Below are 72,089 nucleotides of genomic sequence, written 5' to 3' on the forward strand. Positions count from 1 at the left end.
GTATGAGAAGTGAACAAAGCTTGGAGATTATACATTGTGATCTAAAAATTAAGAGAACATTCTATAGACTTAAATTAGAAAATCAACAAGGTTCTACTCAAACAAATACAATGGATGATCGACAAGATGAACAACAGATCCAAGAGCACATAGTAGATGAAAATCGTTGCTTAAGGGATTACACTGTTCCATTGGTGCAAAAGATTCCATCAAGCATTTGAAAGCCAACTATCCAAGCAAACAATTTCGAGATCAATCCAACCATCGTCACCATGATTCAAACTTCAGTCTAGTTTGGGGGTCTACCAAATGATGATCCAAATGGCCATATATCAAACATCTCGAAGATTAGTGATATGTTTAAACACAATGATGTCATAGATGATGCAATTCGTTTGAGGCTTTTTCCTTTTTCATTGAAGGATAAAGCTAAAGCATGGCTGAATGCGCTCCCCATTGGATCAATAATAACATGGGATGATCTTGCTCAAAAGTTCCTTGCTAAGTTCTTTCCTCCGACTAAGACAGCGAAAATGAAGAATGATATTTGATTATTCATGCAACAAGATTCTAAATCGTTGTACGAGGCTTGGGAAAGATATAAAGAATTACTTCGGTGTTGTCCTCATCATGGTTTTCCAAAGTGACTTAGGTGCAGACTTTCTACAATGACTTGAGTGGGCATGTTTGGACTACCATTGATGCCATTGTAAGAGGAGTTTTACTGGCTAAATCAATTGATAAGGCATACAATTTGTTGGAGAAGATGGCTACAAACAATTACCAGTGGCCAATACAACAATTGATGTATAGGAGAGTAGCTGGAATTCATGATGTAGATGCTTTTCCAACATTATCTACATAGGTAGCAACTCTAACTAAGATATTTGAATCCTTTGGTACTAACTCCATCCAAAGTCTTTTTATAGCTTGTGAATATTGTGGAGATAACCATGCAAGCTATCAGCGTCCAAGTTTGACAAAAATAATGCAATTTGTGGGAAATAGACAGTAGAATAACCCCTACTCCAATACTTACAACCTAAGGTGGAGGAACCATCCAAACTTCTCTTGGGCCAATAATCAACGATCATCCTTAACTTGAAAATCAAATGCACCTTTAGGATTCCAATAGCAAGCAAAAGTGCTTATCTCAAAAATAAAGCCAACTGTGGAGGATTTGTTAAGTCAATACATGACACAAACTAAAAGCATCATTAAAAGTCAAGCAGTATTGTCGTAACATGCGAGTCTGGGAACCTGACTGATAGACGTGAGAAACTAAAAAGTCACCACCAATTTCTAGGTGCGATTTACCATCTATTGACTTGATTCTAATCGACGAGGTCCTAAATTTATTTTAGGTCCATCAAAAAAATGATAAACTGGTCTATGATTTTTTAGAGTTGGATTTAGGAGCACGGTTACGCACAGGGAAGGATTAGTACCCCCGTGATGCGCCGTTCCATGAACAATACTACTTAATCATATGTTATCATATTAGAGCCTAAACCATTAATTTTATTCTTATGTTTCCCTAATTATCATTTATTTATTTTATCTTTTATTTTATTAACAAACCAAAACATTTTATTTTGTTTTACAGGTGTGGTGTACACATAATGCAATCGTGAAATGCATGGCAAAGAAAAATCAAATAATACCAAACGAAAACCTTTTATTGAGAATATTTTTCGAATTCACCTATCATACTGATGGGATCCAGAGATATTTTCTCACTTAGGGAATTATCCAAGAAACTCACCTTCGCAAGTTTAACGAATAAATCTCATCTTCGGAATAATCATTCGTGTTTGAAAAAAATTTTTTCGTGAATGCAAACCTATTACGAGCATAAGTCTTTATTAAAGATATTTCTCTGAGCCCTCCCATCGTACTGGTGGGACTCGAATGTGTCACGACCCGGTACTCCCCTCGAGCCCGTGACAACCGTCGCGGTGTCCTGATCGACGCTCATTTCCTGAAATGTCAACCGAAACCCTGCAAGGCTTTAATATCAGTTTCTCATTTCCCTTGTGAGTAACCGTTGTCAAATATCATGTTTTGAGAGATTATAAACTATTTCGAAATCAAAACAATAGAAAAATAATTTTTTTCTCACAGGGGCATTTTGGTCATTTTTTTCTCAAAAATCTCGAAACTAGCTAAAAATGTAGTATGCAAGTGAAAAACACATATTTCATAATCAAAAATAAGTTTAGATGTCTAAAACATTCATTTAAAATGAAACTATAACTATTTAAATATAATAAAAATATTCAATAAAATATTCTATTTTCTGATAAAACAATATTTATAGAGTTATCGGTAAATAATTTTTGTAATGTAAAAGCTAAATAAATTCATACGTACTGTAATACAGATAATCAAAGTATAAAATTTAATTTACAGTGACACGTCGGCCCACGAACGACCAAAAGTATCAAAAGCGGTAAACTTACAGTTTTTGAGGATGCAAGTCCAACTGTAGCCCTCAACAAAGTGAGCTATCTACCAACTATCCTGAGCCTGAAATGGGTGGAAAGGAGGGTGGTGAGATTATATAATCTCAGTGAGTAAACAAATATCATCTAAAATATCTAAAGCTGAGTAAATGGAGACAGATAAAATAGTTTAACATACTGTAATTCATCACCTTTCAGCTCATTTCAACTAAATAAAATCAATTCATATAAATAGAGTAATCAACATGGCTTATGAATTCCTTAAAACTTTGGATCGTGCCAAAATCATTCTCATACTCAGTTATCAGGGATACCTTGACCGAGGGCTATCCCAACCGAGATCGCCAAGGCTGTTAAAAAGTTATGTATGCATAAATCATGTTTTTATTTTGCAAGCATAGTCGTTCCTTGGCATTGGCTGAGTTCACCTTCACGTGGTGGTTTGGCGTGAAATGAACTCTAAAGTGTTAACCTCATGAGTTATCCATCCACGCCTCTCATACTGAGGTATGAATATAATAGGGTTACCGTGCCCCTCTAATAGGTTGGTCCACGGAACCCGTCCACTGCAGTGACAAATTTATAACCCACAAATTCAATAAAATTCAACAGCATGACATGGCAATTATTTTATTTTACAGCCTCTCAAGGCAAATCAACAGTTCATACTTTTTCAGCAAATTTACCAAATCAACCATTCATGCCAATATTATCATAAGCCATTCGATTCAAACCATGATTTATAACACAGCAATTAGTCTCCAATTACTCCATTTTCAAAACCATCTTTCAATTTCAAAACAATTTTATAAAATCATTTTCATTTAATCACATTTTGCTTGTAAAACATAAATATTTACCATTTAAACTCATTTTCCATAAAATCACAAAATCGGATAAAAACCACTTTAGATAATTAAGATGATAGTAAAGTTACTCACTATTTCGGGAGTCGAATTTCGAGTACTCCGATTCTTGATCCTCGGGTACTATCTCTTTACTTTTGCCAAAATGCTCACCACCTAGACATACACGACACATAATTCAATATACTGTGTCATACCATTATAAATCTATTTCAGACTCTTTACTAATGCATAAAATGGGATGTAAATTGTTCGGATTATTGTCTAAACACAGTATTCTACACAAATTCAATTGTGTACCTAAATAAAATGGCATTGGCGTAATTCGATCTATTACCCGATTAATTGTTCAATACATCCAATTCAACTCCAAATAATTCCATTTTTCTCCCAATACTCCAAATCATCAAACACAAATTAAATAACTTGAAATATGGCAAAATCATCCTCACATTTTCTCTTGGAAAATTCAGCCATGGTGGGTGCATCAACACTATAATTTTTCCTGCTTAATTTTCTCACCATAATTCATCATTTTCTAACCAATTCACTTGAAATAAAATCAAATCCACCATCAACACTCTACAAGGAAGATTCGGCCAATGGAGGTTCTTGAGGGGTATACGGTTTTTTCATGCTAAACATTACCATTTTCGGTTTCCACCACCACAATTCATTAAATTCTAACTAAATAACATAAGACATCACAAGATTCATCTTCAATATTGTCTTTATGAAATTCGGCCAATGAAGAATCCATGAAGAACATGTGATTTTTCTTACTTGTTTTCCTTCCAAACATGATAAATCAACTATAAACACTAAAATATCTCAAAATCTAACCAAATAAATCATCAAATCTTCTCTCTCTAAATTCGGTCAGCCATGAATCCTTCATGATATCTTGTGATTCAACCATGGAAAATGCAAAATAATGCACGAGAAAGGTAGATCACCAGCTAGAATTGAAAAATCTTACCATTTGTCACTTGTTTCCTTAAATTTTCACACTTTTCCCTTTAATATTTCCACCTAGGGTTTTTGTTCTTCTTTTCTTTCTTTATTCTTCCTTTGTTCTTGTTTTGGCCGGCCATATGAAGAGAAATGAGCTGATTTTGTACTAATTTATAAGGAAAATAATAAATGGATGAAAATTTGACACATGTCACCATTCCATTGATCCATGTGTCATACTTACCCATTAAGCAATCTCTCTCCACCACTTAAATTTTCTCAATTATCCATGATAATATTGGGTAAAATCCATGTGCTGGACAAATGTTGGGTGGTGTAAAATTACAATTTTGCCTTTGGGGTGGCAAAATGACTATTTTGCCCTTACGCTCAGAAAAATGCTGAAATTAAAATTCTTCACTTCTCAAACTCAAATTATGTTCCTAATAGTCAATCTTGATCAAAAACTTCTTCCAACATTCCAATTTTTAACCTCGGGTGGCAAAATGACCATTTTGCCCCTGAGTCATGAAAATTCCAATTTGACTCCAAATAGGTCCTCGAGCTCCGAATCACCATTTTAACTCATTCTGGGATTTTAAAATTTTCAATTTCATCTTAAAATCTCTATTTGGACTAGTTCAAGGCTTAATTCAACTTAATTATACCATTTGGTACATTACCGTTCTTTAACGATTTTCGAAGTACCCAAGTAAGCAAACATGCATTCTTATATAAGAATGGCATAATAAACATATTGTAGAGCTGGGCTTGACAGAATGTAATTTTTCACTTAGGGAGTTTTCCAAAGAAACTCGCCTTCACAAGTTCCCTCAGAAAGTCCTATCTTTGGGGCTTATACTCGTGTACATAAAATATCTACATGCATGACATTTACCAATGCAATAGTGATGCGTGATGCACTCATAAATTCTAATATATGTTTCTTATCTTTAAAAATTTTACTATTTTTCTTTGTATGCATATATACCATGAACAAATATTTTATATTTACTTATTGTTCTTATATAACCATTTTTATTTCATTATGTATTTTTGATATGTAAATACTTATTTATTTTTCTATATATACTTCCCTAAAAATCAAATTTTTAAACCAAATATTTTATTTCATAATTAATTTTATTTATGTATATATTTTTTACTAACCTAATCTATCTTCCTTTTGGCTAACTATGGCTTCCTTTTACCTTCTTATAAATTTATTTTTTTTATGATTATATATATATATACATATAGTCTCCTTTATATTTTATCCATATTCATTACTATGGTGAATTTATTGTTATTTCTTGGAATTTTGATTTTTGTTATTTGTTTATCATCATGAATATCATTACTTCATATAATCCTATATTTTTAAAACTACATATATTTTATCTATTCCCTTTTGTATTTATCATTATTATTATATTTATTGTTATCATTGCTTCCCTTTTTTATATTTTGACTAATTGGTAATTAAGTATATATATAATTTTCATTTATTTTGAATTAGAAACATTGGAATTCAAAATTAAGACCCTCACATCGTACTGATGAGGTCTTAATCAAAATCCCTAACATAAGGAAACTCATTCGAAATTGTGACTTTTGGCATTTCGAATGAACATCCCATCATCAGTAATTCAAATAACATTTCCATTTATGATTTAATTTTTAACCATCATATTGATTTTTAAATTTTCTATTAATTAATTAACCATATGTATATATATATATATATTAAAGAATGAATTCACTAACATGTTAAGAATATCATTAAAATGCAACGCATAAATAACAGCCCAAAAGGAATAAATTCAAATAAGTCCATACCTAGCTTGGGCTTAGATTGAACCAATGGATTTGGGTTTTAAAGTGTGAATCTCCACTTGCCTACTCCTTTTTTTTTACCTTTTTCTTTTCTTTTTTTTTTATGTTTTTCCTCTTTACTAAAACACAACATTTTGTGCTATTAAGCAATAGCCCCTCCTTGCTTTGATATGACGCCATTTGGATGCTTCCACTTCCAAACCCTATGTATTTAAACAAAAATAAAACCCTAGCTCAATTTTTTTTGCCTTGGCACTTTCTCTCTATGCGGCGGCTCTCCCTCCATCACTAGACTTAAAACTACTACCTCTTTTTCCAATTACTTTTCACCGTCGCAAAGTTAAAACAAACTCCTCTTACTTCTCCCTCATTCCTTTTAGCTTTTTTTTCCTTTTCAGTCAATTGAAACCTTTGTATGCCTCCCTAAGACTACAACCTGAAGGCCAATCTACTTAAGCATCAAAAACCATATCTTTTTCCCTTCTTCACTATAAATAAAAAATGAAAATCCTCTAAGGATTTTGGCTAGACTGAAACCCTTTGCATTTCCTTCTATTTGGCTATCTCTAGATATTTTGTTTTGTTGAGTTTCTTGTGTGGTGAATGGTTGTCAAGAATAGGTTTTCTTTGGAAGATTTTGATTTTGAACAAAAATGGCTTTTTTGGGTTTGTGAAAATTGGTCCCTCTCTAGGGTTTTCTATTGTGAAATTAAGCGCCCCCCCCCCCCCCCCCCCCCCCCCCCCCCCCTCGCCCCCTTTTGATTTGGGAAAAGGGTAACTAGAAGGTGTTGGGGATACAGTTATGGTGGCAGACATGGCCTGCCAAGCGCAATTCTCATGCCTAGTTTGGTGCACCCGCACCTTGTCTGTTTGTTGGGAATGTTTTTTTGTCTCCATGCCCAGCTCATCCTTTTCTTCTTTCTTCTTTTTTTTTATTTTCTTTTTTTTCTCTTTTTTTCTTTCTTTTCTTTTCTCTCTTCTTTTTTATTTTTTGATTTTCAAATCTTTTGTTATTTTTAAAAAAAAAAAATTGGTGTCTACAAGCATCATTACGGAACCTCGAGATTCAAGTTGGTCAACTTGCCAATTTATTAAATAATAAAGCTCAATGGATATTACCCAATGATACAAAGGTGAATCCTAGGAGAGAAGGTAATTAACAAGTTATGGTAATCACCTTAAGGAGTGGAAAAGAGGTTGAAAGTAGTGTTAAGCAAGCTAGATTTCAAGATAACCGTGTTGAGAATGAAATAGTGATTGAGACAACCAACAAGCAAATTCAAGAAAAGGAAGAAATGGCAACCCTACCACCACCATCTTTTCCTCAACACTTTCAGAAACAAAAGCTTGATAGGCATTTCCAAAAATTTCTCAAGGTATTCAAAAAGCTTCACATCAACATTCCTTTCGTAAAAGCTTTAGAGCAAATGTTGTCATATGTGAAGTTCTTGAAGGAAATATTGACGAAGAAGAGGAAATTGGAGGATTTCAAGATAGTTACACTCACTGTGGAGTGTGACGTGATAATTTAAAACAAGCTTCGACCAAAGCTTAAAGACTTAAGGAGTTTTTCTATCCTTTGCTCAATTGGTAGTGTTAATTTCTCAAAAGTTTTGAGTGATTTGAGCGTCGGTGTCTCAATTATTCCTTTGTTTGTTGCTAGGAGACTTGGACTAAAGGAGATTCAACCTACGACAGTCAAATTGTAGTTAGCAAACAGGACAATAAGGCAATCCTTTGGGATTATAGAGGATGTCTTGATTAAAGTGGAGAAATTATACATTCCAATGGACTTCCTTGTTCTTGAGATGGAGGAGGATAGAGAGGTTTCGATCATACTGAGGCGTCCATTCTTGGCCATTGCAAGTGCACTCATCGATGTAAAAGAAGGCAAAATAACTTTCAGAGTTGGAAATGAGGTAGTTGAATTTACTATTTTTAATGCAAATAAATCTCCTTCAACCACATATCATTGCTTTAAAGTGGACTTAATTGATGAAGGTAAAGATAATCTTACTCCACCACCTACAAATAAACAAGCACCAACTCTTGAGTTAGAGTCTTTCTCCTCAATGCAAGCATATGAAAAAGCAACATAGGTGTTTTCAATTTTTGGCAAAAATAAACTCCTCCTTTCTTTCATTCTTTTCTTTGGACAAGAATTCCATTGAAGATCTAATGAATCATTTCAAAGCAACATCTCATGAATATGATAAAATTGGTAAAATTAATTGAAGATTCCAAATGTGAAAGTTGGATGCGGTATTAAGTCACATCTAAGTCTTAATTTCCTGTCTTTTCGTTTATTCAAGCAGCAACAAGAGCATGTTTGTTCTCGAGGAATGAAACAAATCCTTTATAACAAATTTAAAAAAAAAAAAGAGAAAAATAAAAGAAGAAAAAGATTTAAAATAATAATATTCATACCAAGGAGATTGGTGAGAAAAAAAATAAAAAAGTTGTGACTCAAGAACTAAAAAACGCAGCTAGTGACGGCCGAATGGGGGGTTAGTAATGACCCTCGTCCCCTTCAAAAACAATTTTTAAATTTTATTTACAGTAGAATTATATTACAGTAATATAAAAATTATAGTACAGTAGAATTATTTCTGAATTATTCCTAAGCTTCATTGCCCAAGACTCCAAGATCTCACAACCAACTCACCTCTTGTTTGCCTCCAAACACAAAATCCTGACTCTATTATTGAAAACAATCGAGGTTTTAACTTTTGGGCACAACAAGAATTGCCGATTTCGTCTAAGCTGCAAAACAGCGGCAAATTTAGATTGAAAACTGCTGGTGACAAAAAGGACGGTAAAAAGCTGCAACTACAACCAAAAGCAAGCCTAACGTGTAACGTTTTTCGGAGTTTATTTAAAAAAAAAAAGGTTATGATATTCAGATTAGGACTCCACGTCGGTATCTGACGCGATTCAATGTTAATAAAACTCAGCATTAAAATAAAAGCGGGGCAGCAAAAGGAGAGAGGAGATCTCACTTTCTTTAAAACCCCAAACCAAGAAGTTTTATAACCGTTAAAACAACAATATCATACTCTGCACTCAAAAGCTCTACTCTATGTTGGTGACCAGCGGTCCGACCCTATGTTGCTTTTTCTCACTTGAATTAGTGCTAAATGAACACAGGTTATGCATATGGAACGCTTTTATATTATATTATATTATATTATATATATATATATATATATATATAATTAATATTATTTTTTTATGGAGACAGACGTTACAGAAGAATATTTTCCAACTTAAATTTGTTTCACAGACAATTTATTCTTTTAATGAATATAAATCAAGTATCGAATTTTATTAAAAAGTATAGATCAATCACATTTACCAAAAAATTAATTTTTTGGTATCTCCTTTTTATATCAAACAAACAATTAGATTTTTGAATTTGTACATTACCACCACGATTATACGTTGAAGTCAATGACTTCTTAGGTGGAAGCCTGAGAATTTTCTTCTTATTTTTCTCAATCTTTTTTAACAAGGAAGGGATAATAATTCTTTTCAGTGTTTTCCGTGTTTTCCTTAAATCAATTTTTTTTTCTTTACTTTTACAACCTCATCCTTTTACCTGACATTCTCAATGAACAAAACAAGACCTCAAGATTAATTCTTTTACTCTTATTGAGATCGTTGAACCCAAATCAACATGTTCAATAATCAAAACAGAGAATTTCCAGCTACATTTTAAAAGCAATGAAAGTGGAAAAATCCCATTTTTATTGGTTTAAACAATTGTTTTGGCAAAAGGCCCAACAACTTTCTAGAGCTTTGCCAAGTATCTTCAGGAATCCTCCACTCTTTCCCCAAAACTCCGACCTTTGCCGCCACAGCTCACCTCCCCAGCCTTTTTCTCTTTTCAAACCATGGCTCGTAACGTTGAAATTGAGATCAAGGAAGAGAACCCAAAATTCCCTGGAAACTTGTTTTTAATCTTCACAAAGCTTCCCTTTAACAGGAAACGCAAAGCTGAAGTTGTGATTGAAAAGAAAGGTAATGACAAACCGTCTGCGGATGAGAAGAAAAGCAATAAGCCAGACGTGGTGAAGTTGTCAGAGCCACGGCCGGCAGTTCCTCCTCCAGTGAAGCTCGAGGCCGAAGAGCCTGGAATGACTTCGAGTCGGATAATTCTGTGGCAGGTGAGCTCTATCTCTTTCCGTGACCATGGCTTGCTTATTATCTATTTGTTTGGTTGATTAGAAGGGAAGGAGAGCGCAAATATGTGTACTGACACCAGTCGTTAATATTATCATTAATTGACAAAATATATTCATTTCATATCAGTTGTAGATGATTCATTAGTTAATATATAATTTTTTATTTAAAAAATATAATTTAAATTTGTTTTAATTAAAAAAATTATTTATTCTATAATCTGAAAACCTATGTGATTGTTTTGTATTAAATCAAAATATTAATAAGAGTTGGAATAAATTTGAGATATAGGTATATATGTAAAAATGTAAATTCGTAAGGGATATCAAGATTTACTCAATTATTCATTAATGTAAAATTTTCATAAAAATATAAGGTATGTTAAAATGTAAATTCGTGAGTGATATTAAGATTTACTCAATTATTTACCAATGTAAAATTTTCATAAAAATATCAAAATCGAAATAAGTTCTGACTAAAAGACTCAGCAGCATTTCACTTGATAATCATATCTTTTAAATTGAAAATATGGGTATGTAAAATAAATTTTTATTTTCTTAAAAAGGGAAAGTTTAGATTCAGTGTGAAGTAAGGATTTAGATGCTTCTGCTTCATTTGTCTATTTGTGGGGAAATGGGAGGTATGTCCAACCTCCAGTGTACTTTGGTAATGGTGTGAAGGAAGATACTATGCATGCTTTTGGCCTTTTTCTAAATCTAACATTTTGCTAAGCAATTTCTTAAAATCGGTAAACCCTTTTCTAGATTTAATTTCGGATCTATGATTTTCCCATCAACCTAGAAATTGTCTCTTTCTTTTGATAGCAATTACTTTTCAAACTTAATTTTTTCTTGTTAGATAAAATAATAAAATCATAATCTTAAGCAAATGACACGTTTGTATTCATGAACCGGACCACTCTCATTAGATGCATTGAAAAACCTTAGGCTAAAACTTAAGTTCTATTTGTCTTGACTCACTTATTTGTGTTATATTTATTATTGAAATATTTAGAAAAATGCGTATATTAACATTTAATATTCTTAAAATAATATATTTTAAAATTTAAATTGAATAAAAATATTACTCTTTCCATCACACATTTAATGTCTTGATTTAATTTTTGTTGGTCAATTTTTCAACTTAGATCCGAATGATTTTAGATATGTTCTAGAATTAAATTTTAAATAAAATTACTTTATTCAGAGTTTTAAATGTTTAGTTTTTAAAATTTTAATAAATAATTATTTGAAAATAAAATATAATCAAAGTTGAAAAATTTTAATAAAAATTATACAAATCAAAACATTTTATATAAAACCAAAAGAGTATTTATTTATATAATAAATACTTAATATGTTTACATGGAAAAACTCCAAACATATTTATATTCTAATTAATTAGAGTTCAGTTGATTGCTTGAAAAGTTGGATAATACATTATTTTATTGTCATCGCTAATTATTAATTAATTTTGATCATTTTTTTTATAATTAAGTATGGATAAATATCAGTTAAAAATAGTTTATAATAAAATTTTAAAAAAGAAAATTCATTCAATGCATAATTAATTCTTTTAAAAGATAATAAATTAATTACCATTTTTTCTACAAATATCAATTTTTTCCTCATTTTTCTAAGTCAAACTTGTATCGTTTCTTTTTTTTTTTTCCTTCAAAATTTATTAAAGTCAAAAAATAAATGAATAAAAAAAACTCATTAAAAATTCTTCGAAAGCAAAGCACGTGCAATAAGCACGTGACCTCTCTGCTTTCTCCGCCGATGCAATGAATCAAAAACCCCTGCCTGCAGACTGCGGTTCGAAACAAGTCTATGCTAAGCAATGGCGGAAGCAGAGAACAAAGTAATTCTAACCAAAAATGAAAATTCTGTAGAACCCAAAAACATCTTCTCGATGTTACCCAGAATAGAGCTGAAGTTCCCTTTCTTTAACCAACCCGCCCAAACTCCTGAGGCTTCCGTTCAAAAAGAGGAAGAAGTTGAAAATCCGAAACCACCCTCTGTATTTCTAGGAAACCGCCAGAAATTTCCGCCGCCGCTGGAAATGGAAGCTGAACAGTGCATTGGGAGGACTTCTAACCCTATAGTTCTCTGGCAGGTATACTGCTTTTATTTATTTTTTTTTCTGTTTTTTGGTGTTTTGGGTAACTAAATATAGTTAATAGAAGCAAATTTTGGTTGGTTTTGTCAAATATAATCTTTTTGTTCAGATTAAATTGAGTATGTTTGACAGTTTTTTTTTCTTTCTGGTTTTTTATAATGAGTTTGTGTTTCATGCACTGTTGTTGTTCATTTTTTCTATAGATTGTCAGTGAACCACACTTTGCCACTGAATTATAATAATTATATAATGAAAGTGCGTCGAATAATAACTTTTCTATCATATATGGAGGAGTGGTTTTAACAGTGGTAGCAATATGTGCAGGAAGTAGAAAGAAATGAATAGGGTAGGGTAAATAGGAATTTCTGAATTAATGACTAGTGCATAAAATCTAAAACCCTAGATTTTATATATTGTGGTTGACATTGTTAATATGTTCCATCAGAAAAAAGAGTAACTTTTGGACTCCTTCTTGAGATATGTTGTTGATCATAAATGCTCAATCTTTTAGCAGTGTCAATAGCAAAATAAGATGGAAACAATGAGGTTGACAACTTAAGTCTCTAGAACTTTAATGCTTTCTCCATTTCAAATTGAATGTCCACATTTGACTAGGCGTAGAGGTGAAGAAAATGCTTTGATGTTAGTGTTTTTAATATTTTTTAAGAAGAATTTTATATATATTGAAACATAGAAAAAGTAAGAGCTGTAAGTGTTCATAAAAGGAAAATAGATATAGTTTTGGCACGGCCAAAAAAAAAAAATAGAGGGAATAGTTTGCAATGCGTCCTGGAAAGAGCCTGTAAATATGACTGTCTTTTAGTCATGTTGTTATCAAATTCTGCTGGAGCTCTGAAGATGTGCAGATCAAATTGGTTTTGTGAGTGCTTTGGTACAGATGTGGGATGATGCAGGACATTTTTTGTTAATGGGTTGAAGTAAGACCAGATTGGTTCTGACAGGCTCACAGAATGTTGGGTTTCTTCACATGAAATGTGCTACTTGTAAAATCTTACTAGCTGCTTATGTTGTCGTTCAGATTTAAAAACTTAGTAATTTAGTTATTAAGTATATAAATAACTAAAAGTGATTAAGTTGCTTGGCTGTTGCCATAGTAGCCTTGTTTTCGAAAAAATTATAAAAGGCTGCTTAGAGTGGTTGGAGAATGTTCTTGGTAAGCTGGATTATTTCATAATTCTTGTTATATAGCTTCCCAGTTGTGTAAGATGAATAGATGCAGTATTCTGGTTAGAGGTGGCAAACAGGCAGGTTCGCCCCGGTCCGGTCGACTTTGGGTTCAAGTCGCTTCGGGTTTGAGTCACTTCGGCAGGTCCCTTATGGTTTGGGCTAGTTTCATGCCATTTTAGATTTTATGTAAAATGTGACCATTTGAACATAATTTTCTGGTTTAGGCCCTTTTGGATTTCTTTGGGGTCGGGTCTTTGACTTTTTGGTCAACTTGGGTCTGGTTGGGTTCAGGCTCGGACATTTTCAAGTGGGTTTTTGGTTTCAGGTTTGTTTTGCCACCTCTAATTTTGGTTATTGGTTAATAAAAGATGATTGTATAATTTTATGTTTATTTCATAACTTATAAACCAATGGAAGTTTAATAATCTTTTATGATTGGTAAATACTTGGAAGAATAACTAATAATATGATGAAGACCAGCAGGTTAAATTTTATTTCTTCGTAAAAATATAAGTGAATATTCATGGGAGATTATTACTTTCTCTTATATAATTCCGTTCAAAGAAATGGCCTTTTCTACTTGCGAAAAGTTTCAAAAATGATTTATTTTGATTTTACTTGGAGGTGTCAGGATGTGACTTCTAAGAAGCAATACAGGATCTCCAACCTTTAATGACCAGTTTATTGAGAGCTAAGATCCATTTCTAAGGGATTCCAACAATTTCTATTTTATAACATTCTTGTCATCCATTTTTCATTAATAATTTAGGATGATTGTATGCAAATAAGTTTTCCTAGCACCACACTTCCTGATTTCCCCGCGACATTGATTTTCCACTATGTCCGATTTGTCTATATTGTTAATTTGCAACCAAGCCACGGTTGTTGTCTTCGTTACCTCTTAGCCTAACTTTATACGTGTGCTTATTGATGTTGATCTTTCTTTATCGTTTAGCAATGTTGGCCTTATCTTGAGGTACAGGTTATACTTTTGAAACTGATTTCTATCCTTTTTATAAATGCTTTTCATTTTCTCTTTTCCCTCTTACTTTTCTCAGTTATACTTTTCACTCCATGTACCTTTTCTTCATTGTTTTTGATCAGATCCTGCCATGTCTTCATCATCTTTCGGAATTCTTACTGTTCATAGAGATGATTACCGAAAACTGGAATTAGTAAAATTAAATTGTTTGTCTGAAATTATTAAAATTTAGATGGTTTGTTTCCATGAAGCTATCTGAATTCTGAACCTTAAATACATCTGGTAGATATGTATCTGTTTGTAGATATATTTTCATAGGTATTTGCATTTGTGCATTTGACTAATTGATTGATACATGATCCCTGCTTAAAGAGCAGAGTTTGAATCCTCCTTCCCTAAATTAAATATATATATATATATATATATATATTTTCATAGGTATTTGTTTTACTAGTGTAATAGTTGGCTTTTTGCTGAATCATTGGAGGAGGGATTCCTACACTCCAATATTTTGAAACTGCAAGTTATGTAGGTTCTCTCCATGCAGTTTTAGCTACACAGAAGAAATGACTACACTCCATCTGGACCACAGAGGCCACAGCCTCACTCCCTTCCATTAGTTTTTTGGTGGTGTCGTTTATCGAGTATGATAGGTTAACTGGCTTTTGGGGCTGTATATTGAACATGAACACATTGTTATATCCTTCACTCCGAACACCTTTTCACTTCAATAGGTGTGTTCTAATCAAATTAGTTAATATGCTGTCAGGTTTATGCCATTGGTGGTTTCTTTTTACTAAAGTGGATTTGGGCAAGATGGAAGGAAAGGAAGGAGATGGGAGGCAAGAAGGAATCATCCGACGATGAGCAGTCTCCAGCTGATGATGACTCTCAATATGTATGAAACATCCTTGGATTTTGTGTTTGTCAGACAATTTACATTCTGGACTTTAGGAGTTAATACTAAACTGGAGAACATGTCCTCCTTTCTGTTCCTAATGCTTAGCAACCAGAGTCCAGGCTTTATGAGTTACATCATTGCTCATCAGGTTTTGCCTCTCTTGTACAAGTTACTCATCAAATGCAGTTTCATGGCTGGTGTGTCTTGGGCCATTTTCACGGGTCTGAAGTCTAACTTTGAAGCAACTCAAATAGCTTTAAATTGAGTATGTTTTTTTAACAGGTATATGGATAGAATTGAGAAGAAGCTCATTGATCTTTGATTAGACACAGAAAATAACACAAAATTAAATCAAGTGTCAAATGATAATGCCCCAATGGGGGAAAATAAAATCACTTAATTTGTTAGCTATTTAGTAATTACATCAATTTATCACTATTTTCCACAACTTTTCAAGATCCCTTCTCCCCTGACTTTAAAGGTAAAATGAATATTGTCTATTTAATGTAAATTTCCATTTCATGCACTCAATTGTCATTTGTCTATTTAATTATCACATTAATATATTTAATTATTTCAATTAATACAACTAGTGGACATTTGAAAACTCTTTAAATTGACTTGTGGAAATAATTATATTAATTGTAACCTAATAAGCATGTTTATGGATTTTAAATGGCTCTAATATTTTCATATATATTATGTAACATTAACGGAAAAAAATTTTAAAAACTAATTTGCAAAATATTATCTGATTTTTTTAATTTAATTATATAGTAATATTTTGATATTTCTAATACCAAAAGAAATAAAAGTCTTTTATTGTAAGTTTTTTCTTTAACAAAAATGAAAAAAAAAGAAGTAAACATTTATAAAAAGCAGCAATAATTAAAAAGATTAAAATGGGACGTTTCTCCGTTTCGACGGAACCGTCACACCACTCGTCACGGAATTTTCATCGGACCACTCCTCCTTCCTCCTTCCTCCTTCCCATCTCCAAACGTCACTCAGTCACCTAACGCCCCTTCTAACGGCGTCGTCTCTCTAAGCCCCCATCCCCAACCATGTCCTGCCATGAGAACTTCTCCCTCATTCATCCCCACGCGCCTCCGGCGCTCCCATCCAAAAATTCCATATCTCTTCTCCGAACCCCGACCACAATAAAGAAACCCGAACCCGAGTACCGCAAAGACAGCGAAGAGTGGTCGGACACGGCGCTCGCGTGTCTACTCGAGGCTTATACTGAAAAGTTCAACCAACTCAACCGCGGGAGAGATTGGGAGGAGGTTGCGGAAGCCCTTAGCGAAAGACGCGCCGGCGGCGCAGACGAAGATAGAGGGGAGAAGCAGAAGACAGGGAAGAGCGTGGAGCAGTGTAAGAATAAGATTGATAATTTGAAGAAAAGATACAAGGTGGAGCTGCAGAGGATTAGTGGCGGTGGAGGGAGTAGCCATTGGCATTGGTTTAAACAAATGGAAGCAATAATGGGGAATTTGGGGAGTTGCAGTAGTGGAAGAGGTTTGGAGGGTGAGGACAGAAGTGGGCTTTCTAATCTTGGCAAGCAAGCTACTAAGAGTTACTTGACTATATTCTTTGATTTTTTTTTTTAAATTGTTTCAATTGTGGTATTTTAAATGTACGCAACTGTATCTATGAAATTTAAGACTGGCTTATATATCATCACTCTCTTGCTACTTCAGTTGTTGACATAGTGGTAATTTTTTAAAATTTTATATCAGTATGATGGCAACGGTAATGAATTCGATGTTGCTTCAATCAGCTTTCGAGAAAGTAGGTGTTCAAACACGTATGCAGAGTGCTTTTGTGTTGCCGGAGGTCGCCGAGCCCTACAGCAGGTCACGAGCCATCCAACATCTTGAGAAAGGAAAAGTCGTCGTCTGTTTGGTGGCATTGGGGCTGGCACTGGGAATCCTCTCTTTACAGCAGACACAGCAGCAGCTCTGAGAGTTTCCGAGAGTACAACCCTGCCACACACACTGTTTGACTTTATATTTTCCTTTTCTTTTTTTTATTTCACATAACAAATGGTGAAATAGTTGTCGACATTCTATGTCAGGTGCGCTTCTTAAAGGTGCAAATGGTGATGGTGTCTATGATTGCCATTCTGATAATGGCAGTGTGGCACTGGATCGTATTTCTTTCAGGGAGGTGGTTTCCAGTGGATTTACATCTATGGACATGATGGCCATTACATACTGTGAAGAGAACGGAATTCCTGGTAATGTAATAGTTTAGTTGTACTCATTCCTTCGATTTCAACAAACATACCCTTTTGTATTTTCCTGAAATTTCATATGCTCTTTGTGCAGTTGTAGTATTTAATTTGCTTGAACCTGGGAATATTTCTAGAGCATTATGTGGAGAACGAGTTGGCACTTCGATTGACCAACAAGGAAGGGATGAGTCAGAACTGTAAATGAATTGGAAATACCACAGATCGATGATGCATAATGAAAAGAGCCTGCTTCATCTGTAATTCCATGGATCCATCCATTGGAAAAATCTACTGCTGCTGGCTAAGAAGGGCAACCATATTCAATAATATCCTGCATTTAGTCAGGAAACACTTCTGCAACATAAATGGGAGAGTGGGAGGATGTTCTATAGTCCCACGGCATCATATTCCTGGAGTCGGAAAAGTTTCCATTCTTGTTTTTCCCCCTCCTTCCGCACCCCTACCACCTGTTTTGACATGCCCTTTTACAATGTTATTAGAGCAAGGTAAGAAATAGGTCATTAGCATAAAATGTAAACTATATACATATATATATATATATAATATGTATTTGTATGGTTTATTTTACCTACTGTTTGGCGTGAAAATTTTACAGAAATGGAAGAACCCATCAAGTCTCACTTAAGCAGGTGCACAATTTCTTTTGGCATGGCATGGGGACCTTGTTGCCCATTTTTAACTAATACACCTAAGCAAAAATTGAGTGCTCATTTTGTAGTTTTCTAGTGTGAAGCCAGTTCTCTCAGTGTTCCCGGCAACACTTCAAAAGATTCATGCTTTTAAAATCCAATCTTTTTGGAGATAATCATGCATTATGTTACACATATAATCTTCTCATAGCTGCAGATAGGAGTGTGCAAACGATTATTTCGGTTAATTTGATTTTGAATATCTAATAATCAAACTTATATTTAAAAATAATCGAAACTGAATCGAACTATATAAATAACTGAACTAATCAAAACCGAACTAATTCGGTTAGTTTGGTTCGATTTTCACAAACCGAACTTGATAATTTTTTTTTTTTGTATAGATTTATTTATGTTATATTTTTTGTAATAAATTAATACTACAAAAATATTAAAAATGATAATAAAAGATTATAATAAATAAGATAAATACTTATATAATTAAAAAAAAACTAAAGAAGAGAAGAGATTTAAGTTTTAGAGTTATTTTTCAAGAAAAATCTCAATAATACCCTCATTTAAGTTCGGTTAAAAATTTTTCTCATCCAAACCGAATCGAATTAATTTTAATAACCGAATTATTCAAAAAACCGAAATAACTGAACCAAAAAAATCAAACTCATTTCTATTCAGTTCGGTTTACATTTACTCATCCTTAACTGCAGATGATGAAACTGAATTGGACTTCATTTGAGACGTGGAATTTCTCGCTGCTGTACTCTGGGAACAACCTGGCTCATTTTAAACATTCACGGCATAGCTCAGCTTGTATTCTACAATAAAGAATAGTATTAACAGCTTAATAATGAGAGAGCAAGAACATATGAAGATCAAGCAAGGCACTTTCACTAGTGAATTGTATGGAGTCAGTCATTATGCAACGATTGTTGGGTGACACTGTTGCAAATAAAGTCTCCAAAATCTGTACACAAACTAATCTTTATTCAAGAAAAGAATGGTCATGTAATAGCAATACTGAGAGCACCTCCTTATGAAAGGTACCTAGGATAGCCTCCTGAATGTACAATTTCTTGCTTCGGTCCTCCAATATCTAAACTAGATTGATAACAATAGACTCTGCATTCTCTGTACATATCCCGAGACCCATCCAAAAAGCAAGGGTCACTATCGTTATGCCACACCTCTAGGCTGCTTCTGATAAAGAGAGCCAAAATCTCCAGTTTCTTGCAACAAACCTGTGAACTCTACTTTCTTCAATAAAGAAAAGAACCTCATATCCAATTATTGAGGCAAAAACTGATTATGTACCATCAACTAAGCTACAAATCCAAATTCTCATTCAGACTGAAAATAATCATCATCAATAGAAAGCTGGTCAAATGCATCAAAATTTGCCTTCAGTCCTACAAACTGACTACCAAGCTGAGCACAACCAGCATCTGGCCAACGGCAGCCCCCATCCCTTGTACGCAAAGGACATAAAGTTTCACACACTTGACCAAATGGACTGCTGGAAACATTATTATCTGCCACAACTGTAATTGAAACAGATAAATCTGTTTTCTCATCATGTCCCATCATACCATCAGATTCTCTTCTGGAAGGAGAACACATAAAATTTTGTGGGGTTTCAGTTGGATTGCTTTCAACATCAACAGTACAATCACCACTACTTGTAAAGTTAACTCTGCACCCCAGCGACTGTACAGCTCGCTTTATTGCTGCACTTTCCTTGCTGGCTCTATTGGCCAAGATCACTGTTGATTTGCTGACCTGTTTCTCATTTTGTAACTCTACATTCAATGTTTCCATGGCTACTGAGTATTCCTTGGCTTTCTTTTCAGCAGCTTCTTTAGCCTGTTGGCATTAAAACACCCAATAAATAATTCTGAAAAAGGTTGTGCGTAGTGAATGCTGTTACATGTTTCCAACTATTCCAGTGCATGATGTATTTCTGGTTAACCAGAGGGAAGGATTAGTGGGCAAAAATTGTAAGATTTAATACCTTTCGCAGTTCAGAAAACTTAATAGCCATGTTCCTGCATTCAGCCTCGAGCTCACCAGCTTGGGATTCAGAAGGACAAGCCCAGCGAAGATGAAATAGAGGCCAGAGGGTTGGGGCTAAAGCAGCTGCTGGAGGTAAAAGTGCCCCATTATGCTTCAATGGATCATAGAAGAGGTTACAATGGGCATGGGAACTTCCCTCTGAAGAACGCAGATCAGCCAAATAGGCCCACAAGCATCCACAAGCATCATAGACACCACATTGTTGTCTCTCCTTCTCACTGAAAATTTAAATCAAACAATTACGAGAAATGAGCAAGGGGGTGGCGGAAATTTGAAGGGAAAGAAAATAAAGAAAATGTTTCTTTTGACTCCACAAGGTCATCTTCAAACGATCTAAAACAAACTTCATGTACTATTGCAGCTACCTCAGTTATATAACATCACAGTTTTTGGACTGTTAAACAGTAAGGAAATAATTTTATGCTCATCAAAATTTTGTGAAACAATATATAGAACTCATGCACTGGAAGGTACAAAGAACCGTAAGCTTTGTTACAAATTTATGCCATCTTATGATCTTGCTAAATGTAAAAATAGCAATGATAAACGCATTGATTTCCAAATAAAGATGCCCACAGGTGTTATGCACAAATATTCCACATTTACCTATGAAAGTACCAAAATTGTGAAAAGAATGGTGATATTATATTAGATTAAGGATAAGGATAGAGATGACTAGTTTTCTCAACATCATGTGGAATGAACCCAACATAATCACCAAGTGCAGTGCCTATATTGCTTAACACATGCTTGATAATATGCAATGGTTGAAAAACCAGATCAGGGATTGAACCAGTGGTGCCACCACTTTCCGATTCGACCAGTTTAACTGATCGGTTCAATCTACCTCTATTTGTTAAAAGACCATGAAATGTATATTAAATATGATAAAAAGATTTTAAAAGAGACATTTAATTAAATGGTTAGAGTGTTAACTAACAACAAAGAAGGTAAATATTCAAATCTTGCCACTTACAAAAAAATTAAAATTAATAATTCAAATCAAAATTTTTAACCAAAAGGCCAGTTTAACTGATTATCCAGATCAAACCAGTTTTAGACCGGTTCAACTTCAGGGCAGTTTGCCTCCCTTATCGAACCAGACAGGCCATCGGTTCCAATTCAACTGGTCCAGCCATCCAGTTGAGTCCTTTTCAATTTTTGCAACACTGATATTATGTTATCTCTGTCTAGTGTATCTTAAAAAAATTTAAATCATTTGTAAGGTCTTGATCAAGGACATTCAGAAACAAAGATGTATGTTAATTCCTGTAAACAAGGAATTACTTTGAGTTTCATAACAGTACCAAATATATAGAATTGACAATGATCACATGTGTACTGCCTCTATAGGCCCCCAAGTGTTTGTTGCACCATTTTTTCCCTCACACCCCCCACTTCTCATTTTGCATTTCTCAAATTCATTATAAAGCAAAATTGAAGTTGGCACATACAGGCTTAATGCTAATGATAGGGAAATTACCTGTTACACAAGAAATTTCCAAAACGACATGAAAGAACACAGTCCAAGAATTCCACCAGGAAAGTCTGAGTCACCATAAAGTGAATATATCATTAACTATTTATCCAAAAAAAGAAAATCCCATTAACTAGAGAGAAAGCAAAGAATAACCATAAAGAAACAGGATAAAAGAATGTCATGCATAAAAAAAAGATACATACTGAAGAGAACTCGAAAGCAAAGGGATACATCCTTAACAACTGCGAAACACAATCAACCCACTGCAATACAAGCAGATGTCCAATCACAACAATTAAAATGAAGTCTTATAAAACACAACTTTTCATATAGCAATTCATAACTAATCATCAACTTATATCAGCATAACAAAACATTTATTAATTATAATTTGGGCAAAATACAAGCCCCTTAAGGTTTTAGTGAAAATACATTTACACCCCACTAGTTTCGAAAACCCCTTTGCCCCCACCAACAAAAATAATGGCATTAAAAAAGTATTTCATATGACATCCCTTTTTAGAGCATACTCCAACTTTTTTAACAGCTACTTCACTTTCTTACTTTTTCTTTTTGAGGGGGGACAGAGGCTATTTTTCAAACTAATGGAGGGTAAGAACTTTCACTAAAACCTCAGAAAAATCATAATCATTTTCCTTATAATTTTAGAAGTCCACTAAATGTGAAAATTAACACATGCTATGTCATTGATTGAATAACCATGAATATATCTCAGCACAAGAACCTGCAAGAATATGGGGGAATAATTGTTCTGTGCATGAGATGAATTAGAAGCTTGAGGTGTGAATGACCCTGAAGATTGACGCATGGGTGATGATGAAAAACTCCCAGTAGAAGATTGTCTGGTTAATTCAAACGAAGTTCCAGATATGCTTGGCATTCCCACACGATCTGAAAATGGATGACCAAAAGCTAGCCAATCTTTTTCAACAAGTGCCTGCATCAAGAAAAAATAGTCCAGAATTTAAGAAAAATCTGGGTAAGTAGTTATTCCAAGCTGCCAGGGCACTGAAAAAATATCAGCATCAACTGTGGAGGTGACCAAGTGAAATTAAACTGCAAAACCACAACATTTGAGGTGTCGGTTGATGACACTTATTGATTTTAAAGTAAGGCCAAACATGTGATGAAGTCCCATTCAACAAATATAAACCAAGAAAAGGTACAGAGAAAACCTAGTACATATAATAATCAGCCTTGGGTTGTAATGCTGCGAATGAGAGATATAGAATCCAAAAGCATGAACGGCAGTGGGAGTGGGGTTGGTGGTTAACAAGAAGATCCTTGTTCAGAAAAATACCTGAAAACCTGTGAATGTTCGGTAATACGGATCAAGCATCAGGTTTGCAAGTGAAACCAGCTGACTTGTTCTATCCCATCCATCGCTGCACAGTAAAACAGCCCAGGCACAAGTAAAAAACACCAAAATAGACAACTAAATTAACAAGCTAACTGTTGAGTGTATTTGTATATGAAACGAAAAGAAAGAGAAGGGTAAACAACAACAAATGTAATGGCATTCACATCATCAAATGGTAGTTGTTGGCATGAGTGAGGATGTTGGAGGGTTGCAACATTTTCTTTTGGTAGGCGGAAAGGGAAGATGAGCCTGGTAGTGGCCTCAGGGCATATGCCATGGACTGATGAGGCGAGAAAGCTAGAACGCCCTTTTTATCTTTTTCCTCAATTAATTTTCTAAGATAAATTGAGTCTGAGTTGCATTTTTTATCACAATCAAATTTTGCCTTGAGGTTTCTACTGGGCTTGGGATTGGATTATAGACAAGCTTTCCACATGTTTTCTTTTCTTTCTTTTTTTTCAAATTTAACTTTTAGATTTCAATTTAAGCCAACTCAGCACCAGTTAAACACATTTATGTGAACAGCCTCAATTAAACAAAATAGAAAAGTTCAAACACTTGTTTGCACCAAATAAAAGACATAAGGCCCATGTCACAAAGTTCATGTTCAAGGGGTCATCTATGGAATTAGGACCATACCTTTTGCTAACTTGCTCATGCGATAAATTGACTTTTGATAATACATCTGTCATGTCATTTAAACCCATGCAAATACAAGAACACCTTGTGTAGATGAATAAACTCCTCCACATCTCATGTTAAAACTAGACCCAGTTCAGTACTTTGACACAGATTCCCCCAATTAAACACTGATATATAAGCAAGAATATTTAGACCTTATCAGAGCAGAAGAAACAATAATGCCAATGCCATTCAACCAAAAATCACCCATTTCACTTGCTCAAGTAGTGACCACTAAGTTACAAAGATTATGGTAAATGACCTAGAAATAACAATCTTAAAGAGAATGGACAGAAATAGTATATTCTTAAATCAAATTTAAAAATAAATAAACTCAAATGCAACAAACATTTAAATGATCAATAGATGAAGGTATGACATTTAAAGAATTCTGACCTGCAATGCACAAGCACCGATGCTGACTCCAAAGCAACACGTGCAGCAATCCAAGCTGAACCAGCCAAGACACTTTGAACATGTATTAACCAACCACTGTCACCAAGGGTCGATACTGAAGCAGACATACTGCTGAGATTTCCCCCACCCCAAGTCCAACCCCCATGTCTCTGTAAGTTAAAATTGCCATAGATTAGATGTTCACCACAATACTATTATGTTTAAACATAGTTGACAAGACTTTATAAACTTTCAAGTAAAATTCTTGTCAACAAAATTTTTATCATTTATACCACCTTCAAAGACCCTAAAAAATAGGAATGACCAAACACTGGGAACCACATAGCATACTAACAGATTCAAGTTCAATATACTACAAACTAAAACTCAACATGATAAATCATTGAATAGATTTATTCTTAACAAGGGGAAATCAAGTTCATAGTATTATACCCTTGGAATTTAGAAAAAGGAATTATCAGCTAACATTTGATCTAGGCAAAAAACTTGTTGGTCTATAATTTCTCTAGCAAGAAGGTCTAGCACATAATTATCTAATCAAGACCCATATCATGAATCAAAATCTTAATTTTTTAAATCGAAAGAACCGAGTCAAATTATGAGATACTAGTACAAAGTTTTAAAATTAATTAAAATTTATCAGTATCAAGTAAAACAATTATAGTGACATTTTAAAATAAAAGTATAATATTTTTATGAACAATGAAGTTGTTTTATTTGTTCAACTTCATATATACACAAAATATTTTTTATTATTTGCATAAATAAAAAATAATTTAATATTTTAGAAATAATAGATAACATATATTTGCACATAATGCATAGATATATATAATAAATTTTGTATTAGTGTTCATATATGCACATTCATATTAATTTAATGTGCACACATTCTTTAAATGCATAATAGTCAAAACATACCATTTATTTTATATTTTTGAATATACAAGGAAGATAATGAAATTTTTATAAATTCTTTAAAATTTTAGTTTAATGTGAAAATTTTAAATTCCTAAACAATTAAAATAAAATAAAATTTAATAATTTATATTATTTAAGTTTGAAACCTGTAAAGAATATATTAAAAGTGTTTTCTAGGTAATTAGAAGCTAACCAGATTTCAATTAGGTAGTGGCTCAAATACATCATAAGTGTATTGAAAAGTACCATACCCATACTTATTGAGTACATGAATGCTTTTACAAATGTTTACCAACTTAGGCTCCATTTAAAAAGCATGAAAATGCTTTCTGGGAAAACTTCTTTTCCTCAACCATATTTTTCTGAAAGGATAACAATTTATATTGTTTGGTGCTTTGAATAGCAAATACTTTCTGATGTTTGGTAAACTCACTGAAAATTCTTCCATCGAAACCAGTGCAACTATCATTCTATCACAACCATCCTTAATCATAGAAGAAACTCAATTAAAGCTAAAATAAAATCAACAAAAAGACAATGAATCAATGGAAAATAACACAAACAATAATCTCATAACTCAACAGTTTGTCTCAATCCAAACCCACTTGTGAAGTTAATGAATCAATAAACTACAAAATCATCCTTATTGAGTTTTCCTCCACTTGCAACAAAGAAGATAAAAAATGAAATAAAAATCCCTTTTTATTAGAAATCTTCTTTAAAAGCACCCAGCACTTGAAAAACTTAAAAAGTAGAAAACCAAAAAAACCTGATAATTATTTGAAATATCTACTGCTATGGAGAGAGGTGGGGCTACAGATATGATTTTTGGGGGAGGATGTAACGGAGTTCAAAGGATAATTGAGGGGATTTGAGTGCGCTCGTGATGAGTTGGTGGAGAAAAAGAGGAGGGAAAGGGGCAACTAGATCTGCTTATTAGCAAGGGAGTTTATGGAGGAGACAATAAGTTTTGAAGAATAAGGAGGTCGAAAGTGGGACAAAGTTGGGCTTAACAGTGCGGTTGGTGATGGAGAAAAGATATTGCCCGTGTTGATGGAGACACGCGGGAGATGGGTTTGACAGGTGAGAGGAAGAGAGTATTGAGGTGGAGGCTCTATTTTTGGGAAATTGTCTTACACTCTTAGAGGGCATAAGACAAATTTCCTGGGTTAATGGAATTGGATCCATTGACCCAAAAAAAAATTTTCCCAAAAAATTTTTTTACACCCACTTTTGTATTTTCCCCCTTCCAAACATGGGAAAATGCTGAAAAGGTTTTCCAAAAAGCATTTTCATGCTCTCCAAATGTAGCCTTAATGCATCAAATATCAATCATGACTCTGGCTAAATGCACTTCTGGTCTGGAAAGGTTTTGTCGATGCATTTTAAAAATAGTAAGGGATTATGATCTTCATAGGATTAGGATTGCAGTACTAACCAAGAATGATGACATTCCATCTGATGATGCGGCGCCATGAGTATCTAAATATTCTCTAAGCCGAGCAAAACTTTCTCTCATCGCATGTATGTTGTCGATCCCAAAGAAAACTATCTGACAAGAAGAATAAAGAAGTAGAGATTACTAAAAACTATAATGGCAAATTTCATGAGGCAGAGATGCAAAACTTGCAAGCTCGAACCTTATACAGACCTCAGATTGAAAATAATTTGAAGATGACTCTGAGCCGCCTCCCATTGCTCCATTTGCCAATGCATTTTTCCTTGGTCTTGCATCAGCAATATAAAGCTTCCTAAATGGAAAAAAGAATAATATGAAAATAAAGGTAACACTACAGTTCTAAGAAAATTATTTTCACCTATTGGCCAACAGCCAAAAGTAACACACCATTAAAAATTTAAAGGGATAATTATGTATTAAATGCCTGAACTACAGTCCAATACTCAATTTGGTACCTTAAGTCTAAAAATGCACAATTAGGTATTCTAAATTTGCTTCCGTTAACAATATAGCACATTCTCACTAACTCTATTAGGCCAAAGTATAATGTGTCCCATATAGCCGATTAAAAGTACACCATGTGTCCATAGAATGCCACATCATTTTGCCATGTCACCTGTGAGGTCACTGGTACGTCATGGGTCAAAGGAAGAAAAATTCCACTATTGACATATTATGAAGTCCATTAATGATGTGCAACATGGTATGGCATTGTATGGACACGTGGCAAATTTTATTAGTTATCTAGAATAAATCATACTTTGACTAAACAGAGTTAGTGGGAACTGCAACATGTTTAAAGGAGGTAAAGTTCAAATATCCAATTGCGCATTTTGAAACTTTTGATACTAAATCAAACATTTGACTATAGTCGACATACCAAATGTATAATTAACCTATGTTTAAAAGCATATGTTCATCATTAAGGCATATTGTAAAATAATTGATTCCACATAAACAATAAGGAGCTCTCTCTATGAGCAAGGTCCCATGTTATGATGAAAATGAGCCATCATTGTAAAACCTAATGGAATATAAAATATATAAACAAATTAAATTGAGTTAATTACATATTTGGTACTAAAACTATAGTGAAATATACAAATCGGTACCTAAAGAAAATAAATGTATAGTGAAATATAAATTCGTATCCTGAATTTTCAAATAGTAAAATCCAAATTCTAACACTGTTAACTTAGCTTGCCTATGTGGCATTTAACCAATATAATAATTGTGACATGTTTCCATCATGTGTTTATATAAAATTGCTAAATATTTTGTGAAAATTCCACATGAATCCCATATGGATGCTAAGTGGCATCCAAAAATTGACCGAACTTGGGCAGGATTTTACTATCCAAGTAAAATAAAATATATAGTTTTATAATTGAAGTTGAAAAGCATCTTGACGGCTCCATATGGTGTTCACTGTGGTGTTAGAGTTTGATTAACATGGTACATGACTTGAAAGTTCAAGGTGCAAATTGTACATCAGGTACCAATTTGTAAATTTTGCCAAAAATCAGGTACCAAATGTACAATTAATTTTAATTCAATATGCACTTCTTATTCCAGGAGTGGCTTACAGTAAGAAAGTAGATGCTGAACGAAATCATGAAAGAATGAACGAAAGGTGTACCTCCTTGAACCCTTTCCATCAACAAGTTGAGTGCAAAGCGCAGCAACCAACTTTTCATCAGTGTTACTATGGCAGAATCATAACAAGAAACAATCAGATGCTTCATATTCTGAGCCTTGAGAGAAACAAATAATAAGTTGCTTGTCATAGACATTAATTTCATCTTGCACCATTATCTTATTAAACTTTATTATGCAATATATATCAAATTTATTTCACTCAAGGGCTTTGGGGGTTAATTGAAAACTTGGGAATACCTCCTCATATTCATCATAAGACCAACCAAAGGTTGTGATGAACGTGCAAGAACTGCTCCAGTTCCTGTTATTCACCATGCATATCACAAAATAGGTAAGGACACATATCATTCAAAAAATAATAATAATAAATGAAAACAACTAAGTCTGTTGCATACCAGGGTGACACCAAGAGACTACAGGTATCCTACACCTTGCACGAAAAGTTGAAGCTTGGATCACTTCTTCATCACTAGTATTAGTAGCCAGGCATAAAAATTAGTTCCTTAGCTCTATCAAAAATATGAAATCAGCTTTATCCCCAATTGATGTAATTCAAAAAAGAAATAGAGGAATGAGAGGATCTAATTTCTTTTTCTTCTTCCTCTCTACTCAAAGGAACTCAATATTTTACCTTATATTTTTTGGAATAATCAACGCAAATGGATAACTTTGGCACATTGTATAGTTGGTATTCATATCACTTATTCTCCACAAATCATTAGACAATGTAAATGACCCATCTTCGATCATATTCATTGATGCACGATGGAAGCCTTTCCCAAGAAGGCGAAAGTACTCATTCAGTAATCGCACCTTTGGGTTTGGGTTACTGAATTTGGATGGTCCACAAGTAAATGCATAAAGATCCCAAATTCTTGCTGGCTTTGTACATCTTGATAATGCATCAAATATAACACGTCTCTACATGGATAAAAAATTACATCCACATCAATTTCTTTATATAAAATAACTTGAATCACTGAACCATGATAACAAAGAATAGAATAGCTTTACTACTTTCTTTTCCAAATTAATTACAATGCAACATAACTAATTTGGAGTTAAAACTGCCTTTCCACTTGTAAAATATTCATTTTTCCAAGAAGTTACACAAAAAAGTTTCTTTTTATAAGAGGCTAAAGCACCAACTAATGCCTAGAAGTAATTTTCACGGTCTCATAGTCCTTTCAACTTAATTCTAGCATATTTATTTCCTTCGAAATCTAAGATCCAAGCTTAATTGAGGGCTCTGCATTATCTCAACTCCGAAAGAAACAAAGAGAAAAGAAAGACACAAAGGCAAAAACAAAACTTCAAAGTTGCCTAAAACAAAACTTAAAAGTTGCCTGAAACAGGCAAATATGCAAAGGGAGATAATAGAGCAGCAGTGCTGCAGTCATGGAGAACTAGCTGCCGAAATTTCTTACATTTCTTTTTAAGTCTTTCTGATATAACAAATGCACATATGCACAATTGACAAAACCCAAAATTTTTTTATCATTTTTTCTTTTTCTTTTTCTTTTTTGGATTTGGATTTGGGGAAGGGTAGATTCAATTCAGCTACCACTGAGCCAAATGCTCAAGTGCAAAAAAAATAAAATAAAAGAAAACAAAATTATTGAGAATACATAAAGAGCCCAAAGAATTGACCACTAAAACTGACCTGCTTTGTACGGGGGCGAAAGCCAAACACAATAACTCTCATATCTTTTCCTGCAAAAAGAAGAGAAGCCATTAGGTCCATCACTATTTCCACACCAATTAAATCAGAAAACTAACATGGCAGCGTCTATGGCCCCAAGCAAATAGAAACTTGCTTGCATAAAAAATTAAACAGAACTGCATGTATAAGATATTAAATTAGCCTGGTTGTTAATTCGAAGATGCATGAGTAATCAAAAATGCATACAACTTTAAAAACAATAAATTGAAATTGGGTTGAGAATTGAGAGATTGAGGGGGAGATGTTCAGCAAGTGCCCCTCCAGATCAACCATTTTGTCCTACACTTCCTTTTGAAGCATATCATTATAAGGAGCAGCTTTATAATTTAAGATGACCTTGCTTGATCACGTATTTTGAGCAAGACAATAAAATGAATTTAATGTTATAATCAAACAGAAAAAGTTACTATTTTTCCCCATATTTTTTGCTCCTTTCTATTGATTGTACAAATGAAATTGGTAAGTTTATGGTTTTTAGAACAACAGAGTCTAGAATTGAATTGCTGACTGTTCTACAATAATAGAAACAGTAAAAGAAAAAAACAGAATAGTGGTTAAACTTAATGTAGCATTAAGTTGGAAGAACAAAAATAGAGCTGAGGGTTATAAACCATTAACATATGATATTAGAATAAGACAGCCTACCATGATACAGCAACTCAAGCCTAGTGGGCTTGATTACAAGTAGTCCCTATGTAATCTAGCCATTCAAATTCATTGAAAGGTCACATCAATTCTACATCCAGAAACCTAAACTGTAACTTCTGCTCACAACTTCAATTCTACGTCAATTTAACCACTGTTCTGTTCTGTTTGACTCTTTCTACTTCCTCACATCAGTGAGACCAGAACAGCTCTTGCCCTTAGAATATCAACTGAAACAATGTCATTAATACAAATAACAGTTGTTTAGTTTAAATAGAAAAATTAAAATTTTCTAGTATTTGACATCACCAAAAGTCAAGCAGAATCCAATAGGAGCATTATAAAACAATTATTAGAAAATTAAATTACTAGCACCTAATTTCTAGAACCGCAAACTAATTTGGTTCAATGTACAGAGTTTCATTTAGGTATAGGATGCCATGGTTTAATAAACATTTTATATGAATCAGAAAGGTGGACCTCACAATTGATATAACCATCTTTTGTTACTTTGATGGCATTCAGTCACAGTTTTCTTGCTCCCCTTCCATTAGGTCCTGGCACATATCTGTTATAACATTGGTTCCAAATTGGCACATAACGGAAATAAATTCTACCCTTGATCCCCTTCACAATCAAAGGTAAAGCCTAATTGTTGTCTCTCTCTCTCTCTCTCTCTCTCTCCTCTACCCCTACCTTTACTGTACTCCCATGTCCCTTCAAACTTAAATTTTCAAACATATCCTGAGAGGGGAAAAGAATGCTTTCTAATCTATATTTGGACAATGCTCTTTTTGATAACCTTTTAAATTATGTTTACTATTTTGGTACTTTTCCTTCTATCTGCAACCCTACCCACCTGAGATACAAGAGAATGAGAAAGTCCATAAGCTCTGCTAATTACAAAAAAGGAACCACTTAGCCTATATTATCAACACCCTGCTACCAACTCCACCTGTCCTAATGAATAAGTATACTCATCCAAAGGCAGAAATAATGAAACCCTGTATTTTAAACAATTGAGATATTAGAGGAGGTCCATAGCATACCTATGATCTGGAGAAGACGACGTGATGAAGACTTGTCAGTTTGTCGAGGAGCTGATTGAATCTTCACTACCTACACACATTCGGCCCAAAGAAGAAAAGATATCAAAATTATCCATTAAAAATGAAGAATAATAAGCGGGAACTAATATCCAACAGTCAGAAAACAAAAGAATGTCATACGGGGAAAGAGAGTGTGTGTGTGTGTGTGTGTGTTAACCCTGTCTAAACAATAATAAGCATGCAAGAATTTAGGAACTAAAACACTTTCTATGCTATGGCACGTCCTTTTTTTGTTTTTGTTACATACTACTATTGGATATCTAGGCATCTTAAGCAAATAGGACAGGGAACTAGCAGCTTAAAACCCTATCTGTATCCTGAGCCAAATTGGTTAAATAAGCTCACGTAGCAGAAGATAACAACATAGTCAATCTTAGATCACATAGACCTAAACATTACATACATGTCCATAGAGTAACTGAGGATGACATCCAGCCTTTACTTGACCTAATATGTGCATAAGACCTCATGAAATTCTAAAATACACATGATTTAACTTACTGCTCAAATATCTTCTCACAAAAGACTAAAGATTTTCACGAAACAGCTTTTCTTCTTTTCCCAATACTTGGTCCAAAACCCCCTTAGGTTGATTCCAACAAACTTTTTACACAGCTTGTTAAGTGGTCTTATCCACATCTATTAAGTATTAAGGTTGTTGTGGCCCTATATTGTTGGGCCTCTCCCCCTATTGCAAATTGATTTCATCTTAAGTGTTTAACATAACTGAAAGAGATAATTATCAATAAACTCTGAACCCATGCTAAAACCCCTCCCCCACGCCCCCATCCCTGCCCCAATTTCCTTCTTCCATTGGAAGCCCAATCTTTCCTGACCGTATCTAAAATGCAAAGTTCCCAAACTTAAGAACAAATAATAACTTACCATTTTGTTGAGCTTCTCAATGGTTGCCAACGGAATGGTACCAAGTGGAACAATATTTCTGGTGCCTTCACTCTTTGGAAAACGGGGAAAATTGATCAATTACATTTAAGTTGTAACAGAAATGAATAAATACATGTACTACCTAGGTGTACACATAAAAGAGATTCAAGAATAGCAATTTCATTGAAGTATAGCAAAATGCAACAGAAATAATGAAGTCCACAGCAGCCATGAAATACCCTGTCCAACCTTTATTATCATCATTAACTCATATGAGCACTATTATATTTCTCATCCCTACTAATGGCTTTTTGATGCTAATGCTTTTTTTCTCTTCAACCTCCTGTCCTTAACTCATTTCTGTTAAAAATCTTCATTTTCTTCTTGACATAAATACCCATCATGAAGAATAATTTCATATTAACATCTCCTGAAGCAATATTAAAGCAAATTAGATTGAGATTGACAGTTTTCATCACAGATACTAACGCCAAAGCAGATGGTCATGTGAAACCATTTAATTCTGATAGTAAGGCTGAGATCAATCTAAACAAAAACCAAAGCATAGTTCATAGACATACACCAAGTTTTTGACCCATTTGCCTGAACAAACTGGAGGCCGAACTCCATCACTTAAAATATCAAGTATCAAGTAAATTGTTAGGCGCTTAGAACTAATTTTCTATAATCGCTATGTCCAAATGTCATCTATTTCAAGTTTGCAATATCAGAATACTTGTCTGTGCTGCTACACTAAATCTCTTCACTCACCCAACATGCTAACATGATGTTGGCATATGTTGGTCAAATCATGCACATGCAACAGTTTACCAAATACTACAATGTCAAAATGCATATACTTACAAGAAAGAGAAGACGAAAGTTGGTAACAAACAATGTTCCGGCCTCATCAGTATTAACAAGAACAACACCATGGCCCTGGAAAAAATTAAATTCCAAAATGCTATTACTTTTCATTATGCTATCCATAACATTTCAAAAACAAACAAAGAAAAAGAACCTTTATCTTAAAGGCATTTGCCTACTAATCAAGAATATAACAAAAGGAGAGGAAGATTCAGGATTCTTCAGCAGCTTTCGCAGTTTAATACTAAATTAACAGTCTTTGAAATTCTCTTTTCAACGCGTGATCTTAATTACAAATTGGCTACAACCATCATTTCAAATTTCACCCTATAATTCAAGAATTCAATTTGAAAAATAAAATTCAAAAAAGAGAAGAAATTCATCAATACCTCCTCTACAACTCGCTCAGCTTCAAGCAGAAACTCCAAATTGGCATGCGAAACCAACCTCGTAACCGGCTAAAATTAAAATTTTTAATCATAGATGATAAATTAATTACAAAAAGATAACCCTAGAATTCAAGAGAAAAAAAAAAACCTCGATTTTGGTCCATTCAAGAGCGTCCCAACTACCAGCACCCTCCAACCTTTCGCAACCGTCAGAAGGGTCTCTGACGGAGACCGATCGACGCGGCCTCGGTGCAGCCATGCCCGTCGGTTGTTGACTCCAATTTTCTCCTCTCTTCTCTTCTGGGTTTTTCTTTAAATTTTTTATTTATAAATTTGAAGTTTTGTCCAGAGACAGAGAGAAAACGGAAGAGACGTATGGGTTATGTTATTTGTAGCGGAGGATAGATGGGATTCTGGTTGGAAGAAATGATGAGGATGATGAGTAATGATTGATCCCACAAAACATACATGTACGACAAAATTCACATTCAAATCATATTATAAAAAAAAATGAAAAGGTGCTTTTACCAAACTATTTAGCCGTCTTGTGACATCAAACCCCTTTTACTTGAGCTACTCTTTCACTTAAAACCTGTTTGACTTAATTTTTTTTTAATTTAAAAATTATTATAAAATTTTTATAAAAATTAATAATTTTTAAAATTAAATTAAAGTTATTTAATAATTATATTTTTTTTAAAAAAAGCTCCTCATAGGAGCTTTTTCTGAAACTCTTTTCTTTATTTTATTTTAAAAAAAAATTATTTTTTTTTAGAATTTTTCAAAATTTATGTTTGATATGACTTTTACTTTTAAAAAGTAGATAAACTGAAAAAAAAAAACAGAACCAAATAAGCATTTATCCTCCTTCCTCCAATTACAAGTTCTATTACTAAGGCCTATTTTGACAATGTGATTGAAACAATTGTAATCCCAAAGCTTTACTTGTTTTTGTCATTGTAGCAAATTCATCACAAATGAGATTTTTAAGATTTTACATCCTATTTAACTATTGATATTAGATATTACATTCCTTATCAAACATACTCAGGACAATCAATCACCTCAACTTAATACATTATCATAGTCCTCAAGTTTGAATCTATAAAGTGTGTTTCTCTCCTTTTAATATTTTTTTTAGTGTCTAATTTATTGGATTGTGCAATACTTTTTTTAGTTGAATAAAAACTCTTTTTAATAAAACATAACATAGTAGTACATGATAAAACTTTAAAGATCATAAAATACAAGCATGAGGTGTGATACCTTCTTTTTTTTTATCCTAAATCACTCTTATGTCTTCAAATATAGTTGGAAGTTCATCATTTTTTAATTACTAAATGCTCAATTTGAGGTCATTTAGGTTTTCGTCAATTTATGGTTAAACGTTTCAATTGTAACAATTAAGAGTCAAATATTTTCAGTTCCTTACAATTAAAGACTAAGGTAAAAGGTGTCTAGTGCGTGATAGACGCACGCATGATGTGGACGTTTACTTGGATTTTTGCCTTTGACGTGATAGGTGAATTGGATTTTTGGTAACGATGCCATTTTGTCTAGGCAAAAATGATTTTGTTTTTCCCTTTTTTGATTACTTTCATTGGTTAAAATTTTTCATCATTTTAGTTTTCCCACCATTGACCCAAATTACTTACACTCTACCTCCTCTCCTATCCAATCCACTTCTTATCTCCAATAGGTTTTCCCTTTCCACCGTCTCACCCTCCAGTAGGGTATCTGTCACCATTAATTTATCAGGCATCATTTATCTTGTCGTGTAAGATACGAAAATGTAGTTTTGTTAGAAAGTCTTTTATGTCAAGTTAAAACGGTTTAAATTATGGTATGGTTATAACAACTTTTTTATCATGACGTGTTACAACTACATTTTTCAACATAAAACATAACAACAACTAAATTTTCAACATGAAATGTAACAACTGTATTTTTTAACATGATATATAACAATTACATTTTTCAACATAACGTATAACAACTAAATTTTTTAATATGACGCGTAATAACTAAATTTTTAACATGACGTATAACAACTACATTTTTCAACATGTCATGTAACAACTAAATTTTTAATATAGCGTGCAAAAATTATATTTTTCAATATGGCGTGTAACAATTATTTTCAACATAACGCGTCACAACTAAATTTTAAAACATGGTTGTAACATTACACTTTTCAACACGGCGTTATCAATATTTTTTTCACAAAAAGTAACAATAACATTTCCCAACATGCCGCGTAACAAATATTAAAAAATAACGTATAACAACATAATTTTTTTTTGACATGCCATAGAACAACTTTTTCGACCATGATGTTTAACAACACATTATACAGGCCTGACCTTTCACATATTTTCATATTCTAAGGAGAAGTTCACAAATACCCAAAAATTATACAAATCCTAGCATATCAACACTTCATACAAATCATTAAAAAGTTAACATCTAATGGAAATGGCTAACACTTCATATACAAATCATCTACTCAATTGATAGATTTAACTATAAAGTTATGTGCTTCATTGAAGTTGTAACTCAACCAAAAGATAGCCAAAGGCCTACAGGGCATGGAAACTTTAACACCATACTCGTGTCGCTTATGGAAACAATGCTGGAACATGTCTCTAATGAACTAGATCAGAACAGTGATTGGCATTTGTCTTGTATGGTTCAAACACGAGTTAACACATTTCATAATATTCAATGTCATTTGTTGGTATCGCCTTACTAGTTATCGTGCACGTGCTCATCTCTGAGGAGAAGAGACTTGGATCGAAGAGTAACTGAAGCAGAACGGGTGAAATTGGGGAAAAATTAAACATAAGATTGAGAACAAAACAACGTCGTTTAGATAACATGTCAAGTCAACTGCCATGTCATTAACTCATGCGATTTTTCTGTAGCATGTAATACACGCTCCATCCACTTGTCAACTTGGCCATTAATTGTAAGGAATCAAAAACGTTTGGCCCTTGATTATTACAAATGAAACGTTTGGCCCTTAATTGAAAAAGTGTCCAAATGTTTAGCCTCAATTTGAGCATTTAGCCTTTTTTAATATATGCACCAAGCAGGACCAAGGTTATTAACCCAATTTGAAAGGCACATCCCTTTTCTTGATTAAGTTGCCATCCAATCTACAACCTAATTTGCCTCACACTTAACACAATTGACCTTAACTTATTCAAAATTCTTTATATAAGTTTGAATTTTTTTTTATTAAAGGTAGTAATCTCCAATCTTGACAAACTTGTCTCGGTTTCAAGTATTCATCCAAGATTCTTGAATATGTTTCTAAAATAACTTTTTTAACCTTTGCCTTTTCTAGATAACTTGTTTCCTTCTCTCATAGTTATTACTTCAACTACCAAAGCAGAATTCGCATTTGTAAGCCTTCTTTCACTAGCCATGATTCTTCCATGATCATCCTTTATAATTATCCCAATTACAACTTTCATGTGTACAGCATAAACACTATCGGTATTAACCTTGACCAACCTTTCTTCTAGTTCTTCTTATTTTTCTTTTTATCTCCACCCTTCTCTTTAAGCAATAATTTCCCCTACTATAAAATATAATACTTCTTTAATCCTTCTTCAACTTGCACATTTTTTTTTCACTTTGTTGCACATGCAAGCATATAAATCATTAATCACCAGACTTGCATGTGAAAGGCGTGTTAAAATTTAAATATGAAAACAACTTAAACCTTTTTTAGCAATCAATAATCCAACTTAACATGATAGTAAAGCTCTCAAGTTTGAATCCTAGAAAATGTTTTTCTCCTTTTTTCTTCTTCATCCAACTCAAGGCTATTAATCTTTCTTTCGACTTGCACATGAGAAAACATGTTAGTTTAATGTGCTGAGACTTTAACTCAACTATAAACAACTTGAACTTTGAGATACACCTCACATCGAGCTCAAGATAACCTTAAATCCAACAAACCAATGAAAAACACAAAGGTTTTTAAAGCAACATAAAGGCAATAGAAATAAGAAAGAAAGAAGAAAAGAAAGTTTAAGAGAAATGAGATTTTATTCCCAAACTTTGTGTGCTTTACAAATGAACATAATGGGGTATTTATAAGCTTGGCTAGTGTCCTTGTCTAGCCTATCTATAATATTAGCTTTATTCTTGTTTTGACATGAAAAAATTAATTGAACTTAATGAGCTTTGAAAGTGAAAAATATTATTTGGTATGAAGAAAATCCTCCAAGAATTGTTAAAGCTGAACTTAATAGAAAAATATATTGAAATGCTTTAATTATTTGAGCATATTTCTAATATGGATGTTCATTTTCTTAATTTTCTCAAAAAATCTTTTATTTTCAAAATTAAATATGTTAGCCCAAAGATCAAGTTTTCAAAAGAAATGACTTGATTCTTAAATGAAAAGAAAGCAAAATATATTTCTTTGATTACGGGAAAAATCAATTCTGGAGAAGAAGTCAGTTTTCGAGCAAAGATCAACAGTAAAGAATCGATAATGAGAAAAGGAGAAGTCAGTTCTTAGAAGATAGAAGCTTTAGGATTTGTGAAGAATTGACACATCAGAGACAAAGAATCAATTCTAGAGAGACAACATGCAAAAAAAGAAAAGCAAAAAAGAAAGAATCGATTTTACAAGGAGAAAAAGTATGTTCTTAAAGCACCAAAAGTACAACTCATAAACTTGGTGACCAAAAAAGGCAAGACACAACTAGACACAAGTGGATTGGCAAAATTCAATCTTGAATTCAAATTTTGATGCTAGTCTATAGTAAAGAATCGACACCTTGAAGCAAAAGAATCGATACTCCAAGATTACAAATGTGTCACCTTTACGCCTAAATGTAAAATAATCAACACCTCAAAATAGAAGAATTGATTCTTCAAAGACAGAAAGCTATAGATTTTGTGAAGAACCAGCAACTCAACTACAAGGAATCAATTTATATAAGTGAGAATTTTGCAAGCTGGCTTAAACGTGCAAGAAACTATTCAGAACTTACTAATGGGTAGATAATCTCAAAGACTATAAATATACATCTTGAAGATGTTAAAAAAATAAAAGAGAAAATAGAATTTTGAAAGATTTTGAATCATCCTTGAAAAGGAAAAAGCGAAAAAAACAAGAGAAACAATTGTGAGCAAAAAATCCCTATCTTTGAATAAATAAAGAGCTTAAAGTTCGCATCTTTACTCTTTAGCTGATCTTTCTTAAGCTTAGACCTTCATTGATCATATTTATTTTTGTGAAAGCTCTCTCTATTCTAAACCTAAACTTCGTTATCAACCTTTTTAAAGGTTTTTAATTTGTGATTTACTAAAATCCACTTTTGTATTGGTTGTACCTCCAAGCAAGAGATAAAGGGGTTTGCCTAATCTTTTAAAAGACTTTTTCTTGTGTAAAGGTTGTGCTTTAACTTGAAAAGTCAGTGTCTTGGTATAGGTTACACTTGATCCTGCAAAAGGTAAAATTGTAAAGGTTACGTCTAATCCTGCAAAAGACATGTTGTAAAAGTTATGTTTGACCTTATTGAAAAGGCAAGCTAATAATGGATTCAAACTCTTTATGCTATTAAGGGAGAGGACATAGGCATTGAAAGGTCAAACTATTGTCTATTTTATCACGCAAGTGTTTGTATCGTAATAAAGTAATATAATAGTAAGTAGAGTGTCGAATCCCAAAAAAAATTGTCCTAACTTTTGCTAAATACAAAAATTAACACAACATAAATCTTATTTAAACAATCGAATTAAAGTGATTAATTAAAAGCAAAACTAAAATTAAATAATAACTAAATTAAATCTAAAAGTTAATTGGCAAAATGTTACTAGAAAAATTCAATTAAAAAAAAACTTAGGATTAAAATATTCCTCAATACTTCATCTGAATCCTCTTTCTCTCCCTAAACTTATTTTAATAGATCGAGTTGCTAACCAAGAGTTCCAATTTATTTATAAGTCTCTGTTGAGATTCTTATAAAAATATCTCTCCTAATTAATTTACTATATGTTTATGTAAATTCAACTAAAGAAAAATTCATTAAGTTTGTACTCTAATCTTGGCTACATGTGACATGTAGGTTTATGTCTATCTTATGTAAAAATCAAATAACTTAATCAATTAAGTGAATTTCAACACATACAATTCCATTCATGACCTAATCTAAATTTCCTTCGTCAAGCTGTATTTAAATATTCAAAATAATATAATTGGTGATCAAGCAATTAGAAGCATTAAATACAAAATTAGAATAAACAACTCATATTCCATTGATAATAAGCAAAAGAGAGATAAAATATTCAAATTACATGTTAAGTACAATTGCAATCTTAGATAGAAAAATTTGTTCATACTGAATAATAAAAGCATAAACCAAAGAAATTTAACCATAGTAACAATTCAAAAATAAAAAACCAAAGAATAAAAGGAAAAAGAATAGAAAACTAAAGATTTATAAGATCTTCAATCTTCAATCTTGCACAATCTTTCTTGCTTTCGTGAGTGTTTTGTGGCCACTTGTTTTCAAAGAAACCCTAGTTGTATTATGGCTTTCAATTGCTTCAAAGGTGCCTTTAAATAACCTCTTAAAAGACCTACTTCTTATAAAGTTTGGACTTAATTTGCCCGAGATATCTGTGCGGTGCTACGGCCTCCAACTTGTTGTCTCCCAATATGCTCTCTACTTCACTCAATCAAATTGTGACATGATTTTCTCCTCTATCTGGGCCGAACTGAGAAAAGTGATAAACATGAAAGCCGTAGTCCTGTCTCTTAGCTTTCCAATAGTTTAAGAATACCACTTTCTAAAATGAATTTTCATTAGCATACCATAATCTACAATTTTTTGATTGCAAGTTTGTGATAGCTAAGTTCATCAAACACATATAGTAATTATCTTAAAAGAGAAATGAAAATAATGGACTTTCCATAAAGGAAAACAGGATATCAAGCAAGAAAAAGAAACAAATGAGAATATGTGGCAAGATTTGATCAAGTCAATCTTCATTCCTAGGATTGCTTTTGATAATATTCTCAAATTATGATTGTGATCAGATTAATATTATTCTCACACATTAGGTATTTGATAATCTTCATTCTTAGGATGAATATTAAAACGTGTGGCTACTACTCATTGGGTAGTTGCCAAGTTTATTTTTTTTTTTTTGGGTAAACTAAAAACTGTGGTTGGCAAGTTGATGAAATCGTAGTAACAGTGATGTAGCCAAAAGGTTTAGGGCAATTAGAACTCAACAATTAAGGCTAGAATAGGGTTGATTGTGTTGGAACAATAGAAAGATAATTGAGTTTTTCAAAGAAACCTCTTAAATAAATATTCATAATAACAAAAGATAATAATAATCTTCTATCTAAGATCACCTATGTCACGACCCGGAACCTCCCTCAGGCCCATGACAATCGCCCGACGTCCCGATTGACACTCATTATCCGGAATGCCAACCGAAACCCCGCAAGGCTTACATATCAATTTCTTTCCTTTCCTGTGAGCAATCATTGTTAAATATCGAGTTTTTAGAGAATATATACTATTTTAGATAAAAAACAATCAAAATAAAATTTTCGCCACACAGGGGTATTTTGGTCATTTTTTTTTCAAAAATTTCGAAACTGGCTAAAACGTAATATACAAGTACAAAACACATAATTCATATTCAAAATGAGTTTAAAGGTCTAAAATCTTCATTTAAAACGAAATTACGATTATTTGAATATAATAAAAAAATAAAAGAAATATTAAGAAAAATATTCTATTTTCTTATAAAATAATATTTATAGAGTTATACGTGAATAATTTTTATAGCGTAAAAGCTAAATAAATTTATACATACTGAAATACAGTAAGCCAAAATATTTAATTTAATTTACAATAACAAGAGGGCCCTCGAATAAACAAAAGTAAAGAGGACTGTGAACCTACGGTTTAGAAAATGCAGATCCAATGGTAGTCCTCAATGAGATCAGCTATCTACAGTCTATATTGAACCTGAAATGGGTGAAAATGAGGGTGGTGAGATTATAAAATCCCAATGAGTAAACAGACATTATCATAACTATCTAAAGGCGAGTAAAATGGAGGCAAGTTTAAACAACAAATTTCAACCCATTTCATAATGTTTCCAATTTATTTCTTAAACTATAAAATATTTGTAATTTACCAAAACAGTTGTTAAGGCTTATGTCTTTTATTAAAACAAGGCTCAAGCCAAAACTAATCATTAGAGATACCTTGGCCGAGGTATCTAACCGAGTCCGCCAAGGGTGTTAAAATATTCACACGTGAAACACATTTTTTTTTTAAAACCAGCCATTCCTTGGCGTTGGCCGAGTTACACATTCACGTGGGGGTTCGACGTGAAGTGAGCTCTAATACTACCCCGGGAGTTACCCTCCTCGCCTCTACAACCGGAGTAACTATATAATTGGGTTTACCGTGCCCCTCTAATAGGCAGTCCACGGAAACCCGTCACTGCAGTGACTAACCCACCAATTTTAATAAAATTTCGACAGTATAACGTGACTTTTATTTATTTATCCAGCCTGCATAGTAAAACAACTTACATAAATTTCCCAATGCATTCACAAAATATAGCCACATATACTCATTTCTCATAAGCCATTCCTAGGAAAATATATATTTTTCAAGTCAATTTGTAGCCTCCAATTACTCAATTTCATAATCAATATAATATATTTTTATTTGTCACATTTATTCCTAAAACATAAAAAATCCCGTTTTAATCTCGTTCTCATTTCATAAAATACATAAAGGGCATTTAAAATAAACTCTAGATAATTTACAATAATAATAAGTTTACTCACCGTTTGTACAAACTAAAAGCTTTCTAAGCGCCCCGATCACTACTCGTCGGATACGACTTCTTTGCCTTTTCCGGAAGGCTCTCCTCCTAGACACATTACAAAAATTTACACAATTCATCACATTGATGCTAAATCACTATATAATTAACTTAAATCCTATACTAATGCATGGTATGAAATGCAATAGCCTAAACCGGCTTAAACGCGGTATTAACCTATTTTTGGCACTTTGCCCGATAAATTGCTAACACGCTCCATTTTAGCTCTAAATCATCCCATTCTCTCTCCAACATTTCTAACCATTAAATATCAGCCAATAACCTTCTAAAAACAACAAAATCAGCTCACTCCCTTCCTTGAAAAATTTGGCCAAAAATGGGACATTAACTCGGTTAATTTTCTACTTTGTTTTTATATCACGTTTAATCGTTTTTCATCATTTTCCTTAGAATAAAATCAATTCATCATCATTGTACAGCATTGAGCATCCAGCCAAGAGTGGGTATTGTGAAAATTCAATGATTTCTTGCCCAATTTAATTTCTAAACACATTTAACTAACTAAAACTATCAATTTAACTAAAAATCAAAACCTAAAAATTTCAATTTCTCTACCCTAGAATTTCGTTCAGCCCTTGATATCACTTTTTGATCTCTCTCCTCAATCATGCTAAATGGAAATAAAGGCATAGGAAAGGTAAAAATCAAGCTAAAATCGAAAAATCTTACCGTTAGACGCGTAAACGGTCGAAAACCGCGAATTTCCCTTTGAATTTTCTTGTTTCTCTTTGGTTTTTCTTTTTTTCTTCCTTTCCTCTCTATTTCCTCTCTTGTTCTTCCTTATGGCCGGCCAGCACTCAAAATTTGGGTTTAAATGGACTGACTTTTTATTAAAATAATATTATTTCATTAAAAAAAATGTCACGTGTCACTTTCCCATTGGCCCATTTTTAAAATTTCATCCATTTGTTTCCAAATTTTCACCATACACTTGTCCCACATATCCATAGCTTAGATAAAATTCTCAGACTTATCCAAAGTCTCGGTGGAGTAATTTTTGAAATTTACACTTTTACCTCCGTAAAAGTGAAAAATTACATTTTTGCCCAAAAAATTGAAAAATTGCCCATAGACATATTTTTCATCCCTTATACTCATACCATTCTCCAATTTGTCAAATTTGATCTAAATTCTCTCAAAATCTCAAATTTTGTTCGTGGGTGGCAAAATTACGATTTTACCCCTACACTCCAGAAATCACCAGAATTAAACTTTTTCACTTCATATCATTAAATTATACTCCAAATAGTTAATCTTGGTCAAAAATTTCACTCCATGATCAAATTATTATCTTAGGTGACAAAATGACGATTTTGCCCTTGAATATCAAAATTTCTAATTTTACCCCAAATGAACCCTCAAACTCCGAACAATCATTTTTAGTCATTCCTGGACTATAAAATATTAAATTTCATCCTACAATTCCTATTTGAACTAGTTCGAGGTTAAATCAATTTAAGTGTATCGTTAGGTACAATATCAGGTTTCGTCTATTCTTAGGTGCTTTTCTAGCGTAATAACATGCTACTCAATGCATGTATGTCATGACATGTATTTATAGGGTCGGGTTTTACAACCTATTTATAATAGCTAAGATAAATCATAATCAAATAATAATCCTAATCCTAAATAAAGACTTAAAGTATTAAAATTTTAATAAAGATAGGAAAAAAATCTCATACTAAATAAAATAAAGAAAATAAAATCCTAAGCTAACGAAAATAGTAAATAAAGTAGAATTTTTGATGCGCTTGCATCATTCCCCTCGGGTTAGAAAAACTCGACTCTGACGAGTTGGCCTTAATATACTCCTCATAAATGGTTGGATTTACTTGTTTCAATTCCTTTTCATTACCACATTCAACGTTCAAATTTTCAACAGATAACTACCAAGTGATTTTGCTGTTTGTAGGACTGAAAGTTGATGATTTCTTAGTCTCTTCTTTCAAAGGATATAAAATATATCTCTTGTTATCCTTATAGAAGGAATAGGTATTTGGCTTCGTCTTATGGTCCATATCATGATCATACAACCAAAGTCTACCAACAAGAATATGACCAACATCCATTGGCACAACATCACATAAAGCCTCATCATCCAAGTTACCTCCCATAGTGAATTTCCCCAAACATTAAATGATTATCGTTACTTCGTGTCCTTTCTTTATCCATCTAATCTTGTAAGGATGAGGATGTTTACTTGTAGGAAGCTTCAATTTGTCTACTGCCTCTTTTGAAATAATATTTTGCACACTTCCTCCATCAATAACGAGATCACACACTTTACCTTCATAAACAACATGTGTCTGAAAAATCTTTGCCTCCTCCAATCTTCTTCTTCCTCATTGATTATTGTAGTAATCACTCTTTATACCACCAAGGACTCACCTTGTACAGGATACACATCAATTTCCTCTATTTCCTCATCATATTTATCATAAATGGGTTCTAATTCCTCTTTAAATTCTACTAAGTTTACCCTTCTTTGTGGGCAAGCAAAAGAAGTGTGTCCTTTCTCCCCACAAGTAAAACATCGAATATGGGAATTGCTGCCTCCTTTATTTGTACAAGAACCAATACTGTTTTGTCTACCATAAGACATTATACTCTTGCCTTTATCATTCTTTTCAACATTGGTTGCCCCCCCATTAGTTTTATTGGTTGTGGTAACCTCTTGATAATTTTGTTGGGATGTTTGGTAATCTTGTCTTGCTCTAGAATCGTGTAAAATCTGACCCTATAAATACATGTCATGACATACATGCATTGAGTAGCATGTTATTACGCTAGAAAAGCACCTAAGAATAGACGAAACCTGATATTGTACCTAACGGTACACTTAAATTGATTTAACCTCGAACTAGTTCAAATAGGAATTGTAAGATAAAATTTAATATTTTATAGTCCAGGAATGACTAAAAATGATTGTTCGGAGTTCGAGGGTTCATTTGGGGTAAAATTAGAAATTTTGATATTCAATGGCAAAATCGTCATTTTGCCACCTAAGATAATAATTTGATCATGGAGTGAAATTTTTGATCAAGATTAACTATTTGGAGTATAATTTAATGATAGGAAGTGAAAAAGTTTAATTCTGGTGATTTTTGGAGTGTAGGGGTAAAATCGTAATTTTACCATCCACGGATAAAATTTGAGATTTTGAGAGAATTTAGATCAAATTTGACAAATTGGAGAATGGTATGAGTATAAGGGATGAAAAATATGTCTATGGGCAATTTTTCAATTTTTGGGACAAAAATGTAATTTTTGACTTTTACGGGGTAAAAGTGTAAATTTTAAAAATTACTCTACCGAGACTTTGGATGAGTCTGAGAATTTTATCTAAGCTATGAATATATGAGACAAGTGTATGGTAAAAATTTGGAAACAAATGGATGATATTTTAAAAATGGGCCAATGGGAAAGTAACATGTGACATTTTTTAATGATATAATATTATTTTAATGAAAAATCAGCCCATTTAAACCCAAATTTTAAGTGCTGGCCGACCATAAGGAAGAACAAGAGAGGAAATAGAGAGGAAAGGAAGAAAAAAAGAAAAACCAAAGAGAAACAAGAAAATTCAAAGGGAAATTCGCGGTTTTCGACCGTTTACCCGTCAACGGTAAGATTTTTCGATTTTAGCTTGATTTCTACCTTTCCTATGCCTTTATTTTCATTTAGCATGCTTGAGGAGAGAGATCAAAAAGTGATATCAAGGCTGGACGAAATTCTAGGGGAGAGAAATTGAAATATTTAGGTTTTAATTTTTAGTTAAATTGATAGTTTTAGTGAGTTAAATGTGTTTAGAAATTAAATTGGGCAAGAAATCATTAAATTTTCACAATACCCACTCTTGGCTGGATGCTCAATGCTGTACAATGATGATGAATTGATTTTATTCTAAGGGAAATGAAGAGAAAATGATGAAAAACGATTAAACGTGATAGAAAAACAAAGTAGAAAATTAACGGAGTTAATGTCCCATTTTTGGCCGAATTTTTCAATGAAGGGAGTGAGCTGATTTTGTTGTTTTTAGAAGGTTATTGGCTGATATTTAATGGTTAGAAATGTTGTAGAGAGAATGGGATGATTTAGAGCTAAAATAGAGCGTGTTAGCAATTTATCGGGCAAAGTGCCAAAAATAGATTAATATCGCGTTTAAGCCGTTTTAGGCTATTGCATTTCATACTATGCATTAGTATAGGATTTAAGTTAATTATATAGTGATTTAGCATCAATGTGATGAATTGTGTAAATTTTTGTAATGTGTCTAGGAGAAGAGCCTTCCGAAAAAGGTAAAAAAGTCGTACCCGACGAGTAGTGATCGGGGCGCTTAGAAAGCTTTTAGTTTGTACAAACGGTGAGTAAACTTATTATTATTGTAAATTATCTACAGTTTATTTTTAAATACCCTTTATGTATTTTATGAAATGAAAACGAGATTAAAACGGGATTTTTGATGTTTTAGGAATAAATGTGATAAATAAAAATATATTGTATTGATTATGAAATTGAGTAATTGGAGGCTGCAAACTGACTTGAAAAATATATATTTTTCTAGGAATGGCTTATGAGAAATGAGTATATGTGGTTATATTTTGTGAGTGCATTTGAGAAATTTATGTAAGTTGATTTTACTATACAGGCTAGATAAATAAATAAAAGTCACGTTATACTGTCGAAATTTTATTAAAATTGGTGGGTTAGTCACTGCAGTGACGGGTTTTCGTGGACTGCCTATTAGAGGGACACGGTAAACCCAGTTATATAGTTACTCCGGTTGTAGAGGCGATGAGGGTAACTCCCGGGGTAGTATTAGAGCTCACTTCACGTTGAACCCCCACGTGAATGTGTAACTCGGCCAACGCCAAGAGACGACTTGTTTTAAAAATAAAAATGTGTTTCACGTGTGAATATTTTAACACCCTTGGTGGACTCGGTTAGATGCCTCGGCCAAGGTATCCCCGAGGATTAGTTTTGGCTTGAGCCTTGTTTTAATAAAAGACATAAGCCTTAACAACTGTTTTGGTAAATTACAAATATTTTATGGTTTAAGAAATAAACTGAAAACATTATGAAATGGGTTGAAATTTGTTATTTAAACTCGCCTTTAGATATTTATGATAATGTCTGTTTACTCATTGGGATTACAAAATCTCACCCAACTACTTTCCACCCATTTCAGGTTCAATATAAACTGTAGATAGCTGATCTCATCGAGGACTACCGTTGGATCTGCATTTTCCAAACCGTAGGTTCACAGTCCTCTTTACCTTTGTTTATTCGAGGGCCCTCGTGTTATTGTAAATTAAATTAAATATTTTGACTTACTGTATTTCAGTATGTATAAATTTATTTAGCTTTTACGCTATAAAAATTATTCACGTATAACTATATAAATATTGTTTTATAAGAAAATAAAATATTTTTCTTAATATTTTTTTTTGTTTTTTTATTATATTCAAATAACCGTAATTTCGTTTTAAATGAAGATTTTAGACTTTTAAACTCATTTTGAATATGAATTATGTGTTTTGTACTTGTATATTACGTTTTAGCCAGTTTCGAAATTTTTGAGAAAAAAATAACCAAAATACCCTTGTGTGGCGAAAATTTTATTTTGATTGTTTTTTATTTAAAATAGTGTATATTCTCTAAAAACTAGATATTGAACAACGATTGCTCACAGGAAAGGAAAGAAACTAATATGTAAGCCTTGCGAGGTTCCGGTTGGCATTCTGGATAATGAGTGTCAATCAAGGACGTTGCGGCGATTGTCATGGGCCTGAGGGAGGTTCCGGGTTGTGACAATTCTATTGGTATCAGAGCTTTTGATTTTAAAGATAAGAGCTTTTGGTTTTAAAGATAAGAGTTTTTGATTTTAAAGTGATTTTAAAAAAAAAAATTACAATATCAGTGTGACCCCGGATTAAGTTAAGTTAGGTTGAATAGAATGCATGCATTTTCATATAGAGCCTAAGGTTCCCTAAGCTTGCTCGTTTTCTCTTATAGATTATTATGCCTCCTCGACGCGGACGCCCACCTCTCACTAGATCGGTTGAAAGGGAAAAATGTCGTTCCCAACGTCGTCAACTAGATGTAGTAGGGGAAGAATCGGCTGCGTGTACCATTCGGGTAGCACCTGCTGCTGAGCAGACCGATAGTCCTCCACATCCTCCACCTCCTCCGCCACCTACTGGTATTCCCACCATGCCTACTGAGGCAGCACAGGCATTGGCAGCTTTCTTTACCGCAATGACTGGTGGAGCTCCGACTGGTCAAGTTCCAACTATAGTACCACCAGTTACTCCTTTAGTTCCACCACCGATACAAGATGTATCCATTTTCAAGAAGCTAAAGGAGGCTAGACAGCTCAGTTGTGTGTCTTTCACGGGTGAGTTGGATGCCACTGTGGAAAAGGACTGGATTAATCAGGTTTCAGAGACTCTCTGATCTAAGATTAGACGACGACATGAAGCTAATGGTGGCTACGAGATTATTAGAGAAGAGAGCTCGTACTTGGTGGAATTCAGTGAAGTCTCGTTCCACTACTCCTCAGACGTGGCCCGATTTTCTCAGGGAATTTGATTGTCAGTATTTCACTTATTTTCATCAAAAAGAAAAGAAGAGAGAATTTTTGAGTTTGAAACAGGGAAATCTAACTGCAGAGGAGTACGACTCATTTTAACGAGTTAATGTGATATGTGCCGGATCTGGTGAAATCTGAGCAGGATCAGACCAATTATTTCGAGGAAGGGCTTCGTAATGAGATTAGAGAGCGGATGACAGTGACTGGTAGGGAGCCGCATAAGGAGGTGGTACAGATGGCTTTACGAGCTGAGAAGCTCGCGACTGAGAATAGGAGGATTCAGACTGAGTTTGCAAAAAAGAGGAATCCTGATATGTCTTCTAGTCAGCCAGTAAAAAGAGGCAAGGACTCAGCAATTTCAGGGAGTACTACTTCTGTTTTCGTGACATCTCCTCGACCTCCATTTTCACCATCACAACAGAGACCTTCGAAGTTTAGCAGATCTGCTATGACTGGTTCTGGGAAGAGTTTCGGAGGTTCTGACAGATGCAGAAATTGTGAAAATTATCATAGTGGGCTATGTAGAGAGCCAACAAGATGTTTTCAATGTGGACAGACGGGTCATATTAGGAGTAATTGCCCACGGTTAGGACGAGCCACGGTAGTTGCATCATCTTCACCAACTCACACTGATATGCAGAGGAGAGATTCTTCTAGGTTGCCACCGAGATAGGGAGTGGCCATTCGGTCCGGTGTGGAGAGTAATACCCCGACACATCCACCTTCGAGACCACAGACTCGTACCTCGACAAGAGTTTTCGCTGTGACGGAAGATGAGGCACAAGTTCGACCTTGAGCAGTGACAGGTACTATGTCTTTATTTGATAAAGATGCTTATGTTTTGATAGATTCTGGCTCAGATAGGTCTTATGTGAGCACCACATTTGCATCACTTGCTGATAGAAACTTGTCACAATTAGAGGAAGAAATTGTAATTCACACCCCTTTAGGAGAAAAGCTAGTTAGAAACAGTTGTTATAGAGACTGTGAGGTAAGGGTAGACGAGGAAGAATTTAGGGGTGACTTAATTTCTCTAAAGATCATGGATTTTGATATAATATTAGGTATGGACTGGTTAACTGCACATCGGGCGAACGTGGATTGTTTTCGAAAGGAAGTTATTCTCCGAAATTCGGAGGGAACAGAGATTGTGTTTGTAGGGAAACGCCGAGTATTACCGTCCTGTGTAATCTCGGCCATCAAAGCTTCGAAATTAGTGCAAAAAGGGTATCCGATTTATTTGGCATACGTAATTGATACTTCAAAGGGGGAACCTAAGTTAGAAGATGTCCCGATAGTAAGTGAGTTTCCTAATGTATTTCCTGATGATTTACCGGGATTGCCTCCTGATCGAGAGCTTGAGTTCCCTATTGATTTACTTCCGGGTACCGCACCTATTTCTATCCATCCATATAGAATGGCTCCGACAAAGTTGAAGGAGTTGAAAGTACAATTGCAAGAGTTGGTGGACAAGGGTTTTATACGCCCTAGTATATCTCCGTGGGGAGCACCGATTTTATTTGTTAAAAAGAAAGACGATACACTTCGGTTATGTATCGATTATCGACAGCTTAACAGAATGATCATTAAGAACAAGTATTCGTTATCGAAGATTGATGATCTTTTCGATCAATTACAGAGAGCTACAGTGTTTTCCAAGGTTGATCTAAGGTCTGGGTATCATCAGTTGAGGATTAAAGAATAGGATGTACCCAAGACAGCGTTCAGGACTCGATACGGTCATTATGAGTTCTTGGTCATGCCTTTCGGGTTAACTAATGCACCGACAGCTTTTATGGATCTCATGAATAGGGTGTTCCACCCTTACTTGGACAAGTTTGTTTTGTGTTCATTGATGACATACTGGTTTACTCGAGAGATAATGATGAGCACGCTGCCCACTTGCGTATAGTATTACAAACTTTGAGGGAAAGACAGTTGTATGCAAAGTTTTCGAAGTGAGTTTTGATTACAGGAAGTGGTATTCTTGGGACACGTAGTATCGAGAACTGGAATATATGTTGATCTTAAGAAAGTAGAGGCAATTTTACAATGGGAGCAACCTAAGACAGTGACGGAGATTCGTAGTTTTCTTGAATTAGTCGGTTATTATCGAAGGTTTGTTCAGGGATTTTCCTTAATAGCAGCTCCTTTGACCCGTCTAACTCGTAAAGGAGTTAAGTTTGTGTGGGATGATGTTTGTGAGAATCGATTTCAGGAGCTAAAGAACCGGTTAACCTCTGCTCCCGTTTCAACACTTCCTGTTAATGGTAAGGGATTTGTAGTATATGGTGATGCTTTAAAGTTGGGGTTGGGGTGTGTATTGATGCAAGATGAAAAAGTTGTGGCTTATACTTCTAGACAGCTAAAGAGGCATGAAGCAAATTACCCTACCCATGATTTAGAGTTAGCAACAGTGGTATTTGCTTTAAAAATCTGGAGGCATTACTTGTATGGTGAGCATTGTCAGATATTTACGGATCACAAGAGTTTAAAATATTTGCTCACCCAAAAAGAGCTTAATTTGAGGCAAAGGCGATGGTTGGAGTTGATAAAAGATTATGACTTGGTGATAGACTATCATCCGAGAAAGGCGAACGTTGTAGCTGATGCCTTAAGTCGTAAGTCTTCATCGTCTTTAGCAGCACTTTAGAGTTGTTATTTTTCAGCATTAATAGAGATGAAATCTCTTGGGATCCAGTTGAGAAATGGTGAGGATGGATCCTTATTGGCAAACTTCATTGTGCGACCTTCGTTACTTAATCAGATCAAGGACATTTAGAGGTCTGATGATGAGTTAAGAAAAGAAATTCAAAAACTGACCGATGGGGGAGTCAGTGAGTTCAAATTTGGAGAGGATAACGTCTTGATGTTTAGAGATCGAGTTTGTGTTCCTGAGGGAAACCAGTTGAGACAAGCGATCATGGAAGAAGCCCATTCATCTGCCTATGCATTACATCCCGGAAGCACCAAGATGTATAGGACTATCAGGAAAAATTATTGGTGGCCGGGTATGAAGCGAGACGTAGCAGAATTCGTAGCAAAGTGTCTCATATGTCAGCAAGTTAAGGCGGAGCATCAGAGGCCAACAGGTACACTTCAATCTTTACCTGTTCCCGAGTGAAAATGGGAGCATGTAACTATGGATTTTGTTTTGGGATTGCCGCAGACACAGAGGGGAAATGATGCGATTTGGGTGATCGTAGATCGGTTGACTAAGTCCGCTCACTTTTTAGCTGTCCATAGTATATACTCTATTGAGAAGCTAGCTCAGCTCTATATAGATGAGATTGTGAGGCTACATGGAGTTCCCATTTCTATAGTGTCAGATCGAGATCCTCGATTCACTTCTCGATTCTGGCCGAAATTTCAAGAAGCTCTCGGAACCAAATTGAAATTTAGCATTGCTTTTCACCCACAGACGGATGGTCAGTCAGAGAGGACTATCCAGACCTTGGAGGATATGTTACGGGCTTGTGTCATTGACTTTATTGGGAGTATGGATAGACATTTGCCATTGGTGGAGTTCGCGTATAATAACAGTTTTCAGTCTAGTATTGGGATGGCACCATACGAGGCTTTGTATGGAAGGAAGTGCCGAACTCCGCTTTGTTGGGATGAAGTGGGTGAAAGAAAGTTAGTGAGTGTGGAATTGATCGAGCTAACTAATGACAAGATCAAGGTTATACGAGAGAGGCTAAAGGTAGCCCAGGATAGGCAAAAGAGCTATGCAGATAAACAGAGAAAAGACTTGGAGTTTGAGATCGATGATAAAGTTTTTCTTAAGGTTTCTCCTTGGAAAGGTAATAATTTGAATACTTTGAAGTATTAAATCTTATTGATTATACTATCATGATAAATTATGGTGTTTTATTGGATAATGAAATGTGTGATTCGATTTGCGAAGAGGGGAAAGCTCAACCCGAGATATATTGGACCATTCCGAATCATTGAAAGGATTGGACCAGTGACTTATCGGTTAGCATTACCTCCGGAGTTAGATCGGATCCACAACGTTTTCCTTGTCTCCATGCTTAAGAAATATGTACCAAATCCCTCTCACGTCCTCGAAGCACCTTCGATTGAGTTGCATGACAATTTGAAGTTCGAGGTACAACCTGTGAGTATCTTGGATCGAAAGCATCGAGTACTGAGAAACAAGAGTATTTCAATGGTCAAAGTGTTGTGAAAAAGTGCTCGAATGGAGGAAATGACATGGGAAGTAGAGCATCAGATGAGGAACCAATACCCGCATCTATTTGTCGAATCTGGTAAGTGAAATTTTGAAGTCAAAATTTTATTTTAAGGGGGGTAAAATTGTAAAACCCGACCCTATAAATACATGTCATGACATACATGCATTGATTAGCATGTTATTACGCTAGAAAAGCACCTAAGAATAGACGAAACCTGATATTGTACCTAACGGTACACTTAAATTGATTTAACCTCGAACTAGTTCAAATAAGAATTGTAAAATGAAATTTAATATTTTATAGTCCAGGAATGACTAAAAATGATTGTTCGGAGTTCGAGGGTTCATTTGGGGTAAAATTAAAAATTTTGATATTTAAGGGCAAAATCGTCATTTTACCACCTAAGATAATAATTTGATCATGGAGTGAAATTTTTGATCAAGATTAACTATTTGGAGTATAATTTAATGATAGGAAGTGAAAAAGTTTAATTCTGGTGATTTTTGGAGTGTAGGGGCAAAATCGTAATTTTACCACCCACGGACAAAATTTGAGATTTTGAGAGAATTTAGATCAAATTTGACAAATTGGAGAATGGTATGAGTATAAGGGATGAAAAATATCTATGGACAATTTTTCAATTTTTGGGGTAAAAATGTAATTTTTGATTTTTACGGGGGTAAAAGTGTAAATTTCAAAAATTACTCCACTGATACTTTGGATGAGTCTGAGAATTTTATCTAAGCTATGAATATATGAGACAAGTGTATGGTGAAAATTTGAAAACAAATGGATGAAATTTTAAAAATGGGCCAATGGAAAAGTAACATGTGACATTTTTTAATGATATAATATTATTTTAATGAAAAATTAGCCCATTTAAACCCAAATTTTAAGTGCTGGCCGACCATAAGGAAGAACAAAAGAGGAAATAGAGAGGAAAGGAAGAAAAATAGAAAAACCAAAGAGAAACAAGAAAATTCAAAGAGAAATTCGCGATTTTCGACCGTTTACGCGTCTAACGGTAAGATTTTTCAATTTTAGCTTGATTTCTACCTTTCCTATGTCTTTATTTCCATTTAGCATGCTTGAGGAGAGAGATCAAAAAGTGATATCAAGGGCTGAACGAAATTCTAGAGGAGAAAATTGAAATTTTTAGGTTTTGATTTTTAATTAAATTGATAGTTTTAGTTAGTTAAATGTGTTTAGAAATTAAATTGGGCAAGAAATCATTAAATTTTCATAATACCCACTCTTGGCTGGATGCTCAATGCTGTACAATGATGATGAATTGATTTTATTCTAAGGAAAATGAAGAAAAAATGATGAAAAATGATTAAACGTGATAGAAAAACAAAGTAAAAAATTAACCAAGTTAATGTCCCATTTTTGGCCGAATTTTTCAAGGAAGGGAGTGAGCTAATTTTGTTGTTTTTAGAAAGTTATTGGCTGATATTTAATGGTTAGAAATGTTGGAGAGAGAATTAGATGATTTAGAGCTAAAATGGAACGCGTTAGCAATTTATCAGGCAAAGTGCTAAAAATAGATTAATATCGCGTTTAAGCCGTTTTAAGCTATTGCATTTCATACCATACATTAGTATAGGATTTAAGTTAATTATATAGTAATTTAGCATCAATGTGATGAATTGTGTACATTTTTGTAATGTGTCTAGGAGGAGAGCCTTCCGAAAAAGGCAAAGAAGTCGTACCCGACGAGTAGTGATCAGGACGCTTAGAAAGCTTTTAGTTTGTACAAACGGTGAGTAAACTTATTATTATTGTAAATTATCTAGAGTTTATTTTTAAATGCCCTTTATGTATTTTATGAAATGAAAACGAGATTAAAACGAGATTTTTGATGTTTTAGGAATAAATGTGATAAATAAAAATATATTGTATTGATTATGAAATTGAGTAATTGAAGGCTGCAAACTGACTTGAAAAATATATATTTTTTTAGAAATGGCTTATGAGAAATGAGTATATGTGGCTATATTTTGTGAGTGCATTTGAAAATTTTATGTAAGTTGATTTTACTATGCAGGCTGGATAAATAAATAAAAGCCACGTTATACTGTCGAAATTTTATTAAAATTGGTGGGTTAGTCACTTCAGTGACGGATTTCCGTGGACTGCCTATTAGAGGGGCACGATAAACCCAATTATATAGTTACTCCGGTTGTAGAGGCGAGGAGGGTAACTCCCGAGGTAGCATTAGAGCTCACTTCACGTTGAACCCCCACGTGAATGTGTAACTCGACCAACGCCAAGAGACGGCTTGTTTTAAAAATAAAAATGTGTTTCACGTGTGAATATTTTAACACCCTTGGTGGACTCGGTTAGATGCCTCGGTCAAGGTATCCCCGAGGATTAATTTTGGCTTGAGCCTTGTTTTAATAAAAGACATAAGCCTTAACAACTGTTTTGGTAAATTACAAATATTTTATGGTTTAAGAAATAAACTGAAAACATTATGAAATGGGTTGAAATTTATTGTTTAAACTTGCCTCCATTTTATTCGCCTTTAGATATTTATGATAATGTCTGTTTACTCATTGGGATTGCAAAATCTCACCCAACTCCTTTCCACCCATTTCAAGTTCAGTATAGACTGTAGATAGTTGATCTCATCGAGGACTACCATTGGATCTGTATTTTTCAAACCGTAGGTTCACAGTCCTCTTTACTTTTGTTTATTCGGGGACCCTCGTGTTATTGTAAATTAAATTAAATATTTTTGCTTACTGTATTTCAGTATGTATAAATTTATTTAACTTTTACGCTATAAAAATTATTCACGTATAACTCTATAAATATTGTTTTATAAGAAAATAAAATATTTTTCTTAATATTTTTTTTATTTTTTTATTATATTCAAATAACCGTAATTTCGTTTTAAATGAAGATTTTAGACTTTTAAACTCATTTTGAATATGAATTATGTGTTTTGTACTTGTATATTACGTTTTATCCAGTTTTGAAATTTTTGAAAAAAAATGACCAAAATACCCTTGTGTGGCGAAAATTTTATTTTGATTGTTTTTGATCTAAAATAGTGTATATTCTCTAAAAACTAGATATTTAACAACGATTGCTCACAGAAAAGGAAAGAAACTGATATGTAAGCCTTGCGAGGTTCCGGTTGGCATTCCGGATAACGAGTGTCAATCAGGGACGTTGCGACGATTGTCATGGGCTTGAGAAAGGTTCCGGGTCGTGACAAATCGTTTCGCCAATCGGTGCCATATAAAGCCTTTATAGCATCATAGCGTGAAACTTTTTTTTCTGCTGATAAAGCATATTGACGAGCATCTTCAATGTTGTACAAACGAACTACTCCCATCTCGTCTCTAATAAAATGATTTAAGCCAGCAAAATAACGAGAAGTAATTTATCCGTTACTCTAAGCTAAACCAACTCGAATTGATAGGTTATTGAACTTCAATGTATACTCCTCAACGGTCATGTTATTTTGCCTTAAACAATAAAACTTTTCATATAATTCCATAGTATAATCAGCAGGTAAAAATTACTTTCGTAATTTGCTTTTCATGTGCTCTCAAGTGCTGATTTTAAGCTTACCTTGTCATGCACGTTGCTCTTCAACTCTCTTTCACCATTGAAGTGCAGTACCTTCAATTTCAACTTCACAAATAATACTTTTCGATTTTCTGCCATAGGTTTCCATTCAAAGTAATTTTCCAAACTAGCTTCCCAATCCAAATATTCCTCCGCATGAAATTTATCATGAAAATCAATTACTTCGATCCTGATTCCTCCACCGTTTAAATCAAGAGCATATAATAATCGGTCCTTCAATCCAACTCTTGCCGCTTGATTTACAGGTACATCTTCATGAAAGGGGTTCTCGTTCTCAAATTCATCATCATCCTCGAGATCGTGAATCTCAAAAGGGTTATGATCACCTTTCGAATTCTCCATTCGGGCTTCCACTGGTTCCTGAAGCTGCAAGGCTTGCATAGCCCGGGTCAAGTCATCAATCATTCTCCGCATCTTTGCCAACTCAGCTTGTTGGGGCTGATTGCCTCTACCTCGACCAACCATAGTCTCCTAGCGCAAATCTTTATAGGATAGTAAGATCATTTGCTCTGATACTACTTGATGTAGTCGAAAGGTTTAAGGCAATTAGAACTCAACAATTAAGGCTAGAATAGGGTTGATTGTGTTGAAACAATAGAAAGATAATTGAATTTTTCAAAAAAACCTCTTGAATAAATATTCATAATAACAAAAGATAATAATAATAATCTTCTATCTAAGATCACCTATTTATAATAGCTAAGATAAATCCTAATCAAATAGTAATCCTAATCCTAATCCTAAATAAAGACTTAAAAGTACTAAAATTCTAATAAAGATAGAAAAAAAATCTCAAACTAAATAAAATAAAGAAAATAAAATCCTAAACTAACGAAAATACTAAATAAAATAGAATTCTTGATGCGCCTGCATCAAATAGTGCATAAGCGAATGGAATGACAGAGGGGCACACTGTACTATTGCTCCAGTTTCTTCACAAGCAGAGAGATATTACCGCCTCCACATCAAAAGATAGGAAAGCTGACCAGCATTGTTTAGGTACAAGGTACCAGTCCATAACCATAATTGACAAACAAAATCAACAAAGGCCAATAAAAAGCTTTTAAAACAAGACAAAGAATTCCTCTTTAAAGTTTTGCTCCCCATCTTCTAGGTGATATTCACTAAAGTTTAATGTTATCATAAGCAAAAAAATTACACTCTAACCTGTAACTACTCTTCAACAAGCCATTTGTGAGACTAAGCTATCCAATTATTAACTTATATATCCTCATTGAACATTTTAGCGATAAGATTAACCGTTGTAGATCAATTTTACCATTTATCTTTGAATAGATATAATTTTTATTCTAATTTTTATAGGTAAAATGTATTCTACAAAATATTTTAATTTTTTTAAAAATTTTTGAACAAAATAAAAAAATATAATGTTAAAATTGTACATGTTCATAGATAAGTAATAATTTTCATCCATCAATTTTAAGTAAAGTAATAAATTTGGATCTTATTTCAACTTTTTAACTTTATTAGTAGAGTAACAAAATGTTTTTTTTTTTAAATGGCAGTATATTGAGGATGAAGAATAAAGTCACACAGGGAGTGGACTCCATTCCAAGATCACAGAACTTCAATACAAAATAAAAACAAGCTGCCCAGAACACAAAGAGGCAGTAATAACAAAGTCCAATCATAACAAAGTAAAGCAAAACAAAACACAAAACAACCTTAACAGACATCGAAGTAGAGTAACAGAATTGACATAGGTTTTATTAGACTATACTTGGAAAAATTTATAAATTAATATGATTTTTAAATGGACCTATGAGAATAATGTAACAGTACTGCTTAATATTATTCTCCCTTTTGAACTTAGTTTAAACCACTACAAAAAGAGTTTTCAACTCTTATACATAATCACAATTAATTAATTAATCTAATACTATGATGATTTGCCAAAAAGTAATCATTTTTAACTTGATTATTTCAAATTGAACTATTATGCGTTGATTGTGAAATTTGGATCACATCTATGAACAATTCAAAACTAGAATTTAGGCATATATAGTTGTTAGTTGAAGGCATATAATTAGGAAATTTATTATGGTTTAATAAAAAATTTTAGTATATGTTGTCATTTTTGACAAGTTTGAAAGAAAATTATGCAATTTCAAGTGAATAAAGCTAGAAGGGTCATGCAATTTGGGAAAAGAAAATTAAGGGAATTGGCAATTTTTTGTGAATAAAGAATCACTCAGTCATTCCTATATATATAAGTTTTATCCTCTATTAATTTGAAAGTTTCTAGATGCTCTAAGCAATGCTAGGATAAATCAGGCTTTGGCTAATTGACAAGTTTTACAAAAAAATTATATTTTAAGTTATTTTTTGTATTTAATATTTTAAAATTCAAGTCATTTAAAATGAATCCTTATCAATTTAATTAATAAGCTAATTTTAATTATGATATGATATCACAAGAATATGGTATGATATCACAAGGGCGGAACCAGCACAACAAACCAAAAAAAGGCAACAAAAAAACAAAAACCAGGCAATCACAGATAGCTAACCAGCCAAGCAAGAGAGCCAAACAGCTGAAGGACCAAAAAACCAGTAGCAAGTATAGCTCAAAGACAAGAATAGATAACAAAAATAGTGAAGGAGACAGAACAGCAGAACACTCTGAGAAAGGAATGAAAGCAGAGAGAACAATAACAACAAAAGGAGACGAGAAGGTCGACACCAACGCACATATCATCCCCAGAAAAACTAGTAGCGCTCAGCAAAGAAGAAGGAAAAGGCCATGGTGAGAATGAAAACCGGGAGGAGACATAGCAGCCACAACAAAAGAACACAGGAAAAGTAGACAAAAAATGAGCCGCAGATAGAAAAAACCAAGCAGAAAAAGTAGAGAATTAAACATTAATAATCAGCAAATCATTGACTCTATCAACATCAACGCAGCAAAGGAAAAAAAACCAAGACAGCAGAGAAAAAAAAAACCAACATCAACAGGATCATGGTAGCAAAGAGAGAAAACAAGACATGGAAAGGCTAAAGCAAACAAATCCAAAACAAAAACCTTAAGCTTTGGGCCTTAAAGATCGAAATTGCAGAGGAAATGAAGAGTTTGGAAAGAAGCTGCAGTCGGCATATCAGAGTAAAGCAAGCTTCAGCCGGTAAAGGAGCTTCAACCGTCATTCGGCATGGAAAGAGGGGCAAGGGTCAAAGGCTTCCGATGAGAGGGGGATTTGACTAAAAATTAGGGATTTGGGATTTGGGGATCTGACTTCAGCAATATATTTAAGAATGTTTAATTTTGCGTTAGACCATAGTCTTTAGAGAATGTTGAATCGGTGGTAGAGTTGGTAAAGCGATATTTAATTTTTTATCACACACAAGTTTAAGTCCTTATATCAACAGTATTTAAATATTTTATATTTTATTAATAATAATAAACTTTTATTATATTCATATTAAACTTTACTGTATAAACTACAAAGATTACAAAAATAATATCTTTAGATAATCATAATATATTAGACATTAATGTATAATATAATATATTTAATATTATTAATTGCAAATAAAATCAATATCACTTTATTGTGTATATATGAAATAACACAAATTATATGTAACATAAAATGTTATATATTACACCGTTTGTATAAATAACAACTAATGATAACTAATATGTTATAAAAATTAAGGAGATAATTAATAAAATTAATTATTAATTGTAGTTATATAACTTGAAATTTACTATAAGTTAAGTAATGCTTATGTATAAATTAAATATATGTATATTATAAGTTTAACCCTAAACATTACTATATATAACTATAATAATTATAACATATTAATACGTAGAATATTTACTATCATATATTAATATTAACATTAAGTTATATCATTTAAAATATATATAACTTGTAATTTCATATTAATATAGGTTTATAAATATATATATATAGTAAATATTAAATTTCTATAATTATCATTTGTATAAGTACATATAACAAACTAATTAATATATTTTAAGTATATTATTAATTAATTAGTTTACTATCATTTTTCTTTGTAATTTATATTAAGTAATATTAGTACATCAAGTACTATTAATTTTGTATAACTTATATATATAGTTATATGTTTATAAATACCCATGATTTCAATCATTAAAATTATAATATGAAACTAATGGCAAAGGATGACACACTTAAAGTAGTATTAGAATTACCCAATATGAATATGATCAATGTAAAGCATGATGTTGTAATGTTATATATAATTGCAAAATTTGTATAATTAATGACTAATTGTAAACAATATATATGTTATGAAAACTAAAGTTGTCAAACCCTGCTTTGTAAAATAATTATAATATCATTCACATGCTCGATAGAATGTTTATATATTTAGGAAGTTTGAAAAATCGTTAAAAGACGATATTGCCACTAATGGTATCATTGAGTTGATTAAGCCTCGAATTAGTTCAAATAGGAATTTTAAGGTGAAATTAAGAGTTTCACAGTTCAGGGATGACTCAAAATGGTAATTCGGAGTTCGAGGATCAATTCGGAGTCAAATCAAAATTTTCACTATCTAAGGGCAAAATCGTAATTTTTCCACCCGCTGATAAATTTTGAGATTTTGAGAGAATTTAGATCACATTTGACAAATTGGAGAATGGTATGAGTATAAGGGATAAAAAATATGTCTATAGGCAATTTTTCAAATTTTGGGGTAAAAACGTAATTTTTCACTTTACGAGGGCAAAAGTGTAATTTTTAAAAATTTGCTCCACCAAAACTTTAGAAAAGTCTAAAAATTTTATGGAAGACATGGATAAGTGAAAAGGATTGAGTGGTAGAAAAAGAAAGTCAAAAAGATGGCTAGAAAAAAATAAAATAATAAAATATTTAAAAGGTAAATAAAATAATAATATTTTAATAAGCCTATTAAAAGGCTTGAAAATTTCAGAATTCTTCATTGGGAGGGTCAGCCAAAACCAGCAGGAGAGAGAGAGAAATAAGAACAAACCCTAGAGTGAGAAAATTCAAAGAAAAAGTGTGATTTTTCAAGGAATCAAGTGTTTAAAGGTATGATTTTTCAAGCTTAGCTTAAGATTTATCATTTCCATGCATTTTTCCTTAATTTCTATGGTTAAATTACATGTTTTCATGATGAAATTATGGCTGGTCAAAATGGGTATGGAGAGAGAAAGATATTGGAATTGTTTGATTTTGAGTTATGTTGGTGTTTAGAGTTAGTTAAACATGTTTAGAAATAAAACAACAAGAAAAGAATCCATTTTCCCCATGAACCTTCAATGGCCGAAAGTTCCAAGAAGATAAATTTGCCTAATTGTGTGTTAATTAGTTGTGCTTGGTGAATTGAGGGATTGGAAAAGAAATGGAGAAAGTTAGAGTGAAATTGGACGCATTGGCCAATTTATTGGATGAAAAATCGACTTAGGTCAATACCAGGTCTAGATGGCTACTTGTGCATTTTTCATTTCATATCATGCATATATATCGAGCCTGAAATAGCTTATGACTGTTAGACACAATTTAATTGAAATATGTGCCATGGATTATGGCTAGGTGGTGAGCCATTAGATACGGGCAAAGGACTGTACCCGCGGACTGAAAAAAGGAGTATATCGACTCCTAGAACAGTGAGTAAACTTACTATCGTCTTAATTATTTAGAGTAGTTTTATACAATTGTGTGATTTTATGAAAAATAGATTTAAATGGTAAATTGCTATGTTTTAGGAGAAATTGTGATTTTATAAAATGATTTTATAAATTTTCTAAAATGATTTTATAAATTTTCTAAAAAATCGAATGTTGATTTTGAAAATAGAGTAATTGGAGACCTATACTATAATTGTGTTGTTTATCCATGATTTTCATTAAATGGCTTATGATAAATGTGGGTATGACTGGTTATTTTTATGATTTAAAGAATATGTGAACTGCTTTGATTTGCCTTGAATGTGTTAAGTGAGCCATGTCATACTATTGTGATTTTATTGGTTGGTGGATTATAAAGTGGGCACTACAGTGACGGGGGTTCCGTGGGTCAACCTAATTAGAGGGGCACGGTTCCCAATTATTGAGCTTACCTTGATTGGAGAGGCGCGTAGGATAACTCATGAGGTAGGATTTGAGTACACTTCACGCTGGCCACCACGTGAAACTAGGACTCAGCCAACGCCAAGGAATGGCTGTGTTGTCAGAGGTGAAATGTGTTTGTGTGTGTGACAATAAACAGCCTTGGCGGTCTCGGTAAGATGCCTTCGCGGGGTATCCCCGAGAATGGATTTTTGGCAAGGGCCAAGTTTTTGAAAAGTGCATAAGCCATGTTGAGTAATTGAATGAAATCCAATTATTTATATGGGTTGGGATGAATTATTTTAATTGTCTCCTATTACTCGGCTTTAGATTATTTTGATGATGTCTGTCTACTCATTGGGATTTTATAATCTCACCCCTTCTTCCTATCCATTTTTCAGGCTCAGGACAATTTGTTGATAGTTGATTAAGACGAGAATTAATCTCGGAGTTGCATCTTAGAAAGCAAGGTTATAGACTTAAACCTTCTCAGTTATTTGGGGGCCCACGTGTCATTGTAATTTAAATTGCATACTCCAGTTTTCTATATTACAGTATGTATAAATTTATTTTATTTTTATGTACAGAAAATTAATTTTTTGATGTTTTAAAAATATACATATATATATATATTGTTTTACATTAAAATAGATTATTTTAATTAATATTTTTAGTTTATTTTATTATTCAAAAAAAAAGAAAAAAAGAGAGAAAAATGAAAAAACTGGTACGAAAGCCTTGCAAGGTCTCGAAGGGCATTCAGGGGAAGAATGTAAAAGTAATTTTATTCTTCAGTTATTTAATTTAAAATATGTATGAATATATTTAGCTTTTACACCATGTTTTTGGCGAGTTTCGGTATTTTCGAAGAAAAATGACGAAAATGCCCCTGTGAGCCAGAAAGTAATATTTTATTGTTTTGATTTGGAATTGACTTATGATTATTTTTGAAATGTGAGATTTAATAAGCGTCACTCACTAGGGAGATGCAGAAGCTGATGTTAAGCTTTACGGGGTTTCGATCAGCATTCGGGATAATGAGTGCCTATCGGGACGTTGCGGTGGTTGTCACGAGCTCGATGGGAGTTCCCGGTCGTGACAAAAGTAATAACTTTATTGTAAAATTATTAAGTGTAATCATATAAATAAAATTTATTATAAGTTATATTAATGCCTACATATAAATTACATATGTGCATATTATAATTAATTAATACATATATAATTATGCAGTGATATATATTTACATAATTTATCTATTACGAAATATTATCATTATATATATATATATAGGTCTAATAATTATAACATATTAATATGTATATATATAAAATGTTAATATATTATATTACTATGATTCTAATTATTATACATATAATAAAATAATATATTTTAAATATATTATATATTAATCAGTTTACTGTATGCAGTAGTCTTCTTAATTTATATTAACCATAGTATTAGCACCTAAAGTATTATTACCTTTTGTTTAATTATATATTAGTTTTTATAATCTCTTTTTAGAAAATTAAAATGTTTATTATGTTATTTTTATAAACATTTTATAAATAATATTACTAAATTTGGAATTATTATATAATATTTATGATTCTATCATAAATTTTCAAAATATATAAAAATAAAAACCAAAGGAAAACATATTTAAATATTTAAAGCCATCAAACTCACTATGTATGTATTTAATTTTCTTAATATAAAAGATTAATAAATTTTAAAATAATTATTTATATATTTAGAATAAAAAATTTTTAAAAGTAGTAATACCGAAGGAATTTTCCTATGGAATATTCCGGTGGAAAGTTCAGCTTTTACATTTTTCTGACAAATTTTTGACGAAAATCCTTTAGAAATTTCGTTGGAAAATTTGGCAAGATTATTTTTTTTTTTGCGCTAAAACTATTTCCAGTGGATTTCCAATGGAAATTATTCTGTTGGAAATTTTTGTCAAAAATCCATGGGAAATTTTGATGGGATTAATTTTTTTTTACCAAAACTATTTCCAACGGAATAATTTCCATTGGAAAATTCTGTCAAAAATTCGTCGATACAAGTAAAATAAATTTTCTTTGAAAATCTGTCAGAATTTTCCAGCAAAAATTATTCAGTCAGAAAAAGTCTGCTTTTTTGTAATGATTCATGCACTCTTCTTCACCAATTAAAGCCGTTTTAATTGCACACCTACAAAAGTATAAAACTAACTCAATACTAAACTAAACTAAATGCAAATTATCATCAACGTAAATTAAAATAACTTAAATTAAATCAACCCAACATAATTTACTAAATTAAGACAAATAGATAAAAATATTTCATTCCTAAACTAAATCTCAAGAACTTAGCCAATTTAATACTCAAATATGTGACAAAATAACTATATAATATAGACTTATCACGAACCTCTATAAAAATCCTGCTAAGTCCCTTTTTACTTTATTTCAATTTACTCATTAAGTTTATCCTCTATTTTATGGTTTTATTCTTTCACAGTTAAACTGATTTTTGAAAACAGGAGAATTTTTACTTAACAACCAATTCACCTTCTTTTTAGTAGTTTTACTTTAAGCTTGTCTTTTCTAAGAATTGGTATCAGTGCAAGTTCTCAAGTTCTTTGTAGGTTTAACAACCTTTGAGAGATCCTGAACAAAAAGCTTAAAGTAACAACCAAGGCATCCTTAAGCATTATAGGAAAACCAGCTTTTATATACCAATGGATTACCAATGAAAGAGAGGCCAACAAAGCACTGATGAATTACCGACCACATATCAACCAAATTTATTGACGGACATACTTTAGTCGGTAATCGATCAGTAACGAGTTGGCGGTAATTTAATTTCGAAAGAGCGAAAAATACGAACTGAAACTTTTGGTTGACAATGACCGTACTAACGGATTTTACAGACAAAATTTCCATTGACAACAATGTCACTATAATGACGAAATTATCAAAGAAATTTCAATCGACATATGCATCGGTCCCTTTATAGAGTTTACAGATGGATTTGTCAATGAAATTTTTGTCAGTATAAGGGGTTTAAAATCATTGACGAAATATTCGTCGGTAATTCTAATTAAAAATGTTTAAGGTTTTCTTTTTGACGTATTTCTCATACTTTCATTCTCTTCCGTTAAATCTATGTCTCCGTTCCCGATGACCCCCACCCATCCCTCTCTAGTGTCGACTGACAGCCCTTTCCCTAGGTTGAACACTCTCCGTCATTGACCCAACTCTAGTCGACCTCTCCCGAGCTGACGAGCCCCACCTATTCCTCTTTTGTCGTGACCGAGTGCCCTTTCCCCCATTCGCTATTCTTTGATGCCAACCCATGCGTAGAGGCGACCAGCCACCCTCACCCTTCTCTAGACTTGAATCCCGTGCCGGTTGATTCCCCCTCCCTTATTTGAACTTGAATCCTATGTCGAACACCCCTACCTCTCCCTCTTTCGAACAGGTAAGGTAGTTTTTTTTATTACTTAAAGGTTTTTTTTTTTATTCATCCTGTTGCTTTTGCCCTTTACCCTTTATTTTTTGGATTATGTACATTGTTATTTTTATTGTACTATGAAACTAGTTGAGCACATAAGTTGGATGGATCAAAGCTACTTGTTAATTGATTGTGGAGTGTGGGGGATTGCGTTGCTGAATTGAGTTGAAGATTTTTTATTTGTGCTTCTTTATTGATTAGAAGCTATTGCTTAATTATTGAGTTTGGTTGTTCTATGAAAGCTATTGATTTGTTATTTTGGATTGTGTTGTTGGTTTTTTGTTGTTTTGTGAAACTATTGAGCACATAAGTTTTTTTAATGGAATTGCTTATTAATTGGCTGTGGAGTGTGGGGGATTGCGATTGCTGTTGCCGTTGAATTTAATTCAAAGTTAACATTGAAATTTTACCTTATCAAAATAGTTTATATACATAATAATGATAAATTATTATGTAAATTTTCTCGATATTAATCCCAACTTATGTATGCTACCAATGTCCAAAATTTTTTGTGACAGGTATTGATTAGAAATACATAGTTCCAACTAAAAGAATTTAGTCACATTTATTTTGCAAGAAGTATTATAATATAACAATTTCGATTAAAATTAACCGGTAAAAAAATTTTAATTTCATTATAAATTTCATGTACTATATAGACATAATTTTTGTTGATTTACAATAACAAAATTATATATATATATATATATATATATATAGGTATATACATTATATGTAATGAAAATTTGAAAATTTTCAAAATAAATTAATAATGATAAATTTGATATACTATATATACAAAATTTTTATTGATGAATAATAACAAAAATTATAAATTAAATATATATGAAATACTATATATATAATCATAAATTTGTTGTAAAATTTATGCATAATTTGTAATAATTTACAATAACAAATATATATAGGTATATACATAATATATAAGAAAATTTGAAAATTTTATAAAAATAATAATGATAAATTTGATGTACTATATATATAAAATTTTTATTGATGTACAATAAAAAATTTAAATAAAATATATTTGTAATAGTATATATATAACGATAAATTTGATATACTATTTATGCATAATTTATAATGATTTACAAGAACAAATATTATATATATATGTATATAACTTATATAATTATAAATTTGAAACTTTTACAAAAAAAAAATAATAATGATAAATTTGATGTACTATATATACAAATTTTTTTATTGTTGTACAATAACAACAATTATAAATGGAAAAAAATAGCAATAAAAAATTTTTATTTACTATATATGCATAATTTTTGATGAGTTAGAAGAACATGGATTATATATATAAGGTTATAAATTATATGCAATGATAAATTTTAAACTTTTCAAAAAAAATAATGTTGATAAATTTGATGCACTGTATATACATAATTTTATTGATGTACAATAACAAAAATTGTAAAATAAAATATATATGTAATATTATATATATAATGATAATCGAGCATTTGTAGAAGGATCCATTTGCTACTAAATTATAAATAAAATATATATCCATAATTTTTATTGATTTATAGTAACAAAAATTCTATATGTGTGTATATATATATAATGAATGTGACTACATTATTTTGATTATAGTAATAACTCTAGTAATTAATTAACAATTAACTTTTTATTATCTCATAACGGACGACATCGTATGTCCGTTACATTTTTCAGAATGGAACAAGATCGGAGTTAGATGATTTCTTAGTGGATTCAAGTGGATTTCTTAGGACAGAATTTGTAAATGGCATCGAAGAATTTATTTCATTTGCCTTTCATCAACCTATATATGTAAGTGGGAATAAGATTAGATGCCCTTACTTCTGGTGCATGAATAGCAAGTTCTTAACTACTGATAAGGTTCAGGAGCATCTATTTCGTAAAAGTTTTACCGATGCGTACACAATATAAGATTTACATGGTAAATCATTCCATGTCAGACAATTATCAAAACATTTTGTTCCTGATCATGTCGAAAAAGTGGTGTATGGTATTATAGTAGAAAATCCATATGCTAAAATGGTTATGGATGCTTTACATTTGGATTTTTGATCCAATGTTGGGAATGAAAATGAAGGGGACATTCATGAAGATCAAAATTTGAATGCTACAATGTTATTTTCATTGTTAAATGATGCTGATTTAGCTTTGTGGTCAGGATGCACCAAGCACACAAAACTATAAGCTATGTCCCAATTATTGAATGTGAAGTTAGAGTTTAACATGAGTGAGACATGCTTTAATTGTGTGATGCATCTAATGAAGGAGACATTACCATCGGATGATCCATTACCAAAGAACTTCTATAGAATGAAGACACAATTGAAGGAACTTAGGCTCAGTTATCTAAAAATTCATTCATATAAGAATAATTGCATGTTGTTTTATAACGAATCTTCTAAGTTGTCTTATTATTCATGCTGTGGTCATCTTTGGTGTACATTGAATAAATCAAAAAGAGGAAGGGAGAAGAAAATTCCTTATAAGATTCTCCGATACTTTCCTCTTATACCTAGGTTACAGAGGTTTTATACTACAGAACACATGACATGGCATGCTACACACCAATCCAATGATGGAGTGCTTAGACATCTTGTTAATGGTGAGGCTTAGACACCCTAAACTTCATTGGTGAAGGACAATCTATGATGCAGCCTTCTTTGTTCAAAGGGGAGAACTACCTATTCTGGATAATGAGGTTTGAAAATTTTACAATCTATTGATTTAGTTCTTTGGGATATTATTATTGATGGACCTCATATTCCTACAAAAACTTTGGATAGTGTAAAACATCTTAAAACAAAAGCTGAATAGGATGATAAAAATAAAAAGTTGATATAGTTGAACCACAAATTTGTAATAACTATTCTGAATTTAATAGAATAGTTATGTGCTCTATAACAAAAACGATTTGGGATACATTAGAAAACTGTTATGAAGGTACTAGTCAAATTAAGGAATAAAAAATTAGTATGTTAATACTTGACTATGAGCTTTTCAAGATGGAAAGATAAGGAATTTGTAAAGCCCGATCTTATAAAATACTATTCATGACATACATGTGATGATAGCATGATTGCATGCTAGGAGAGTCCCAAAAAATTTACAAAAGTCGGTATTGTACCTAGAGGTACAACAAAGTTTATTTAATCTTCGAACTAGATCAAATAGGAATTTTAAGGTGAGATTAAGAGTTTCACAGTTCATGGATGACTTAAAATGGTAATTTGGAGTTTGAGGATCAATTTGGAGTCAAATCGGAATTTTCACTAACTAGGGGTAAAATGGTCATTTGCCACTTGGGGACAAAATAGGAATTTTAGAAAAGATTTTTTTGACCCCATTTGACTTATTGGAGTATGATTTGAGGTTTAGAAGTGAAAAATTTTAATTTTAGTATAATTTAGAGTAAAAGGGTAAAATGGTAATTTTGCCACCTCAGGGGCAAAATTGTAACTTTCTACCACCAAGATATTTTTCCAGCACATGGTCTTCCTTTATCTTCATCTTTGACCCTTGACTAATCATGTGGTGGAGATAAAATGTTTAAATTTTTAAAATTTTAAAAACGGACCAATGACATGATGCCACGTGTCATGCCTTTATTAATGTATTATTTTCCTTTTTAAAAGGCACAAAAATCAGCTCATCTTCCACCCCATGGCTGGCCAAACCAGCAAGAAGAGAGAGAAAATAAAAACAAAACCCTAGAGAGAGAAAATCAAAGAAAAAGTGTGAATTTTCAAGGAAATTAAGTGAAAAAGGTGAGATTTTTCTATTAAGCTTGAGTTTTCTTATTCCCAAGCATTTCTCTTTATTTTCCATGATTAAATTACATGTTTTCATGATGAATTCAATTCTGAAAAAATGGGTTAGGAGAGAGAAAGTTGTTGGATTTATTTGATTTTAATTTATGTTAGTGTTTTTAGTTAGTTTAGCATATTTAGAAACAAAACAACACGAAAAGAATTTATTTTCTCCCCCAACCATTAATGGCTGAATTTACCATGTAGTGAGTGAGGATGAGTTTGATTTTATGCTAGAGAATTGGTTAAGGAATAATGAATTATGAGCCTAGAAAAATAATGGGAATTTTCGGAGCAAAAATATGAGTTTTTACCCACTAGGGGTATTTTCGTAATTTGCTATTGGGACTGATAATTTGCACCACACTGAGGGATATTAAGTTAATTTGGGTGCAATTGAGGTATAGAAACTGAAAAGAATTAAATTAGAGTTTAAACGGACGCGTTAGGAATTTAATCGGGTGATAAGACGAATTAGGCCAATATCGGGTTTAGATAGTTACCAGTGCATTTTTGCATTCCATATCATGCATTGGTAGTCTAAATTAGTTTAATTTTGATTTAGTACCAACTTGGTGAAATTCTCGATTTTGTACTGTGTCAAGGTGGTGAGTCCTCCGATAAAGGTAAGGAAATTGCATCCGAGAACCAGTAGACAGAGTGCTTCAAAAGTCTGCATTCTAGACATTGTGAGTAAACTTACTGTCATTTTAATTATCTAGGGTGGTTTTTAGATGCTTTCATGAATTCTATGAAAAAAGAAATTTAAAAAGGTAAATTTTCATGTTTTATGAATAAATGTGTTTCAATGAAATTAATTTATAAATTGTTTTGAAATTAATAGTGATTTTGAAAAATAGAGTACACGGAGATTGTTAATTGTGGCAATTTGATTGTTTAAATTAACTGGCTTATGATAAATCGAGCATGATTGGCTAGTTGGCAATTGTATTGAAATGCGAATTGTTTGGTTACCTTGAAAAACTGTGAATTACAAAATTGCCATATCATGTTATTGAGTTTTATTATATGGTGGATTATATATTAATTAATCACTGCAGTAGGGGGTTTCTGTGGACCAGCCTTTTAGAGGGGCACAGTAAACCCCATTATATTCTTACCTCGAACGGAGAGGCGCGTAGGGTATCTCCTGGGGTAAAGTTTAGGGTTCACTTCACGCTAAACCACCACGTGAGGGGGAACTCAGCCAACGCCAAGGAACGGCTATGTTTTCAAAACAAAAACATGATTTATGTGAAATGTGAATTT

The 72,089-nt window shown here is 32.8% G+C and overlaps 2 protein-coding genes, 1 non-coding gene and 1 pseudogene across 5 annotated transcripts; 2 read left to right on the plus strand and 2 right to left on the minus strand.

Moving 5' to 3' along the window:
• Positions 1-530: 530 nt before the first annotated feature.
• Positions 531-637, minus strand: LOC148760341 (small nucleolar RNA R71). The gene has a single exon (XR_016023318.1). It is a non-coding gene; the product is annotated as a small nucleolar RNA R71 (small nucleolar RNA).
• Positions 638-9,718: 9,081 nt separating this feature from the next.
• On the plus strand, positions 9,719-15,713 carry LOC18586625 (uncharacterized). 2 transcript variants are annotated; one of them, XM_088802780.1, is made up of 2 exons: positions 9,719-10,287; positions 15,364-15,713. In XM_088802780.1, the coding sequence occupies exons 1-2, from the start codon at positions 10,015-10,017 to the stop codon at positions 15,496-15,498; spliced, it is 408 nt and encodes a 135-aa protein (XP_088658906.1). In that variant the 5' UTR covers positions 9,719-10,014; the 3' UTR covers positions 15,499-15,713. The 2 variants fall into 2 exon arrangements, with proteins under 2 accessions (XP_088658906.1, XP_017984151.2); XM_018128662.2 differs by lacking the exon at positions 9,719-10,287 and adding an exon at positions 12,032-12,421.
• Positions 15,714-16,383: 670 nt separating this feature from the next.
• On the plus strand, positions 16,384-18,314 carry LOC18586626 (uncharacterized; annotated as a pseudogene). The gene is made up of 4 exons (XR_016028787.1): positions 16,384-17,095; positions 17,235-17,472; positions 17,573-17,734; positions 17,826-18,314. The product of XR_016028787.1 is annotated as an uncharacterized LOC18586626 (transcript).
• Positions 18,315-19,284: 970 nt separating this feature from the next.
• LOC18586627 (phosphatidylinositol-3-phosphatase myotubularin-1-like) lies at positions 19,285-34,542 on the minus strand. The gene is made up of 19 exons (XM_007010114.3): positions 34,234-34,542; positions 34,086-34,154; positions 33,694-33,768; positions 32,830-32,901; positions 31,885-31,954; positions 30,131-30,180; positions 29,099-29,388; positions 28,863-28,936; positions 28,705-28,768; positions 28,448-28,513; positions 27,001-27,100; positions 26,788-26,901; positions 24,408-24,577; positions 23,271-23,355; positions 22,695-22,907; positions 22,153-22,212; positions 21,953-22,017; positions 20,408-20,687; positions 19,285-20,259 (listed from the first exon to the last, which is right to left on the minus strand). The coding sequence occupies exons 1-19, from the start codon at positions 34,342-34,344 to the stop codon at positions 19,738-19,740; spliced, it is 2,550 nt and encodes an 849-aa protein (XP_007010176.2). The 5' UTR covers positions 34,345-34,542; the 3' UTR covers positions 19,285-19,737.
• Positions 34,543-72,089: the final 37,547 nt, after the last annotated feature.

The sequence above is a fragment of the Theobroma cacao genome, chromosome 10 (assembly GCF_053813885.1).
Source record: "Theobroma cacao isolate CCN51 chromosome 10, ASM5381388v1, whole genome shotgun sequence".
In the NCBI taxonomy this organism is placed as follows: Eukaryota; Viridiplantae; Streptophyta; class Magnoliopsida; order Malvales; family Malvaceae; genus Theobroma; species Theobroma cacao.

What these genes read in the sequence shown, in the direction of transcription:
- LOC18586625 (XM_018128662.2), top strand. Translation starts at nt 12,146, where the DNA reads ATGGCGGAAGCAGAGAACAAAGTAATTCTAACCAAAAATGAAAATTCT. An exon ending in ACCCTATAGTTCTCTGGCAG is followed by an intron (nt 12,422 to 15,363) that starts GTATACTGCTTT and finishes ATATGCTGTCAG; the next exon opens with GTTTATGCCATTGGTGGTTT.
- LOC18586627 (XM_007010114.3), bottom strand. Translation starts at nt 34,344, where the DNA reads ATGGCTGCACCGAGGCCGCGTCGATCGGTCTCCGTCAGAGACCCTTCT. An exon ending in AGTCTCTTGGTGTCACCCTG is followed by an intron (nt 28,769 to 28,862) that starts GTATGCAACAGA and finishes GGTGAATAACAG; the next exon opens with GAACTGGAGCAGTTCTTGCA. An exon ending in GGAAATTTCTTGTGTAACAG is followed by an intron (nt 20,688 to 21,952) that starts GTAATTTCCCTA and finishes TTAAATTTTCAG; the next exon opens with TGAGAAGGAGAGACAACAAT.